The following is a 72,089-nucleotide window of genomic DNA, read 5'->3' on the forward strand; positions in this document are numbered from 1 at the left end:
TAGTATTTCCATGTTTATTTTTACAAGAAACTGTCAAAAGTTTTTCAGAGAAGATACATCATTTTACATTCCAACCACCAATGTAAGAGAGAACCAATTTCTCTACATCCTTCCTAGCATTTACTATGGTCAGTATTTTTAAATTTTCACTATTCCAATGGATGTGTAGTGACTTCTCATTATGGTCATAATTTATATTTCCCTAATGGCTAGTGATTTTTTTGTGTATTTATTCATTCCTATTTGTGAAATATTTGTTCATGTCTTTTACCATTTCCTTTTTAAATGCTGTTTATTTAATTTAATTTAATTTTATTTTTTCCATCACCATTTACCCCCCATACTCTTTTTCACCTCCACCAACCCCGTCCCCTTCACAATCACTACACTGTGTACATGTCCATGAGTTCTTTCTCTTTTTCCCCCTCCGTTCCTCTAGCCAACCCCCACCCATAGCTGTCATCTTGCTCCCTATCTATGAGTCAGTATCTATTTTGCTTCTTAGTTTAGTTGGCTCATTTAGATTTCACAGATGAGTGAAATCATATGGTATTTGACTTTCTTTGACTGGCTCATTTCACTTAACATAATGTTCTCCAGGTCCATCTATGCTGTTGCAAAGGGTAAATTTTTCCTTTTTTATGAGCAAGTAGTATTCCACTGTGTAAATATCCCATAGTTGTTTTATTTTCTTATTGGTTAATATATAACTACATATCAAAATGTTCTTTTTTATTGTTGTTCAAGTACAGTTGTCTACATTTCCACCCTACCACTCCCTGCCACCCCAGCCATCCCTACCTCCCACCCTTGATCCCACCGCCCTTTGGTTTTGTCCATGAGTCCTTTATAGTTGTTTTTGAAAACCCGCCCCCCTTATCTCGCCCCATTATCCCCTCCCACCTTCCCTCTGGTTACTGTCAGATTGTTCTTAATTTCAATGTCTCTGGTTATATTTTGCTTGTTTCTTTGTTTTATTGTTTAGGTTCCAGTTAAAGGTGAGATCATATGGTATTTGTCTTTCACTGCCTGGCTTATTGGACTTAGCATAATGCTCTCCAGTTCCATCCATGCTGTCACAAAGGATAGGAGCTCCTTCTTTCTTTCTGCTGCGTAGTATTCCATTGTGTAAATGTACCTGCCTCACTCTATGTTGCTTACTCTCATTGATGTTGTGTCGATATGGGAAGAGTGGGTGAAAAAAGGCTATAAAATAAAGGTCACTACTACTACCTTATACCTCTAGATGACTGTGGAGGGACAGCTTATGATTCAACTTCATTGAGACTTCTCTGGCAAAGAAATCACAGCACCAGCCTGCTTGCTTCTGCTGAGGGGGGAATGGAAGGTCAGTTCTGTGATCAGCATCACTATACCACTATTCTGACAGGGAAACATTTTCTGCTTAGGGAAGCACCGCCTGCTTCTGCTAGAAAGGACATGGAAGATGAGCTCTGTTTTGGTCCTGACAGCACTACACTGTCAGAGGAACTGGAACATTATCTGCTTCCACGCAGCAGTGGGTATAAGATCAATTTCCTGCATTTGAGGCTGTTGACTAACCTTATTTCCCACCACAAACCACATCCCCTATTCCTTAGCCGGGCAAATGCTGTGCTCCAGCCACAAGTGCCTGACCAGTTTTGCGCATATCCTATGTCTATGCATTCCTCTGTGCCTTCCCTCCAGCTATTTTCTACTTACCCTGAAAAGGCCTCACTATTGTACCACCTTTTGAATGTCTTCCTTTTGTTCTATTATACTTTCAAGTTGTTTTTTCCAACTTCCCCAGCCACACATAACAAATCACTACCTCCTTTGGGTCCCCAATGATTAATACGTATTGGGTTGGCAGAACAGTTTGTTTAGTTTTTTTCCATACAATGGCTCTAGTAGTGTTTAGTTGTCTTTAACTTCATTTGAAACAATTCTGTTAGATTGTATTGCGGCAGCTGTCCTATCAGTGTGCATTTTAAAAAACTTAGCAAAATTGGTGAATTTTTGTGCAACCATTTTAATACTGAAGATGGAAGAAGATATGCAACATTTTCAGCATATTATGCTTTCTCATTACAAGAAAGATAAAAATGCAATGGAAACGCAAAAAAAAAAGATTTGTGCAGTGTATGGAGAAGGTGCTGTGATTGATTGATTGAACATGTCAAAAGTGGTTTGTGACGTTTCTTGCTACTATTTACATTTGGGCCAAATAATTCTTTGCTGTGGGGCTGTCTTATGCATCGGAAGATGTTTAGCAGCACCCCTGGCCTCTACCCACTAGAAGCCAGTAGCAGGAGAGAGACGACATACTCAAAATATCCAAATCAAATCAGTTATTTGTGAAAATGAAAAATGTATCTTTTGTTTTATGGAAAAAAAAAAACAACTAAACGGACTTTATGGCCAACCCAATGCTTCCTGGCATGCATTATAATTTCCCTTGTACGATGGAAGTAATGAAATTGACACCTATTTCTACCACCCCTCCACCTACAAATTAACACTGTATCTCCCAAAATTACTTTAAATACTTTTTCATTTATCCAGATTTTAGGCCTCTGGGAACTCGCAGCATTTGAAAGGTTGCTCTGAAACAGGCTCTATGGGACAAAGTCCTGTCAACAGTACCTCCTTGATTCACCCTCACACCCTGACCCAGAGGGCTTGAGTGTAAAATGGAGTGTAAGTTCAGAGGTGGGGCATGAACTCTGTGGTTTGTAGACAGTCCTGATAAGAGGCAAGGACTGAGTTAGGAGACTTCAAGTACCTAGCATGAATCAGTTCATGTGCTAAGATACTCACTTGTAATTACCTCATTCAATCCTCACAGCTGCCCTTTGAGGTAGATATTATACACATCTATTGCAGGTTGATGGTACTCCCCTAGTCATTTTCAGACTTAACGGACACATATTCACAGGGTCAGTGATGTGGATGTTTTGAAAGAATAAATAAAGCTGCTGTGGGAGAGTTTCAGTCACCAGGGCCCCCGTCTTCAGAGGCTTGTGTAAGACTACTTATTTCATTTGGGAGGATTTCTTTGGGTTGGAACAGAACAGCTGAAACCACTTATTTATTCGTTTAACAAATATTTATTGAGTACCTATTCTGTGTAAGGCACTTGAGTTGTGAGATAAAAGGCCTTTCTCGAATGGGTTTATAGTCTAGTGGGCAGACATACAAAGTAAACATTATATCATAGTGTGGTAAGGCCCACTGAATCCATAATGTTAGAGAATAATCTAAACATCAACATTATAGTTTTAAAGAGGAAAGAATATTAAAAATTCTTTTATCTCCTCAGGCTGCTTTGTGGGGTTGTGAGCAAGAACTTTATTAAAGTATACAACCAAAGAGCCGGGAGTAAATTGTTTTCCCTGCCTTTGTGTGCCCCGTGGGTGGTCTTCTGTCACTTGTCAACTACTCTTCTAAGCAAAAAGAGCTTGGCACATCTTTGTCCTGGGGGATTACCTGGGGGACTTTATTTGTGAAATGTTAATGACAAGACATTTACACATACCTTCTGACTTTCTGTGGGTAGGTCACATATAGGTGTGACTAAGTATACACCACAATGCTACTCTAAAGAGTTTGGAAATACCTTTTAGTGCATGTAGTTTTCTTGTTTCCTTGCAATTAAATTTTGTATCACAGGATTGGATAGTTATCCAACGTCCTTGGCCTTGAAAACATGGGGAGTTGGGGAATCCACACACATTTTGCCCAATCAGCTATCCAATAGTATGAGAACGAGGTTTTTCTGTCCCTGTGTTGAAAGATAGTGAAATGTGGAGTCAGCAAGTATTGGTGCCTTGGAGAGCTCTCCCCTGCTTTCCTACATTTCTGTATGAATTAATAGCTTTTTTGTGTCTTTTTACACGTGATGATATGGTGTCTTCTCACCAGCGAAGGGTGAAGGAATGGGAATGAGGGGCCTACACTTCCCAGGTTTTTATTGCCATCTTATAAAGTAGAATACAGGAATAAAAGTTTTACAGACATTCTCATTTAATCCTTGTAACAGCCCTGTGCCTTGAGGTAGGGAAATTATGGACACTTTGCTATCTTTTGGATTTTCCATATGAGCATGTACTACATGTATAATCAGAAAAACCACAAATGCATATAACAAAAACGTTTCTTTTTTAACTGTTCAAAATTGGGGCCACAATTTTGTTTCAATATCCTGCTTTTTCACAGATCGTTGTTTTCTCATATGTAGATCTTCGGGTTGTTAAATATTCTTTGAAAATATGGTTTATAGTAGCTCAATACATCCATATGTGAATGTAAACTAGTTTAATTATCCATTCCGTGATAGGCCATTTAGGATAAATAATGGACCATCTATCTATACAAAGGAACATTATGAAACCACTAAAAAATCACATTTTCAGAATATTCCATAACCTTGGGAAATGTTTGACATAAATGAAAAAAAAACAAGCTATAAACTTATCAAATCTGCTCACAATTTTGTGAAATATATGCAGAGATTTATTAGTGAAAGAGAAATTGCAACATTATTGTAACATTTTGTGTATGTCGAGATGGTGAGATCAAGGATATTGGGGTTAGTTTCGTGTTTTATTTCACTGAATTGTAGAAAAGCTGCACGATGTCCGAACATTTCTTTCCCATTCCGAAAATAAACAGATCAGTTTTTTTAAAAAAAGAAGCCAAACGGAACGATCAGATACAAAATATAAAGGAGAGTTTGGCTCAAGATGGTGGACTGTACAGAGGCTTTTTTCTTCTCCGGTCTCATATCCCTTTAACTGAAAGAAAATAATTTGTATGTACAAACTCTGCGTGTGTATGTGTGTGTGTTGGATAGGACTCCTTTTTTTTTTTTTTTTTTAAGGCTTTGTGAGGAATTCCTGGAAGATAGAAAGCAGATGGAGCGGCTGTGGAGGAGGCTGGCGGGCGACAGGCGGCCAGAGAAAGGGAGGAGGGGAGCCGGCCAGTCTGGCTCCGGTTGGAGGGAAGCGGTCGGGGGGCGCGTGAGGAAATGAAGGAGTGAGCGCCTGCAACTCTGTGGACGGAACGCGGGTGCGCGCCCCGCCCCGCCCTGCTGCTGCTGCTGCTGCTGCTGCTGCCGCTGCTGGTGCCGCTGCTGCGGGCGGGCGGAGCGGAAGGGGGAATGGCGGGGGGCGGGGCCGAGGCGCGGGCGGGCTCGGGGAGGTCCGCTTCCCGAAGCGGCAAAAGCCCTGGCGCCAGAGCTAGGCCGAGCAGAACGGCGCTGCGAAGCTGAGGCCCCTCGGACCCGCCGGGGACGAGCCGCCCTCCGCCGCCGCCGCCGCCGCCCGCAGCAGCCAGCCCTCTGATCGCCTGCCTGCCTGTGCCGCGGTCTCCTTCTCCAGCGCCGTTTGGCAGCCGCAGCACCGTCCGTAACAGCTAAGTGGTCAATTTGGGACTTCGTTCGGGTTGGGAGTGAGGCGCGGGCAGGACACGCTAGCGCGCCATCTCCTGCGGCAACCGCCACTGCTGCAGACACCCCTCCCGGGCGGGAGAGACTCTCTCGAGAGGCCCACGCCGCCGTCCCAGCACCCGACGCTAAGACTTCCAGCGTTTTCTGCCGAGCCTTGCTGAGATCCTTGGGCTTGGCGGAGGGAGGACTGAGCGGGACTTGAGAGATCGCACGCAAACAGATCTCCGATTGCACGGGGCTGATTTTTTGTCTCGGTTTCCTCGGGCAAGTGGCAGGCTTCGCCAGAGCGTCCTGAAACCCCGAGCCATGTCGCCCCCAACTGTGCCTCCGATGGGTGTAGATGGTGTGTCCGCATACCTGATGAAGAAAAGGCACACCCACAGGAAGCAGCGGCGAAAGCCCACTTTCCTTACCCGCAGGAACATCGTGGGCTGCCGCATTCAGCACGGCTGGAAGGAAGGCAACGAGCCGGTGGAGCAATGGAAGGGCACCGTGCTCGAGCAGGTCTCTGTGAAGCCCACGCTCTACATCATCAAGTACGATGGCAAGGATAGCGTGTACGGGCTGGAACTGCACCGAGATAAGAGAGTTTTAGCGCTCGAGATCCTTCCTGAGAGAGTGCCAACTCCTCGCATCGATTCCCGCCTCGCAGATTCCCTGATTGGCAAGGCGGTGGGGCATGTGTTTGAGGGTGAGCACGGTCGAAAAGATGAATGGAAGGGCATGGTGCTGGCGCGAGCCCCCGTGATGGACACTTGGTTTTACATCACCTACGAGAAAGATCCTGTGCTTTACATGTACACGCTCCTGGATGACTACAAAGATGGTGACCTGCGCATCATTCCAGATTCCAACTACTACTTCCCTACAGCAGAACGGGAGCCCGGAGAAGTGGTCGACAGCCTCGTGGGCAAGCAGGTGGAACACGCCAAAGATGATGGGTCCAAGAGAACCGGCATTTTCATCCATCAAGTGGTGGCCAAGCCGTCCGTCTACTTCATTAAGTTTGATGATGATATTCACATTTATGTGTATGGTTTGGTGAAAACTCCCTAAATTCATGCTGTGTTCTTTGCAAAATTTGTGGAACTATTAAATGTAAAGTATGTCGTGTTTTTGTAATCGTGAACTTTTGAGAACAGTTTTGGTGTCAGAGATTCAGGAATTTAATATCACTCATTACTTATTGTGCCTCCAGATCTTACATTGACTAGTTCCACAGTTTTGCCCAAGTGTACTTTGGTACCTATGATAATTGCCTTGTTATGTAATTGAAAAATATAAATTGGGTACTAGTAGAAAATTGAAAAGTGTTCGATACCTTTGGAACAATGAAAGACTAGATAAACAAGATTTAACGGTATAACCCCACATCATATCCTCCCCCTCCTTTCCCTGACCTTCCCTCTTTCTTCTCCACAAATAACAAGTGTTAAGAACATGGTGTATACCCTACATTTTTCCCAACCTCTTACAAAAAGTTTGTTGCAGTTGTTTCTGTAAAAATGACAAGCCACATCATTTCTCTATAATTGCTTTCCTTACTTTACATATCCATAAAATCCCTTCCGATCTATAGTTCCAGATCTCCTTCTCCCTTTTTCTCACCTTCTTTCCCTCTCCTCCTCTCCCTCTGGAATTTATTTTTATATATAGTATTAAGATACAGGTTCAGTTATACATTTTCTTCACATTACATACCTGATCACGTCATAGCATTTATTTAAATACAGCACCCATTTCCCTCTTGCTCTGGAATTTATTTTTGTATATGGTATAAGACAGATCTAACTATACATTCTGTTCACATTGGATACCTGATTGTGCCATCCATTTATTAAATGAATCACCCATTTTCTCTCCTCCCTCCATCTTTTCCTCCCTCCAACAGCTGCATACACAGTACATATTTATGTACCAAAACGGTATTGAACCAGTCTGTTATCAATGGTCATTTGTTATTTCCTTTCTGTATTTCCCCATAACACTACTCAATCCATACTGGTGCTTTTTATTTCTGTAAGTTAGATTCCTAGAAATGGGATTGTTGTGTAGGCTTATTTTAATTTTGAAAGCTGTTACAAAATTGCCATCCCAAATGAAAGTTCTCATTTTCCAGCATTCTCTCCAGCACTCTGTAATGTTTGCAAATCTGAAAGGCAAAAAAATTTGTTGTATTGTTTCTTTAATTGGCAAACTCAGTGAGGTTTTTTTATTTGTTTGTTTTTAGGGGGGATGTTTGTTTTGCTTTTTGGACTTTTCTCTTTTATGACTTGCCAGTATTTCTTCTCCTATGTTCTATTATCTATTGAATCATTGATTTTTTTCTTTATAAATTTGTAAGAACGCTCACTATATTTGCTATATAATGAATATTAATCATTTGTAACCTATGTATATTATGATTTTTTCCAGCCTATCATTAATCTTGACTTTACTAATGTATCTTTTAATTTTTTTAAATTTTTTAGATAGACTACTTTCTTCATTTTGGGTTTTTGGTTTTCTGTCTTTTTCAGATGAATGCCCCAACCCCAAGTCATTTTTTTTTTCTAAAAAGTCGAGGTTTTGCTGTTTGATCCAACTGGAATTTCTTTTGTATATGGTATTAAATAGATCTCCAATTATACACTTTGTTTATATTGGCTACCTGATGCTATCACATTTATTATATCAACCATCCATTTTAAAGTTTCTGAGCCAGTTCACATTATTTTAACTATAGTGGCTTAACCTTAAATTTTGGACTCTGGTAAAGCAAGTTACCTCTCATTAGATTTTTTTTCCTTCTTCTTTTATACAACTTGTCCTAGATATTCATTCTTTCATATGAAGATTAAAGGCTTTCTTTTCACATTAAAAAATTGAATTACATTTTCATATGTATTTAGAGGATTATGTTAGTAATATTAATAATACTTTCAAGAGTTTGAGTACATCATTAAAATCTTTTGTTTTTGCTTTTAGAATGTTCTTCATCTAGGTACATCATATCAGATTGCATTTATTTCTAAGTAGTTTTATAATTTTTGTCATATTTTGACATTTTGAATGGTATATTTTCTCCTGTTCATTTGTAATTTGTTATTCTGGCCAATAGAGACAGACTATGGAATTAAAAAAAAATTACTTTCATTTAATCAGTTCACTAAATCCTATAAATTACACTGGGTTTTTTAAATAAAATATTTTTTACTTTCTACATATACAATCATTTCACCTGCAATTAGAGATAATTCTGAGATAATTTTATGTTGTTTGTATTGATTATTATTACATTAGCTGGATTCTCCAAAACAATGTTGAATAGTGATTATGGCAGGCATGTCCATCCGGTTCTTAGCATTCCCTATTAATTAGCACAACATTTGCTTTTGGCTGTTGGTAGTCATTAACTACTAACATGTTTAGGGAGTTTCTTTTATTCCTGTTTTATGTAGCATTACTACTAAAAGTGGCTCACGAATTTTATCAAATGACTCTTCAGCATCTATTGATAAAATTACATGGTTTTTCCTCTTAATTTGTTGACATAATGAGTTACAGTGGTAGGAATTTGATAGTGAACCAAACTTGTATTTCTGGAATAAATCCTACTTGGTCATGGTGTCATAATCATATGATATATTGCTGGATTTTATTTGCCATCATTTTATTTAGAATTTTTGCATCTGTATTTCAAAGCAAAATTGTATTTTCTTTCTTGCACTGTCTCTATCAAGATTTTAAATTAAAATTGTGTTAGCTTAGAAGATTAATTGGTGAGTTTTCAATATTTACCTGTAGTCTGGAATATTTTAAATAGCATTAGAATTATTTGTTGTTTAAAAGTTAGCTAGTATTAAGTTGTACAACAGTCTAATCCCAGTGACACTTTTGATGGTAGATCTTTAATCAGCTTTCTTATCTCTTCAATGATAATTGGTTTATTCAAGCTTTTTATTAAAATAGAATATATATTCGCTGTGAAATACAAAGTTTAAAGTTTTATCTATTATCATGCTTCTCAATTGTTTTATTCAGATGCTTTATGTACTTGTGTGTTGCATATGTCCTAGATCTGTTCAATTCTGAAAACATTAATAAAGTCATAAGCTACAATGCTGTTTTCAATTCTCTTTGTATTTTACTTGAAAAATTAAAACATAATATGAAAGTATGAAATATATAACAAAAACTTGTTTACCTTCATCTACAATGAACAGATTTCATCATTTGGGTATATTTGTTTTAGCTATATTTTTATATTTTTTAAAGATAGAGCTGGAAAGCATTATGCTAAGCAAAATAAGCCAGGCAGTGAAAGACAAATACCATATGACCTCACCTTTAACAGAAACCTAAACAACAAAACAAAGAAACAAGCAAAATATAGTCAAAGACACTGAAATAGAGGACAGGCTGACAGTGACCAGAGGGGAGAGGGCAGGGAATTTCAGGGGAGAATGGGAAGGATTTACAGGAACAAATATAAAGGACACATGGACAAAAACTAGGGGGGGTGGAAATGGGAGGGAGGTGGGGAGGGATGGGTGGATGGGCTGGAATGGGAGTAAAGGACAGAAAAATGTACTTAAACAATGATTAAAATAAAACAATAAAATTACATTTCTTTTGACATTAAAATTAATAAAGTCGGTTGGTGTGGCTCAGTGGACTGAGTGCCAGGCCTGCTAACCAAAGGGTCGTGGGTTCAATTCTCAGTCGGCACATGCCTGGGTTGGTGGGCCAGGTTCCCTAGTGGGGGTCCGGTGAAAGGCAACCACACATTGCTCCTTCTCTCCCTCTCTTCCTCCCTTCCTCTCTCTAAAAATAAATAAATAAAACTATTAAGGAATAAAAATAATAAATTCCCAATACCATAATGTTTCCTTTCTCTGCAGAGGCAGACACGATTGTGAATTTGGTGCAAATCTGGCCTCTTTTATATATTTACTGCAAATATAACCATAGTCGATACCAGCATTGATTTTTGAGTTTTAAAAAATTCCAAATGAAGAGGAAACTTTAAACATGTGGAAATTACTTTTATTTTTGTTGTAGGGATCCTTTTTTTTTCTAATTGGGAAACGGATTGCAGCAACAAAAACAATAACACTGACTTTAGAATACTAGTTTCTGTTTCAGGTACCTGTACCACTTCTTGCAACTCCTTGCAGTCAGGGAGACTGGGCCCTTGCCACAACACTGTCAGTTGACTAAAAAAGACAATTTCAGCTCTCATGTAGATTGTATCTTGGCTGTACTAAAGCAATTATCCACCACTCACCCCTAATTGCAAGACCAGAACTAGGTCGTATATTTATTTCCCCATGATAATAATTGAGATTATCCGATATCCTAAAACTCAGGAAGTCTGGCCCTAATCTAGCACTGTTTTGACAGTTTAGGACACGACAGTGGACAGAACAAAAATCTTCCTTTCCTAACATTTGTTTATCCTCCAAGTAGCCTTTAGACCAATAACAAAGACATAAGGTAGGTATAAAAGTTGACAAAACAAGGTAACAAGAATGTGATAAATATCATTAAAGGGTTAGAATAGTGCATATGTATTATGCAACAAACTATGCTAAACAACAAAAAATAGCAATGTGTATCTGTTTCACATACATAATAATGCTTGCTAGTCCCTGCTCTCCCAATAGGCCCCAGGTCCAGATTGTTTTTTGTTGTTTCCTGATGTCATTAGGTTGTTAACAGACAGTAAGAGAGAGGCTCAGCCCTGGCCTAGGATCTGAGGATAGAACAGTGAACAATCTACACAATCCCTGCTCTCTAGGAGCATATTTCTTAACGGGGGGGAGGAAGAGAGCCACCGCTACCTTTACAGCCATGGTCACTCACAGTGATTTGGAAAAATCCCACAATTTGTCAGTGTCAACTGAAAAAATAACATCAACTAGGTGTTTTGTCACCAAAAAGGATTTCTTTGGGAAGAAGAAAGGGTTAGAACCCCGTGCAGGCACACATGGCAGGTAATGTGAACGCTCCGGCCTGTGTGCCGAGATTATTTTTATAAAGGAAAGGAAGTTAAGGAAAGGGGAAATTAGAACCATAGAGCTTTATTATAAACATAGAGTTCTTCCTGTAGGGTCCTCGTGTGTCAAGTTCTTCTGATTAAGTGGAGTGCGAGAACTTCTGGAAGCCCTAGCTCCTCCCATAGGCCCTCTTTAAAAAAAAAATATATATATATATGTATATATATATAATTGATTATGCTATTACAGTTGTTCCATGTCCCCCCTTTATTCCTCTCTGCCCTGCACACCCCTCCCACCCGCATTCCCCCCCTTTAGTTCATGTCCATGGGTCATGTGTATGTTCTTTGGCTTCTACATTTCCCATACTCTTCTTACCCTCCCCCTGTCTATCTTCTACCTAGCATCTATGCTACTTCTCTGTACCTTTCTCCCCCTCTTCCCTCCCACTCCCCTGATGATAACCCTCCATGTGATCTGCATTTCTGTGATTCTATTCCTGTTCTAGTTGTTTGCTTAGTTTCTTTTTGGTTTTGGTTTAGGTTCGGTTGTTAATAACTGTGAGTATGTTGTCATTTTACCGTTCATATTTTTAATCTTCTTTTTCTTAGAGAAGTTCCTTTAACATTTCACATAATGAGGGCTTGGTGATGATGAACTCCTTTAACTTGACCTTACCTGGGAAAAAATTTATCTGCCCTTCCATTCTAAATGATAGCTTTGCTGGATAGGGTCATCTTGACTGATTACGTTTTCTTAAAGTTCCAGTTAGTCTTTGTCATTCTCTCCTTCTTTTTTTCTTTTTTTTTAAATATTTTATTTATTTATTTTTAGAGAAGGAAGGGAAGGAGGGAGGGAGGGAGAGAGAGAGAGAGAGAAACATCAATGTGCAGTTGCTGAGGGTTATGGCCTGCAACCCAGGCATGTACCCTGGCTGGGAATCGAACCTGGGACACTTTGGTTCCCAGCCCGCACTCAATCCACTGAGCTACGCCAGCCAGGGCCCCATTCTCTCCTTCTGATTGAGCCCTTTCTCTGAAAACATCACTGATCAATGGCCAGGTCTTCTAACTTCAGCAGCCCTTTGTCCATGTCAGGAAGGCCCTCTTCTAGGTGTTGTCTCTTATAGCACAGGAAAAGTGCATGATCGAAAATGGCTTGGGTCCATGGTTAACAGGAACTAGGTTCAGAACTTAACAGCAAGAAGAATTCAAAACAGAACAACACAACGGTCTACATGATGAATTTAAACCAGTAGTTCAACTGTGTAGATAATGAAACAAGGACCATTAATATCTTGGATAGACCAAAGTTGTTTTTTAAAATATTTCATTTATTTATTTTTAGAGAGGGGGAAGGGAAGGAGAAAGAGAAGGAGAGCAACATCAATGTGTGGTTGCCTCTCGTGCACCCCCCTACTGGGCACCTAGCCTGCAACCCAGGCATGTGCCCTGACTGGGAATTGAACCAGCAACCTTTTGGTTTACAGGCCAGGACTCAATCCACTGAGCTACACCAGCCAGGGCTAGATCTAAGTTCTCGATAGCAGATTCAATAACCACAAAGTTTCCCCCCTTTCACAATGGCTTAGGAAATGTAAACAAGGGCATGTTCCTTCCAAGGAAAAGAGAAAACTGAAATTGAATTAATAATAAGAAAAGAGTTGTACAGGCCTTATTCAATCTTCTTGGCAATTCATTTCCTTCAGAGGTCACCTGCTTTAACTTTTGACAGCTTTAGTTTGAGGTTATCAGACTGTGTGCAGTTGCAGCCAGGGTTTGGTGCCTTCTTTAGCAGTGGCACATGTATCCAGAGTCTACTCCCTGGAGTTTAGCAATGCAAGGGTTAGTCAGCAGTCCTGATGCCCTTCCAGCAAGGATGGAGGGAATCTTTCATGAGGTGCCTTTTCCAGTAAACAAAATCTCCAGGTTGGAAGCTGTGGATTTTAAGTTTTTTTCATTTCCTTGGAGTGCACTGCACAAAGATTGCTCTCCCAGAGCACGATTATTTTCATTAGAAGCAATTAAAGCTTTACAATATTGAAGTATGTCTCCTTTTCCCAAATGTGGATCCAAAGAAGCAAGAGCCAAATGAGTGGGATATCCTGTAATTATCTCAAAAGGTGAAAGCTTATGAGTGCCAAAAGAGGTAGATCTGAGATTTAAAAGAAATAATGGCAATGCTTTTGGCTGGATATTTGAGGAGCTTCTACAGATTTTGCCCATTGAACCTTAATAATGTCATTAGTACATTCGACTAGGCCTGAAGATTAAGTATTGAAAGCACCGTGAAAATGATGTAGAACTGGCCAAATAGCATAGACTTATTGTAGCACTTGACCAGCAAAATGTGTTCCTGGATCACTGTGGAGTTCAAAAGGAGTTCCCCAAATAGGAATAATCTCCTCCAACAGGGCTTTAGTCTCTGTAGGGGCGTTAGCTTATCTACAAGGGAAAGCTTCAGGCCAGTGAGAAAACATACATATGATGACTAAAACATATATATCTCTCCATGAAACAAGGGAAGCTGTATAAAATCTATTTGCCAAACCTTAAGTGGGGTCCATTAGGTCATTTAAATTGTCCAGAGGCAGTGGGAACAGGCTTTTCTGGGTTGTACTTTTTGCCCAGGTGGGAGACTTAAGATAAGCAGTTTTCTGCGGCCTTGTTAATATCTCTCCACCAATATTGATCCATAAATACTATTATTTTGTCAGTAGCTTATGGTTTCATGTAGGTACAGTAGTCAGGAGTAGACATTGTAGAGTTTCTGGTAGGACTGGGTTATTATTTTTGGTCCAAATCAGACCTTTGTCTTTTTTTTTAAGATTTATTTGTTTATTTATTTATTTATTTTTAGAGAGGGAAGGGAGGGAGGGAGACAGAGAGAGAGAGAGAGAGAAACATCAATGTGCGGTTGCTAGGGGTTATGGCCTGCAACCCAGGCATGTACCCTGGCTGGGAATCGAACCTGTGACACTTTGGTTCGCAGCCCACGCTCAATCCACTGAGCTACGCCAGCCAGGGCCTGTCTTTTTTTTTTTTTTTAATTAAACCAGCAGTTGTTGGATTTCCAATCTCATTTTTATTTTTCAGAAGCTGATTATTGGCCAGTTTTTCTAAGGTATCAACTAGGGAAACACCTCCTTGGACCATGACAGAATTGGACTGTAGCTGATGCCTTTAAGGGCAGCATTCTTAGCAAAAATGTCAGCAAGATGATTTCCCTTAGCTTCTAGGGAGTCAAGTTTACAGTGTCCTAATAATAGCTAAAACATCAGGTAAAAGTATAGCTTACAATAATTCCTGAACATATGAAGCATGATTAATTTTAACTCCATTGAAGTTATGGAAACCACATTGCTTCCATAACATTTCAAAGTCATGAACCACTCCAAAGGCATATACTGCTGTCATTGTAAATGTTGACAGGTTTACTCTTTGCTAAAATGCAAGCTTGAGTGAGGGCAAGCTTGTGCTGAAGTGGCCAAATGCAAACATGCTGCCTTGATAACTTCATATACAGCACAGTACTTACCATTTTAATTTTTATATGAACCATCTGTAAACCATAAGAAAGACACTTTACCTAGAGGAGTCTCCTGTGAATCCTCATGAGGAGTCAGGAGGTGACATAACAGTGGCAAGCAGTTAGGAAGTGCTTCATCAGTTTCAGAAGAGAGAAAACTAGCTGGATTAAGGTTATTATGTGAAAGAGTCATATAGGAATCATTCAACAAAAAGATTTCATAAAGTCCTGGCTGGTGTGGCTCAGTGGATTGAGTGCTGGCTTGCGAACCAAGGGATTGCTGGTTTGATTCCCAGTCAGGACACATGCCTGGGTTGTGGGCCACGCTCCGAGTGGGGGGTGCATGAGAGGCAACCACATGTTGATGTTTCTCTCCCTCTTTTTCCCTTCCTTCCTCTCTCTAAAAATAAATAAATAAAAATTAAAAAATAAGGATTTCATACAAAGTAAGGCAACTAACTGAGAGATGCTGGTTGTGATCAGAATTCAGAAGTGCCTCTACTGCTGAGGTAAAAAAATTGTTAGAGGAGATCTCATGACAATTTTTCTCTGACCTTAATCAAGAAAGCACTAGCAGCAATGTGTCTAAGGCAAAGAGGTATCCACAAGCCACAAGGTCCAGTTGCTGACTACAGTATCCTAGTATCCTACAGGTCTGCAGTGATCCCCATGTGTTTGAGCGAATTCCCCAAGGGCATTTCCTTTCTTTTCATGTACAAAAATACAGGGGGTGGGGATCTGATAGGATGCCCAAGAGCAAGTGGGTTTATTAAACTGTCCTTTAGCCTTGGCTGGTGTGGCTCAGTGGATTGAGTGCAGGCCTGTGAACCAAAGGGTCTCTGGTTCGATTCCCAGTCAGGGCACATGCCTGGGTTGCAGGCCAGATCCCCAGTAGCAGGTGCATGAGAGGCAACCACACATCGATGTTTCTCTCCCACTTCCCCCTCCCTTCCCCTCTCTTTAAAAATAAATAAAATCTTAAAAAAAATTCTCCTTTAAAGTTTTAATGGCTATGGCTATGTCATTCTGTTCTTGCCATCAAATTGGGTCAGCACTGTCATTCTTTAGTGAAACATATAGGGGTTTTGCCATAAGAGAGAGATTTGGGAATAGCCAGTTTCGGCAATAGCGAATTAACCCAAGAAAACCTTGCAATTGATGCTTAGTTTTTGGCCTTGGGGAACGTAGGACACCATGAAACCGATCTGGATCCAGGTGCAGTCCTTGTTCCAATATCAGATATCCCAAAAGTCAAACCTGAGTTTGGACAAATGATAATTTTCCTTTAGAGACCCTTTGTCATTTTAAGTCCAAAAGTTCTAATAAATGGATGTTATCTTCTTGTGAGGAAACCTGAGAAGAAGAGCAAAGAAGTAAATCCTTCACATTCTGCTAAGAGGTGGAATCTTTAGGGAAAATTGTATTATCCAAATCAGTGTTCAGAATTTGTGAGAAATAAAAAGGGCTTTCAGCCCTGGCTGGTGTGGCTCAGTGGATGGAGCGCTAGCCTATGAACCAAAAAAATCAGGGCACAGGCCTCGGCTGAGGGCCAGGCCCCCAGTAGGGGATGTGTGAGAAGCAACCACACATTGAATGCTTCCCTCTCTCTTTCTCCCTCCTGTCCCCTCTGTCTAAAAATACATTTAAAAAAAATTTTTTAAAGGGCTTTCAGCCCTGGCTGGCATAGCTCAGTGGATTGAGCGCGGGCTGCGAACCAAAGTGTCACAAGTTCGATTCCCAGTCAGGCCCCATACCTGGGTTGCAGGCCACGGCCCCCAGCAACCACACATTGATGTTTCTCTCTCTCTCTGTTTCTCCCTCCCTTCCCTCTCTAAAAATAAATAAATAAAATCTTTAAAAATAAATAAATAAATAAAATCTTCCAAAAAAGGGGGGCTTTCAGTAAAACCCTGAGACATTACTGTTCAGGTAAATTGTTTTTCTTCCCAAGTGAAAGCAATAAGGTACTGGTTAACTTCATCAACTGGGATACTAGAGAATGCACTACATAAATCAGTTCCCATGAAGAACTTACTTCCAGTTGGGAGAGATGCTAGCCACATGTGAGGGTTAGGAACAAAAGGGTGTCGAGGGGTAACAATGTGGGTTATTGCTTGAAGGTCCTGGACAATCCTCCACCCCCACCCCTTTGCCTTTCTCACAGGGAAAATATGAAGGTTACAGGGACTAGTGTAAACAATAATAAGGCTTTGAGTTATGTAATCTACAATTCTAGGCTTTATATATTTAAGGGCCTCTCTACCTATAAGATATTCATTAATTTGGGGAAGAGGTTTTGAAATATCAATTTCAAACATAATCGGAGTTGCCCTGCAGATTCTGTTGATGTCAGTTGAAGACTACTCCCATAAAGAAAATGGCAATTGGGCCAATAGGGATAATTGATCAGTTCTCTTGGATTCAGCTACTGTACTTTCAAAAATGGAACAAGTGAAAGGTATTGAAAAGCCATTTCATTCACCTAATTGGCCATTTTGACAGTTAATGCCAAGCTATTACATTGGTTCCCCTCTTGGGGGAAAGGATATTCCAGCATGATAGACAATTCTCTTAGGAAGTCTCTACCTAATGAATGGGTAGAGGCCAAAGAACTAAGGACAAAACAATGTATATCCCTTAATAAGCCCAAACAAAAAGATAGGTTTAGCCCTTGCTGGTGTGGCTCGGTGGATTGAGTGTGGGCCTGTGAACCAAAGGGTCTTGGGTTTGATTCCCAGTCAGGGCACATGCCTGGGTTGTGGGCCAGGTCCCCAGTGGGGTGTGTGTGGGAGGCAGCCACATACTGATATTTCTCTCCCTCTCTTTGTCCCCCCTTCCCTTCCCTCTAAAAATAAATAAATATTAAAAAAGGTAGGTTCAGAGATATGAATCTGTTGAGGTTATTTGAAATCCCCACGACTTGAACTGTTTTATTACTCTGAGGCACGGTCTGTTTTTAATGACCGTGGGGCTGAGCAACGAGAGTGTAGCAACAGTCTCGATAAAAATGGAGATAGTTTCCCTTGCAATTTGAAAACAAGTTCCTCAAAGCCAATTAAGAGACAGGACTGGAAAAAGCACCTACAGCTTCTCAGAACATCATCACCGGGGATCAGGAGACCCTTAAAAAGGCTGGTTAGAAAGCTTAGAGCATCTGCAATGCTGAAACTTATAGCAATCCCTTTTCCAGTGTTCTGGCTCTTTGCCACAATGGCAAAAGTTTGGAGTCTTTCAGTTTTGCATAGGGCCTCTGATTTACCAAGGCTGAAAATAAAAAAAAAAAATCTTGGCAATGTTACTTCTAGATGGTTCGTCCAGGATATAGGCAAGCTGATTGGCCAAATTAACCAAAACTAGGTGTACATGGTTTCCCACTCCATCCTGGTTCTCTTAACTAGGAGGAAAAGATCTCTGTTCAACCCATTCACAAAGAAAGAATTAAAAGTTACATGAGTGGAGTCAACGTCTGAAGGAAGACCAGAATTTTCCTTTAAAAAGCCTTTTATAATACTCAGGAAGAGATGACTGTCTGTCTCTTCCCAATAGGATGTAAGCTCCAAGAAAAGTTTGACAGTTTTGTTTACTGCATGGTCAAAGGTGAGCCTCCCTCTGGCTCAAAGCAAGCAGGAGTGATATCAATATTACCATGGAATGAGCTGAAACGCTTCTAGTCTAGGATACCTGAAAGTTCATGGGTAAAGGCATAGCTGGTGAACACAATAGTTTACATTAAGTTTTGGCCTTTCTCCCATTAAGACATAGTTCCATATTTTGCTCACTGCTGTATACTTAACCTCTAATAGAGCATTAGAACTAGGGTGAAACTTTAGTCTGACTAGTTATAAAACATAACTGAAATTTCAAGGAAAAATAATCACTCGGGAGGGTTGATGGGAGGACCTAGGACTTATGAAAATTCTCACACTCTATGTAATCACAAGAACAGTACATGCAAAAACCCTACGGGAAGAATTCTCCAGGGGTGGGATTTTCCCCTAGCCTTTGTCCTGGATTCCTGTGATGAGACTGTTAGGTTGGCTAGTGTCAGACCTGCAGGTTAAGGGGATGTGGTGGGAATCATTACTCCTAAACCTTTCAAGTCTTTGGTGGTGGCACTAACCGCTGCAATCCTTTCAGGAATGCAGTGTTTTTCTTAATTTACTAGTTTCCTAAGTAAAGGCAGTTCTACTGGCCTCCGCTTACTTTTCTCACTTTTATATTTCTCACCTCCGTCTCTTCCTATTTTTTCCTTTATTTATTTATTTATTTATTTATTAGAGAGGGAAGGGAGGGAGATAGAGAGAGAGAGAGAAACATCAATGTATGTGCGGTTGCTGGGGGTCATGGCCTGCAACCCAGGCATGTACCCTGACTGGGAATCAAACCTGCGACACTTTGGTTCACACTTTGGTTTGCAGCCCGCACTCAATCCACTGAACTACGCCAGCCAGGCGTAGTTCATTCCCATTTTTTTCTTTTTAAAAAATTTTATTTATTTATTTTTACAGAGAGGACAAGGGAGAGAGAGAAATATCAATTGGTTGCCTCTCACGCACTCCCAACCCAGTCATGTGCCCCAACAGGGAATCAAACCAGCAACCCTTTGGTTCGCAGATCGGTACTCAATCCACTGAGCCACACCAGCTGGGGCTGTCTCTTCCTATTTTTGTAAAATGGTTTGTATCTCTGGTGGTGTGCTCTTGCTCAGTTATTTGTCTTTTGTGCATCTAGTCTAAGTTTTCGCTTTATCATTAACTTGTGAATTACATAAAACATTTCATATATTAAATAGCTCATTGTAGGGTGATAGCAACTTATCTTTGAATGCCATCAAAGTTCCATTCTTTGGCTCCTCCCTTATATACTGTTCATATTACAATTTGCCTCTTTTTATGTCATAAATTTATTAACAACGTATGGTATGTAAAGTTATTTTTACTACATTTTTCCTGGACCCACCAGGGTTCTTTGCCCCCTATCCAATCTGATTCTTTCCCTAGGTTTTCCAAGGCTAGAGTCCACCCTTTCATGTCACCATTTTTGCTTCTACTGCACATGCCTGAATGTAGAAGCTCCTCCTCTTGCCCATCTGGACTTCTATTGTACATGTCCAAACTTTCCGTCACGTCATCTGGCTTCTACTGTGCATGTGCTCAGTGGAGGAATTTCTCCTCCTCCTCCCTCCAATAATACAATACCCAGCTGGAAGCACCCCTGGGAGGCTTTCCTGCCTGCTTGTAGGATCAAGACTCTTCAGCTGTGGTCCCCTGGAGCGTGTGAATGAGTCTGTAAATGCTATAGCTTCCTACTAAATCAAGCTTAATGGAACACTGTCCTGACAACTGATGCAGCTTTCCAGGTTATTATATATTCTATTTAGCTCCTTAGTTTAGTAAGCTCAGGGCCTGATTCCCTTTGCGTCCCCTCTTTATTAATGACTAGCTAACTACCTATGCCAGTAACTGGGGAGATGAGGTGGTGTCTGGGTCTCCAGCAGACGCCCTTCTCTCCCAGGTGGACTAAATCCCCACTGATTTTCACCACCAGATGCTATGCCTGCTCCTCTTCCCATCTCTGTTGCTCTGGGCTGGGGATCCCTGTGTGGGATCGAGACCACATGCTCCCGAAGGGAAGAGGTTTGCAGCTGACTATTCTTCACCTTCACAAGTGTGTTGTGTACTTTTACATGTTTTCATGCCACCTTTTGGCTGAAAGAACTCATTTCAGCATTTCTTGCTATGTAGGGCTTGTGGTGTCGAGCCTCCTCATTTATTGTTTTAGAAAGCGTTTATTTCTCCTTCATATCTGAAGGATACATTTGCTGGATAATGTTTTCTTGGCTGGAAATGTATGTCTTTCGACACTTAGAATATGTTTCTGTATGGTTTCTGCCGAGAAATCTGCTGATAGCCTAATGGGGGTTTCTCTGTAGGTTACTTCATTTTTTCCTGGCTGCCTTTAAGATTCATTCTTCATCAGTGATTTTTGACAGTTTCATTACAGCTTGTATTGGAGAACCTCTTCTGGATTGGCAAACTAGGGTGTTCTATGAAATTTGTGAATTTCTATGTCCAAATCTTTCCCTGGACTTTTGGCATTTCCCAGCTATTGTCTTTGAAAAGTAAACTCTCTGCTCTCTCTCCCCTTTCTTCATATGGAACCTTAAATATTCTTTTTTTTTAAGATTTTATTTATTTATTTTTAGGGAGGGGAGAGAGAGAGAGAGAGAGAGAGAGAGAGAGAGAGGGAGAGAGGCATCAATGTGCGGTTGCTGGGGGTTATGGCCTGCAACCCAGGAATGTACCCTGGCTGGGAATCGAACCTGGGACACTTTTGGTTCCCAGCCTGCGCTCAATCCACTGAGCTACGCCAACCAGGGCTGGAACCTTAAATATTCTTATAATTTGCCTTTCTGATGGAATTCAATAGTTCCTATTGGCTTCTACACTCAATTTTTAGTTCCCTCACCTATTCTAACTGTGGTATTTCTATATTTCTATCCTCCAAGTATTTTTTTTTTATTCTTCCACCTGGTCTATTCCACTACAGATAATTTCTATTGTGTTCTTTATATGGTTCATTGAATTCTTTAGCTCCAGAATTTATGTTGGGTTCTTTTTTATAATTTCAATCTCCTTGGTAAAGAACTCTTTCTGTTTATTAATTTAATTGCTTATTTTATTGGATTGTCTCTTTGAGCTTACTTGTAGCTCATTCAATTTATTCATAACAGCTATTTTGAATTATCATTTATGTTGCAATGTTTTGTGCCTTCGAAATCAGTTGTTAAAGAATTGTTATTTGCTTTTTGTGATATATCACTTAATTTTTTATACTGCTTGAACCTATGCACTTTTTTATGTCTTTTACTCCCATCCCAGCCCACCCCCAGTCCTCCCCATCTCCCTCCCATTTCCACCCCCCCCCTAGTTTTTGTCCATGTGTCCTTTACTCTTGTTCCTGTAAACCCTTCCCCTTTTCCCCTGAAATTCCCTTCCCTCTCTCCTCTGGTCACTGGCAGCCTGTTCTCTGTTTCAGTGTCTTTGGTTATATTTTGCTTGTTTGTTTGTTTTGTTGTTTAGGTTCCTGTTAAAGGTAAGATCATATGGTATTTATCTTTCACCTCCTGGCTTATTTTGCTTAGCATAATGCTTTCCAGCTCTATCCATGCTGTTGCAAAGGGTAGGAGCTCCTTCTTTCTTTCTGCTGCATAGAATTCCATTGTGTAAATGCTCCATAGTTTTTTGATCCATTCATTTACTGATGGGACCTTAGTTTGCTTCCAACACTTGGCTATTGTAAATTGTGCTACTATGAACATTGGGGTGCATAGGTTCTTTTGGATTAGTGTTTCAGGGTTCTTAGGATATAATCCTAGCAGTGGGATTGCTGATCCAAAAGGCAGATCCATTTTAAGTTTTCTGAGAAAATTCTATACTGGAATTTTCCATGGTGGCTGTACCAGTCTGCAGTCCCACCAACAGTGCACTAGGGTCCCCTTTTCTCCACAACCTCTCCAACACTTGTTGTTTGTTGCTTTGTTTACAATGGCCATTCTGACTGGTGTGAAGTGGTATCTCATTGTCATTTTAATTTGCATCTCTTTGATAGCTAGCGATACTGAGCATCTTTTTATGTGTCTCTGGATCCTCTGTATGTCCTCCTTAGAGAAGTGTCTGTTCAAGTTCTTTGCCTATTTTTTAATTGGGTTGCTTGTCTTCTTAGAGTGGAGTTGTGTAAGTTCTTTATATATTTTAGAGATTAAACCCTGGTCTGAGGTATCATTCGCAAATATGTTCTCCCATACAGTTGGTTCTTTTTTTATTTTAATACTGTTTACTTTAGCCATGGAGAAGCTTTTTATTTTGATGAGATCCCATTTGTTTATTCTTTCCTTTATGTCCCTTGCTCTAGGGGACATGTCAGTAAAAATGTTGCTGCGTGAAATATCCGAGATTTTCCCAACTATGTTCTCCTCTAGGACTTTAATGTTGTCATGGCTTATATTTTAATCTTTTATCCATCTTGAATTTATTTTTGTATAAGGTGTAAGTTGGTGCTCAAGTTTCATTTTTTTGCACATGGCTGTCCAGTTCTCCCAACACCATTTGTTGAAGAGGCTATTTTTACTCCATTTTTTGTTGCTGCCCCCTTTGTCAAATATTAATTGACCATAGAGTCTTGGGTTTATTTCTGGGCTCTCTGTTCTGTTCCCTTGGTCCATGTGCCTGTTTTTATGCCAGTACCAGGCTGTTTTGATTACAGCGGCCTTGTAATACGTTTGGTATCAGATATTGTGATCCCTCCTACTTTGCTCTTCTTTCTCAAAATTGCTGCAGCTATTCGTGGTCGTTTATGGTTCCATTGAACCTATGCACTTTTGCTTTTGCCTCTGAAGTAACAGTAATCTCCTTAACTAAGCTTTTATTTCTTCTTTGGTTTATATAATTCACCAGGGTGGCTATTAGAAGCCTTTATTTTGTATTCCAGGAGGTGGCTCTATAGCTTGTTTGTGGTTTTTCCCTTGCTTACTTACGGTGACCTATTTTCTGAGCACACTCCCTGAGTACTGGCGCTTGCTCTGTGGATACACTTCAGAGCATGCACAAAGAGCCAGCAGAAGAATGGGAGAGATGTATGGAATTAGCACGTGGGGCTTTGGGGATTCCCACAGGCCTGATGTTGGTTCTTCTAGTAGGGTACTCCTAGAGGTTTGTGGACTAACTCACCACCAAAATCCTGAAGCAGACAGCAAGAACCGTATTCCTTTAATCCTCTTTAATATTATCTGCTTTCTTCTATTTCTCTTCCCTTTCAATTATGGCGGTCCCTCCTCAGAAATGAGGGTGCTGCTGAGGCAAACAGGCTTCTACATCCATTAAATGCAAAACTGTGGTAGCTGGGCAGTCACTGACTGCTTTCTACCATTTATTTACTGTTTATCTATCTATCTATCTATATTGTCATTCAAAAACAGTTGCCTCCATTTCCTCCCCACCAATTCCCCCGCCCCAACCCTCCCCACCTCTCACTCTCAATCCTATCCCCTTGGGCTTTGTCCATGTGTTCTTTATACATGTTCCTTGATGACCCTTCCCCTATTTTCCCCCATTATCCCCTCTCCCCTCCCCTCTGGTTGCTGTCACTTTGTTCTTTACTTCAGTGTCTCTGGTTTTATTTTGCTTGCTTGTTTGTTTTGTTGATTAGGATCCACTTACAGGTGAGATCATATGGTATTTGTCTTTTACTGCCTGGCTTATTTCACTTAGCATAATGTTTTCAAGATCCACCCATGCTGTCACAAAAGGTAGGATCTCCTTCTTTCCTTCTGCTGTGTAGTATTCCATTGTGTAAATGTACCATTTTTTGATCCACTCATTTACTGATGGGACCTTAGGTTGCTTCCAGCACTTGGCTATTACAATTGTGCTGCTATGAATATTGGGGTGCATAGGTTCTTTTGGATTGTTATTTCAGGATTCTTAGGGTATAATCCCAGCAGTGGAATTGCTGGGTCAAAAGGCAATTCCATTTTTAGTTTTCTGAGGAAATTCCATAGTTTTCTATAGTGCTGCACCAGTCTGCATTCCCACTAACAGTGTACTAGGGTGACCTTTTCTCCACAACTTCACCAGTACTTGCTTTTTTGTTGATTTGTTTATTCTGACTGGTGTGAAGTGGTATCTCATTGTGGTTTTAATCTGCATCTCTCTGATGGCTAGTGATGCTGAGCATCCTTTCATATGTCTCTGGGCCCTCTGTATGTCCCCCTTGGGGAAGTGTCTGTTCAGGTCCTTTGCCCATTTTTTTTATAGGATTGTTTGTCTTCCTGGAGTGGAGTCGTGTGAATTCTTTATATATTTTGGTGACCAAAGCCTTGTCTGAGGTATCATTTGCAAATATGTTTCCCCATATGGTTGGTTCCCTTTTCATTTTGCTGACATTTCCTTTAGCTGTGTAGAAGCTTTTTATGTTGATGAAGTCCCATTTGTTTATTCTTTCCTTTATGTCCCCTGCTCTAGGGGTCCACCTTCTTCACAAGAGAAGTAAGTTACTGCTTTCCACGTCCTCTGTTGGAGAGGTTGCTGCTGCCCTTGGCAGACAGCTTATCCCCCTGTAATGTGGCTTTGGCAAAGCAGCAGGTCTAGCTGAGACCCTACCTTTCCTCTGCTTTCAAATTAGTCTCCATTCCACTCTGACAGTGTACTGGAACCTCCCTCAAGTCATGCCAGGCTTCTATAGATGCTCTCTTACCCATGGATGTGTGTCCAGGTCAGCACTCTTCAGTTTTGTTTTTTTTTTCACCAACCATGGTGGCATTGGGGTAGTTTCTCCAACTCCCTTTAAGCTTTAGGTCATAACAAGGTCTTGTTTGTGTATTTTCAGATGCACAGTTGGGCAAGAGTCCTTCCAGGTCCTTTGGCATAGAATGCTGAGGTACATGGGTTCATATATGGAGGTCTAAACAATTATTTAAAAAGGGGGAGACAGAGAGCAAACAACTTATGCCACCATGATACACTGTTTAGCTTATTTAAAAAAAAATAATTGATGTGTAAAATTTGATTTTTGTGCTGTCAGGTTTTTGAACCAATCACTTCCAGGTTGCAGTGAAGAAATAAACAGCCTATAGGTCAGTATGCAGAGGTCATCTTTGGCTAAATTATGTGAAAGTCCATTCTTTGACCTCAGGTTTTTAATTTTTTTTCATCTTTAAAAATTTACTGTTGTTCAGTTACAGTTGTCCCTCAGGTGTCTTATAATCTAAATTATATTTAATTTCATAATGCCTCAGTTTGGAGCCAGTAATAAATTATCTTTAGGACTCTGAATCCTATAAGAGCACAAACTAGGATTTCAAAATCAATTTGAAGCTAGTCTGGCCATTTCTTGAGGAAAAGCTAAGAAAATACATCAACCAAAACCCCACAGATTTTGACTTGTTCTGTGTGTTTAGTCTCTATGGTAAAATTATGCGCCATTTGGTGCATGTTTCTGTCTATCTGTAAAACATGGTGAGTATTGTCTATCCACATGCAGCACGTGTTATTAGTGCACAGAACTCTCCTTTATGAGCCAGGATCTAATCTAAGGCTATGGTGATACACCTGTGGATGTATTAATGCTGGCAATGTGTCAACAATGTCCAAGGTAGGAACTTATCAATTAAGGAAGAGGCATAGAAACAGTATAGAGGTTAATGTAAGTGGATGTCATCTTTTACTAGAAGTAAAGGTCTGGTTGTACTATGGGTATTTAGTTCCATCTCCTGGGTATTAGGAGCAGGTCCAGGTTTGTTCCACAGTATCTGTAGTGGAGCAAAGTACATGGTAATTGGATAAGTATTTCTCCTGTCAATGTGTTACTGAATACAATGTTAGTGAAATCTTTAACTTCAAACAATTTATCTAAGTTATTTTGAGTGTCATCTATTAATGTGATATGGGTGGAGATACTATAATAAATTTACAGGTATTTTTTCTAAAACAGACAATGTTATTCTCTGTTTTTTCTTCAGATCATATAAATCTTTCCCCTTTTAAAATAGTTCATGCTACTTGACTGGGAGTCATAGCAGCTCTACCTAATACACAGAAACAAACACAGGGAGGTTGCCAAATTGAGGAGAAAAAAATATGGCCCAAGTGAAAGAACAGATCAAAACTCCAGAAAAAGAGATAAACAAAGTGAAGATAAGCAATCTATCAGATGCAGAATTCAAAACACTGGTTATAAGGATGCTCAAGAAACTTAGTGAGGAACCTCAGCAGCATAAAAAAGATCCAGTCAGAAACAAAGGATACACTGATTGAAATAAAAAACAATTGACAGGGAAACAACAGTCGAGTGGATGAAGCTGAGAAACAAATCAACGATTTGGAACAAAAGGAAACAAAAAACAACCACTCAGAACAACAAGAAGAAAAGAGAATCCAAAAAAAACAAGGACAGTGTAAGCATCCTGTGGAACAATTTTAAGCAATCCAACATTCGCTTCATAGGGGTGCCAGAAGGAGAAGAGAAAGAACAAGACATTGAAATCTATTTGAAAAAATAATGGAAGAAGACTTCCTTAATTTGGTGAAGGAAATAGACATGCAAGTCATGGAAGTGGAGAGAGTCCCAAACAAGATGGATGCAAAGAAGCCCACACCAAGACACATCATAATTAAAATGCCAAAGGTTAAAGATAAAGAGATGGGAAGTTGGGTGTGGGAGAATTAGAGAGTGGTGAGGGGATTAAAAAGTACAAATAGGTAGTTACAGAATAGGCATGGAAATGTAAAATACAGTATAGGAAATGGAGTAGCCAAAGAACTTATACATATGACCCATGGAAATGAACAAGGGTGGGGGGATTGCCTAAGGGAGTATGGGATGCTAGATGGAAGGGGGAAAAGGGGGAAAAATCAGGACAATTGTAATAGCATAATCAATAAAATAGAATAAAAAAGAACTTACAGGGGCGTTACAGAGACTGTGTTGAGCAGGAGGTGCACACACTGAGTGCTTTACCCACACCTCCTTCCACTCTGCTGCCTGTTCCTTGTGTGCACTCCTAAGTGCATCCAGGAGATCAAGCTCAGAGGGCACAGGGATCATGCTCAGAAAACAGACCATGGGCATTAGGCAAGGGAGAAACCACAAACTTAATCTATAGTGCCACCTTCTGGAAAACAATAGCCATCCTGGTGAATTGTAAGAACCACAGAGACAAAAGGTTTCGAGGTTTGACCATGGGAGAGAAAGAAGAGTAGAACAATTCCACCTCCACAAACACAGAGGAAACATCAGATAATAACAGTGTCATTGAAGGTAACACCACATCTGTTTAAGGCAATGAGCAAGAAGGTGTCTGCTATTTAAAAAGTAAAAGCACTAACACATAACTACAAGGAAAATTTAAAAATCAACAAAATATGGAATCATAAAAAGAAAATAATTCTTCAGCAACTGAGCTTAAAGGCATGGAATATAGCAATATAACTGATAAAGAATTTAAAATAGTAGGTAAAAAACTCAACAAGTTACAAGAAAACTCAGAAATACAATTTAATGCAATTTGGAGTTAAATATATGAACAAAATGAGTTACTTAAGCGATTCAAACTATAAGAAAAATAAAGAAATTGTGGAGCTGAAAATTTCAATAAATTAGATGAAAAATACAATAGAAATCATGTATAGTAAAGCAGAAAAAAACATATGTGACTTGAATGGCAGGGAGTTTGAAATAACACAGAAGAGAAGAAATAACAAAGATTTAAAAGGAGAAAAAAAAGGCTACATGAGCTATGAGAGACCATAGCAAGACAAACATCAGAATAATCAGGGTATCAGAAGGAGAAAAGAGGGAGAAGGGGGAAGAGAGTTTATTTAAAGAAATAATAGCTGGGAACATCCCAAACCTGAGGAAGGACATGGACTTAGAAGTCCACAGAGCTCTATTTTCTCAGTGCTTTCAGATCTTGTCCAATGCACATTATAATTAAACTGTCAAAGATCAATGAAAAAAGAACCTTCAAGGTACCAAGAAAAGAAGAAAGTTACTTACAAAGGAACCCCCATTAAGCTGTCAGTAGATTTCCCACTTGAAACACTACAGGCCATGAGAGAGTGGACTTATATGGGTATATTCAAAGTGTTGAAAGATAAAAATTTCCAGCCAAGAATAGTTTGTCCTGAAAATCTGTCTTACAGATATGAAATGACAAATGATTACTAGAACTACTGGGGTGATCACATTGTAAGGTGTAAAATGTCAAATCAATATATTGTACACCTGAAACTAATATAACTAATATAATATTGTATACATACTATAGTCTATATTAGGAACTCTATATTAGGATTGTAAGTTAACCATTCAAATATGATATAAAATTTAAAGAAAAAACTAGTTAAAATACCAACACCTGCCATAAATTGTTAACTAATAAACAACATAAAAGAGGTTATCAAAAATATAAGAGGGAAGAATAAAAGAGTAAAGCTTTTATAGGTGAAAAAAGATAAGTTGCTATCAGCATAAAATGTACTGTTGTATCTATGAGATGTTATATGTAAACCTCATAGTAACCACAAGCCTAAAATCTAGAGTAGATTTGTAAAACATTTTTAAAAAGTGGAAACAGAGCATACCACCATAAAAACCATTAATTTACAAAGGTAGGAAAAAACATAAAACAACCAGAAAGAAATGAATAAGGTGGCACAAGTAAGACCTTAAATACAAATAATTACTCTAAATGTAAATGGACTGAATTCACCAATCAAAAAACACAGAGTGACTAAATGGATAAAACAAACAAACAAAGTCAAGGGGTGACTATATGCTGAGAAAGACCCACTTCTGTTTCAGACCCACACATTGACTCAGTGAAAGAATAGAAGAAGATATATCATGCAAGTGAAAACCAAAATAAAGTGGAGGGAGTTATACTTATGTCAGAAAAAAAGGTTACTTTAAGCCAAAAATGGTAACCAGGTACAAGGAAGGTCATTACATATCATGAGGGGATTGCTCCATCAAGAAGATATAACAATTATAAACAAAATCACGCCCAACATTGGAGCACCTAAATGCATTAAGCAAATAAAACAGATATGAAGGGAGAAATAGACAACAATAGTAGGGTACTTCAATACCCCACTTTAAACCATGGAATGATCATCCAGACATAAAATAAACAAGGAAATGGTGGACTTGAACCGCACTTTAGACCTAATTGACCTAACAGACATCTATAGAATATTTCATTTGACAAGGACATAATACACATTCTTCTCAAATACACACCGAATATTTTCTAGAATAGAACATACGATAGGACCCATAACAGGCCTTAGAGAATGTTATTTTATTTCTTTTATATTTTATTAAATTTATTGGGGTGACATTGGTTAATAAAATTATATAGGTGTCAGGTGTACAAGTCTATAATACATCACCTATATATTGTATTGTATGTTTACTACCCAAACTCAAGTCTCCTTCCATCTCCATTTATCACCCCATACCTTCTTCCACTTCCCCTCACACCCCTTCCCCTCTGGTAATCACCATGCTAGGGCCCTTTTTAACTTTATTGTTGTTGTTTATACCACTACAGATGTCCCCCTTCCCCACCAACTTTGCCCCCTTCCCCAACTCCACCCACCTCATGTTCTCTATGGTCATCACCTCACTGTTGTCTGTGTCAATGAGTCTTGCATATATGTTCTTTGGCTAATTCCTTCACCTTTTTTCATCTAGCCTCCCTTCTCCTCGATGTCTGTAGTCTGTTCCATGTATCTATGTCTCTGTTTCTATTTTGTTCGTTAATTTATTTTGTTCATTAGATTCCATGTGTAACTGATAGCATGTGGCATTTGCCTTTCACTGACTGGCTTATCTCAGTTATTGAAATCATAACAAGCATCTTTCCACCACAGTGTTAGGAAACTAGATATCAACATGAGGGAAGCTCAAAAACTGTAAATATGTGGAAACAACAACACACACCTAAATAACCACTTTATCAAGGAAGAAATAGAAAGGGAAGTCAAAGATTATCTCAAACAATTTAAAATGGAAACACAATATACTAAAACCTATGGGATGCTGTAAAAGCAGTACTGAGAGGAAAGATTATAGTCATAAATGCATATATGAAGAAATGAGAAAGCTCACAAACAATCAACCTAACTTTACACCTTAAGGAACTAGAAAATGAAGAATGCATTAAAGCTGAAGTTAGCAGAAGAAATCAAATAATAAAGATCAGGGTAGACATAAATGAAATAGAGACCAGAAAAACAATATAAAGTGTCAATGGCACTAAGACCTGGGTTGTCAAAAAGATAAACAAAAGTAACAAACCTTTAATAAGACAAACTAAGAAAAAAGGAACAGACAAATAAAATTAGAAATAAAAAAGGAGAAATTACAACCGACACCACAGAAATGCAACCTGTTAGTGGGAGTGTAAACTGGTTCAGCCATCATAATAAACAACATGGAAATTATTCAAAAACTTAAAAAGACAGCCCTGGCTGGTGTAGCTCAGTGGATTGAGTGTGGGCTGTGAACCAAAGCATCACAAGTTCGATTCCCAGTCAGGGCACCTGCCTGGGTTGCAGGCCAGGCCATGGTCCCCAGCAACCGCACATTGATGTTTCTCTCTCTCTTTCTCCCTCTCTTCTCTCTCTAAAAATAAATAAATAAAATCTTTATAAAAACTGAAAAAGACACTCTTCAGTTGAAGAAAAATCAACAAAAGGAAGATCATCAGTGGTGATGGATGACTTCCCAGAATGAGACCATGGAAAGCAACTACTGCACTCAGTGGCTGGAAACGGGAAGGGGAAGCAATTCAAATGGAGCCAGTGGTGGTGGCGGTCATGAGTGGGGTGGGGCAGGGCAGCTCTACACACACCAAGTCAAAGAGAAGTCAACACATTCCTTTAACATTTATTTAATCAAACTAAAGGCAAAGAGTTAAACTAAGAGTTGTAAAGTAGGTAGGCTCAGAGTTTCTCTGTAAAGTCAATTGGTCTTTTTTTTCTCAGAAATGATGCAGGGTCAGGAAGGGGGGTCGATGTATCTTAAACCAGGAGGAGGAGTTGCCACATGAGCAGCATGAATGAGTTCTGCAGGTACTTGGGGGCTTCAAAATGCATCTTCTTCCTAGGTGCTGGTAAACAGTCTCAAGCGTTACAAACCACAGATCAACAAAGCCTCTGACAGTTGGTCACCAGAGATGGGCAAGGCCAGTTGATCCCAAAGAGGGAACTGGCACATCGAGCAAGCCGGGGCTGCCTTGCCCAGGGTGAGCAGGTCAGCTCTCTGAGCTTTTGCACAGATTCTCACTCTGGGTCGAGCCCCTCTCTGGGGATGTACAGGAAGTTACAGGCCACATATATGGGGAAGACCACATCTTGGTTCTCCAGGTTCACTACCTCCAGCTCTTCATCTCTTCCCGGGGAAAGCACCTGGTATTCTGTGCTCTTCCTGAAGGTGGCTCTTCCAGTGATGTCCAAGGAAACCACACACAGGCGGAAGGCAACCTTTCTCTGCCACAGTAAGCTGATACCGAGGCCATGGGACTTGTTCTTGGCACTGCGCTTGAAGATGATTCGCCGGTTGGTGTAGCACACCACCAGGTCCCAGCCAATGCTAAGGCTGGCCCACTGCCAGCTGCACCGCACTTCCTTAGGGATGTGGTGCCCACACCTCATGCTGTACACAGGGAAGTTGGGCACATGGATGTCGGTTGGCCCAACTCCCATGCTTTGCTCGGCCTGGACCACAGCAAGCCACTGGTCTTTGTATACTGGGGTTAGCCACGCGGCGGGAATCAGTGCATCCTGGTTAATGATACGTGTTGATGGCAGGTCACAGATGAGGTAGGCCAGTCGCAGATTCTGGAACACTGGCACGAATGCTCTGCCCTCCTGGGTTTCCAGGAAAGGGGTGCCTCCTGAATCCCTCTTGGACCTGGCAAGCCACAGGTTGGCGTCAGGCAATAAGGCCCTGCGGGGGCCTCTCCATCCCGGCTGCAGCTGCAAGTACATCCACTTTTTCAGCATGGCGTACACATCCATCTCCACTTCCATCACTAAGAGCTCTGAAGAGGCAATGAGCTCTTTCATGATATCTGGGCTGACTTGTCGTAATAATAGCTCCTCACAGTGGTGAGTCATCAGATTGTCCAGCAGCCACTGGAAGCACAGGGTCCTGATGTTTGGGAGGCCATAGCTCTCAGCAGAGTGGTAGTAGCTGCATACGGTGTAGACAGTGACAGTCTCCTCCATGACTTCCCCACACTGCTGAATCAGCTCATCCAGCTGCAGCATGCAGGCTGTGGCCAGGATGGACACAACGTGCCTGGGTGGAATGAGCACGGAGCTTTGGTACAGGGATCCTAAAACCTCGTGCAGGGCCTCACTGTCAATGTTCTCATCAGGCATCTGCAAGTCTATGGTATTCATGGTTGCTTCCCTCCACGCACCACTGAACATGCTCGCAAAGTATCCAGACTGGCACAAGTAGACCTTGTGCAAGTTCCACACCTCCCCTAGTGCACGGATCTGCACATCGCTGCCTTCCCCCATGAGGAAGAGTTTCTCATAAATGGAAGGTGAAATGCCTCTGGCGCGCTTCCGGAGGCGCCCTTCTGTGTGAGGACTTCCTGAGTCCATCTTTCGTTTGAAGCCGCCCTGACTGGTGGAGGGTCCGGCCTCTTCACTGTCTTCCTCCACCTCGTCACCCGCTGCTGCAGCTGCCCCAGCCACCTCCTCCCCATCGGCCCCTGGCTGCTCTGGGGCACGTCTTCCACCAAGCCACCATGGCATCCGACTGCTTATTCCTCCCATGGCCGGTAGGTACCACCGAAGCACGTACCACAGACAGGACCCCTGTCACTGCAAAGCTTCCCCAGGTACTGGCTCAGCCCAGAGTGCTTCTGCGTACAGCGGACTTCAGTCTGCTGTCCCGCCCCCTAGGAACCCACGCGAGAGCTCACGGGACCAGGAAGACCACGCTGCATGCATGTCCTCCTGGGATTATGACTCTGGCGCCCCCTTCATGTCCTGGTGGTTTTATATTCGCCCTGTGGGTGCATTTCCGTGTCCTTTCAAGAACACCCATCGGCCCACCTAAATATTGCGTGAGCATTGGGGAGGGATTGTATATTTTTCCTTCATGGAAATACATGCTTCATTTATTCAGGGAATACTGATAGAGCATCCAGTGTGAGCCCGGGTTTGTGCCAGGCACTGGGAGTGTGAGGACAAGCACAACTTAGTCGGGTTCACGGTGAACCGAGTTCACGTAACAAATGACTAGAATACCCTCGGAAATTTGGGTAACTCTGGGAGCATGGAGGAAGGATGTCAGGGCCGTGTCCTGGAGAGGCATTGGCACCTGAGGTAGAAGGCTGACCTTCACTCTGTGACTTTAAAAGAGACTTAAAGGTCTTTCAGGCTCAGTTTCCCCAAGGACAAGGAATTAAGACGCTTCAAAGCCAGTCAATCTGCAAAGTTCCTCCCTGGAATGACACCTGGATGCCAGCTTTGTCCTCAGGGCACCAGGCACCGAACTTCCCTCATTAACTTCTAAGGCATTCTCATCCCCCCGAGGCTGTGACCATGGTCTGCCGATAAAGGAGGTAACTTCTGCCCCAGGCTTTGCTTGGCTCTTGCACTTCTCTTTGTAAATAGTGTTTCTGGTTATAAAACCATTTTAAACTCTGTGTGCCGGTGGGGGCGGGGGGGTTGTCTCCAATTCTGCTGCTTTGGGGCTTTGTTTTAAATAGATTCAGTTTAGGGAAGAGCACAAGTTCCCAGAATACCTTTCAACCTCATTTATGTTCCTCCCTCTCCACCTATTTGGACATCTTGAGTCCTCTGCTTCTTGTATTTTTGTTTCTTGCAAACAACTACCCATTTCTCAATGTCTGAGATATGGTTCAAAGACCACTTTTTCTCAGACCTCCAAGGAATGGAGGCATACATCTTTCCTCAATTGTAATCCTGTTATGCCTTGATCAAACATTTATCCCCACATGGCTACAGGATTCAAGATTACCAGCACCAGGTGCCAGGCCAAGCACATAACAAATTCACAAGGAGGGAAAATGAAGAATGAATGAAATGGTTTTTCATTTGTCAAGAATGAGGAATATTAAATACTGCACAGATACTAAATGCTCTGAACAAATTTGTGTTGCTGAGGGAGTCTGACCCTTTTAATGGCAAGGCAAGTGCATTATGAGGGAAAATACAAACATCTTCTGAAGTAGTAGTATGGTTTATTGACCATACTACTCCCCCCACCAAAAAAAGCCAAAACCAAAAACCCCAAAACACCACAGCTGTGACACGGGGGAGCCTTTTAGGTCACTTGACACTGCCTGAATAGAATGTTTCCCACATTTGTACATTGCAGTATAACATTATGTTTCATTTTACATATTCTGCATGGGACTCTACAGAGGGGGTGATTAGGAAGGTCTAAGTAAAGTCTGCTATAGGAAAATATGTTGAGAGTGTACAAAAGAGAGGGATATACATAGCTTAAGGCCTCAAGCCTCCAAAAGTGATCCGCACCTATAAGAGAAAAGGTCATTCCCCAGAGGCTCTGGAATGGAGGCAAGCGGGATTCCTTGACTGTGCTGGGTGTGGGTGAGTGATGAAGGAAGCTCTGCTCTCTCAAAAGCAGATGGCTCTGAGCCACACACCCCGGGAGAACACTGAGATGAAGCATGGGTTGACATGCTTGACAAACAATAACCACATTAATTTAAAAGCAATTGCAGTTGCTATAAAATTAAATATGAAAAATTAGCTTTCCTTTTTGCAAAAGGGAAAGGTGTTTCTAATCAGTCTCAGTTGTCTCACTCAGTTCCTAATGAAACCAGAAGAGACACTGGAGCTTGTGGTGCCTGTCACTTCCCAAACCCAATAAGCATAGACAGAGATTGAATCTTTATGGGCACTTTATTCAGAAGGCTGGTGATCTGAGAAGATGGTGGGTTCACACCATGAAACAAACCGTCTTAGATTTTCTTTCCAGGCGAATGTTTTTATAATGGAATAAACAAGGTGCAGTGAGGGGCTTTGAAATTCAGGGAGAATTAGTTGAAAAAAACGGCAGCGTTCTTGTCCTGGGCAGTTAGCTGCTCCCAGCAGTGGGTGGTCCTCTGTCTCTCCCTGGAACACAATGGCCCGGATGCCTCCACTTGTCCTCAGGCAGTGTCTTTAGCAGTGCTCTGGTAGGACGGCTATTTCTCCCAGGAGCCAGGGTGGGCCTTACCTGTAGTTTCTGAAACAAAAGCTTTAACACATACATTACTTATTAGGCTTATAACTATTACCTTAAACTAAAATTTTCCAACTCTTGAGTCCCCTATCACTAAGAGACATTTTTTCAAGTATGGGAAAGCCAAAGGAATTAAAAAGAGTGATATGTGAGGATTCAGTCAGCGTCAGGTGATTAAAGTCATAAGAAGCTGTTCTAGCATGACTTGCACAGGAATTCAGTAGACATGGGATGTACCAGAATTCCACACTCCTACCATCCAGCCGAGTTGTCACTAAGTTCGCAGAGCCGTGCAGCTACTACTGCTGCTCTGCAGAGACCTATAGCCTCAACAGCATCAGGACCATGTGCCTGCACGTGCTGTTGGACAATGGGATGACCCCGTGTAGTGAGGAGCTGCTGTGAGAAGTGTGCCAGTAGACACAGGAATGAAACAGAGCTTATGGTCTGGGCAACCACTTTTTCAACTGAAACTACTGGGGTCACATGGTTCACAAAGCCATACAAGGTTTCAAGTGTACCACTCAATAAAACGTCATCTGCACACTGCATTGTGTGCACATCTCCACAAAGTCTCTTCCTGTCCCCATTCCCCTGCTTCTTGCCCACCTCCACCCCCTTTTCCTCTGCTTATCACCAGCCTGTTGTCTGTCTTTCTGTTATACATACAGGGTCCGGCACAAATAAGGCCCCTTTTATTACAAAAATCTCTCATTACAAAATCCTAAGCGTGTAATTCTGTAATACAACAATATCACAAGCACGCTATATGACATTTTAGGTGAAATGATCAAACTAAAACTATAAATTATTACACACATATTAGTACCCCACCAACCACACTCAAGCCAGCATTACTTCTGGTGGACTCTGTGTGTACTTGTGTGTGTGTGTGTGTGTGTGTGTGTGTGTGTGTATTTTTGCTTAATCCTTTCACCTTCTTTCATCCAGTTCCCCAGTGCCCCTTCTGTCTGACAGCTGTCAGTCTCTTCCATGTTTCCATACCTGTATTTCTGTTTTGTTTATCATTATTTTGTTCATTAGGTTTCACATATAAGGGAGATCATATGGTATTCATTTTTCTCTGACTGGCTTATTTCACTTAGCATAATAATCTCCAGATCCACCCATGCTGTCGCAAAAGGTAAGATTTCCCTTTTTACGACCAAGTAGTATTCCTCTGTGTAAATATACCATAGACAACCAGGAATATGCTATAAGGCAAGGCTCTTATTTAAAACTGAAGGAGTGTTAAACTTTTCTAAGGAGTGGAAAGAAAAGTAAAAATAGAACATAAGTATGTATAAGAAAATGGCAATAAATATGAACCTACCAATAGTCACTTTAAATGTGAATGGATTAAATATACCCTTAAAGACACAGTGCAGCTGAATGGATAAGAAAACACTACCCATATATGATCTGTCTATAAGAGAACTACTTCAGATTGACAGACACACACGGACTGAAAGGAAAGGGGTGGGAAAAGAATATGGGGGGAAAGCTGGCGTCATAAAACTTATATCTGACAACATAGACTTCAAAGCAAAGGCAGTAATAGTGGACACAGAAGGACATGACATAGCAGTGAAGGGATGAGTGAAACTAGATAATATAACCCTTGTAAACACTAATACACCCAACATAGGAAGCCCAAAATATATAAAGTGAATCTCGATAAACATAAAGGTAGAGATTGACAGTAATACAGTCATAGGAGGGGCCTTTCCCACTCCATTGACATCAATGGATGGATCTTCCAGAGTCAAAATCCACCTCCCCACAAAGAAAAATCTAGGCATCCCTAAATGGTGCACTAGCCTAGATGAATTTAATGTATATTTGAGGAACATTTCACACCAAAGAAGCAGACTATACTTTTTTTTCAGGGAATGGAACAAAGTCCAGGATAGAACATATGTTATACCACACAAAAAAAATGTGTCTGAATACATTTAAGAAAACAGAACTTATATCAAGCACCTTCCCTGACCACAATGGCATGAAACTAGAAATCAATTACAAGAAAAAACAAAAAACACACAAACAGATGGAAATGAAATAGCATGTTACTAAATGTTGAATGGGTTAATGATGAGATAAAAAGGAAAACACCTACATTTTATAGTGTGATAATTTGAAAAACTAAAAAATGTACAATTAGCCCTGGCTGGTGTGGCTTAGTAGATTGAGTGCCAGACTGCAAACTGAAAGGTCACCAGTTAAATTCCTGGTCAGGGCACATGCCTGAGTTGCAGGCCAGGTTTCCAGTGGTGGGCACATGAGAGGCAACCACACATTAATGTGTGCCTCTTACTTCCCTCTTACTCCCTCTTACTCACTTCTTTCTTCTCTCTCTAAAAATAGATAAGTAAATAAAACTTTTAAAGAATTCAGAATTCAAAAACTATGTCATACACCCACAGACACACTATACCCTTATGTGCCTGTCAGAATGGCTAAAGTTAAAATGTCACTTCTAGGAAGTGCTGGCAAGTATGTGGAGGAACTAGAACTTGAATATACTGCAGGGGTGGGGGTTACAGAATGGTACAGCAACATTGGAAAAGTATGTGGTGATTTTTTTAAGACAAATCTAAGGCCATTCAGCTTGCTCTAAAGAAATAGATGTAGAAAAAGCATTTTACAAAATTGTACATCAATTTGTGATAAAATTCTTTTTAAATATATTTTATTGATTGTGCTAATACAGTTGTCCCATTTTCCCCCCTTCACTTCCCTCTGCACTGCAAACCCCCTCCCACCCACATTTTCCCCTTTAGTTCATGTCCATGGGTCATACATATAAGTTCTTTGGCTTCTACATTTCCTATATTATTCTTACCCTCCGCCCTTCTATTTTCTATCTACCATCTATGCTATTTATTCTCTGTACCTTTTCCCCCTCTCTCCTCCTCCCACTCCCCTGTTGATAACCCTCCATGTGATCTCCATTTCTGTGGTTCTGTTCCTGTTCTAGTTGTTTGCTTAGTTTGTTTTTGTTTTAGGCATGGTTGTTAATAACTGTGAGTTTGCTGTCGTTTTACTATACATGTTTTTTTATCTTCTTTTTCTTAGATAAATCCCTTTAACATTTCACATAATAGGGCTGGGTGGTGATGAACTCCCTGAACTTGACCTTATCTGAGAAGCACTTTATCTGCCCTCCCATTCTAAATGAAAGCTTTGATGGTTAGAGCAATCTTGGATGTAAGTCCTTGCCTTTCATGACTTGGAATATTTCTTTCCAGCCCCTTCTTGCCTGCAAGATCTCTTTTGAGAAATCAGCTGAGTCTGATGGGAACTCCTTTGTTGGTTACTGTCTCCTTATCTCTTGCTGCTCCTAGGATTCTCTCCCTCATTTTTACCTTGGCTAATGTAATGATGATGTACCTTGGTGTGTTCCTCCTTGGGTCCAACTTCTTTAGGACTCCCTGAGCTCCTGGACTTCCTGGAAGTCTATTTCCCTTGCCAGATTGGGGAAGTTCTCCTTTATTATCTGTTCAAATAAGTTTTCCACTTGTTGCTCTTCCTCTTTCCCTTCTGGTACCCCTATAATTCAGATGTTGGAACGTTTAAAGATGTCCTGGAGGTTCTTATGCTTCTCCTCATTTTTTTGAATTCTTGTTTCTTCATTCTTTTCTGGTTGGATGTTTCTTTCTTCTTTCTGGTCCACACCATTGATTTGAGTTCTGTTTTCCTTCCTATCACTATTGGTTCCCTGCACATTTTCCATTATTTTACTTAGCATAGCCTTCATCTTTTCATCTAATTTGTGTTCAAATTCAACCAATTCTGTGAGCATCCTGATTACGAATGTTTTGAACTGTGCATCTGATAGGTTGGCTATCTCTTTCTCGCGTGGTTATATTTTTCCTGGAGCTTTGATGTGTTCTTTCATTTGGACCATTTTTTTTTTCTTGACTCACCTGTGACGTATAAGGGGCGGAGCTTTAGGTGTTCACCAGGGTGGGGCAACCCACGTCGTTAGGTTGTGACGCTGTGTGTGGGGCAGGGGTCTGAGAGGGAACAATGGCGCTTGGTCAGCTCTCTGCCAGATTTCAGTCCCTTCTGCTGCTTCCCACAAGCAAATTGGACCCGTCTGGTGCTGATTTCTGGGTAGGTGGGTTTGTGTACATTTTAGGACCCTGCGAGTCTCTCTAATGAACTCTCCTGTGAGGCTGGGAGTTTCTCCCACTGCCGCCTCAACCCCCACAGGTGTTTTCAATTGGTGGTTTGAGGCTTTATTGCCCCGAGCTGGGGCCCTGGGTTGTGCAGTTCGACCGGCTCCCGAGTTGTTTCTCCCTGTTTATCTGCGCGTGAATGTGGGACTGCCCAGTCCGCCAGCTGCTGCCTCGCCAGGTCCACCCACTGCGGCCTTGCTAGCTGGCTCCACGATCTGCAGTCTCACTGGGTCCACCAGCCACTGCCTTGCCACGAGTCCTCTCTGCTGGACTGCCAGTCTCCGCCCCTCCTACCGGTCTGGGTGAATGTTCCTTCTTTATCTCCTTGGTTGTTAGACTTTTTTAAAAGATTTTATTCATTTATTTTTAGAGAGGGAAGGGAGGGAGAGAGAGAGAGAGAGAGAGAAACATCAATGTGTGGTTGCTGGGGGCCATAGCCTGCAACCCAGGCATGTGCCCTGGCTGGGAATCGAACCTGTGACACTTTGGTTCGCAGCCCACGCTCAATCCACTGAGCTATGCCAGCCAGGGCTTGGTTGTCAGACTTTCATACAGTTCGATTTTCTGTCAGTTCTGGTTGTTTTTTGTTTTTAAATTGTTGTCCTTCTTTTGGTTGTGAGAGGAGGCACAGTGTGTCTACCTACGCCTCCATATTGGTTGGAAGTCCATTTACGATAAAATTCTTAACAAAGTGCATTTACAGGGTGCATAACTCAACATAAAGACTATATATGACAAACTCATAGCTAACATCACACTCAATGGTGAAAAGCTGCAATCCTTTTCACTAAGATCAGGAACTTGACAGAAATACCCATTGTCACCAGCTTTTTCAACATACTACTTGAAGTCCTAGCTAAAGATATCAAACAAGAAAAAGAAAGAAAAGGCATTCAAATAGAAAAGGGAGCACTAAAACTGTCACTTTTTCAGATGGCATAATAGTATATATAGAAAAGCTATATATTAGACTCATTAACAAACCTCTTTTTTAACGATTTTATTTATTTTTTTCAGACAGAAGGGAAGGGAGGGAAAAAGAGAGGGAGAGAAACATCAATATGTGGTTGCCTCTCAAGAGTCCCTTACTGGGGACCTGGCCCACCACCTAGGCACATGCCCTGACTGGGAATTGAACTGGTGACACTTTGGTTTGCAGGCCAGCACTCAGTCCACTGACCCACACCAGCCAGGGCTAAAAAAACCTCTTGTATCTATTAAATACATTCAGTCAAGTTGTACGATACATAGTGTTCAGAAATTTGTTGTGTATCTATACGCCAACAATGAACTATCAGAAAAAATATTAAGAAAACAATCTCACTTATAATTGTATGAGTAAGTATAATATACCTTGGAATATGTTTAACCAAGGAGGTAGAAAACTTTTATCCTGAAAACTATGAGGCATTGATTAAAGAAATCGAAGATAACAGAAATAAATGAAAAAATATACTGAAATCAGGCCATAACACTGAAACCAAACCCTAATCCTTTTTTTTTTCCCTCTGGTTTTAAGTGTCCTTCAGGAGATAACAATAGGCCTTCTCACAGCACTCTGGAGACCAGCAGACCAAACCAGATCAGGCTGGTTCCAGAGGATCGAGCAGCTGCAGTTGGCATCTAAATAACATTAAGGTGATTTTAATAGCACAGCATAACCAAAATTCTTGGAACTCAAGTAGCAGACATGCTACTTTTACCACCCAGAGCCCATTAAGATGCAAGGGGTCAGTCATAAGGGAGATCTGGTTCAGGGACCAAATTTGGACACACATAGGACTAATAAATCAAACTCCACCAGATTGGAATTCCTTTGTTCTCTGTAGCTCTTTCCACATCCCTAATCTTAGATGACTTAGTTTCAAGACCACCCAATCAAACCTCCTGAATTATACTTAATAAATATCTATAACCTGTCCTTACACTCGCCTCTTAAAATTGACCCCAAGCTTTTGTTCAGGGAGACTAATTTGAGTTTCATCTCTGGTCTCCTTCTTCAGCTGGCCTGATGAATAAATCTCTTTTTCTCTGCAAAAATCTGCTGCTTTCGACTTTTTGCTTCTCTATAAGCACTGAGCATCAAATTCACTGTCTTTGTTCAGTATCAATACTGTGCTCATGGACTGAAAGGAGTAATGTTGTTAAAATGTCCATATTACCCAGGGCAATCTACAGATTTAATGTAATCCCTATCAAAATACCAATGGCATTTCTCACAGAACTAGAAGAAACAATCCAGCTTTGCACAGTGGCAGTATCGTAGCCAATGAGGTTTATCCGGGGCGCGATTATTGCTAATTGAAACAACCCTGAAATTTACTTGGAACTACAAAAGTCTCCAAAATGACAAAATGATCTTGCAAAAACAAAAACAAAGTTGGAGGTATTATGCTCCCTGGTATTAAAGTATACTACAAAGCTATGGTAACCAAAACATCATAATAGTGGCACAAAAAAACAGACGTAGATCAATGGAACAGAACAGAGGGCACAGAAATAAACTAACACATTGTCAATCAATTTATGACAAGGGAGGTAAGAATATACAATGCAAACATAGCCTCTTCAAAAGTGGTTTTGGAAAAACTGGATAGATATATGCAAAAAAAGTTTCTGGACCACTTTCTTATACCATATACAAGATAAACACAAATTGCATTAAAGATTACAATGTAAGACCTAAAACCATAAAACTTCTAGAAGAAAACACAAGTGATAAACTGTTTGACATTGATTTTTGCATTATTTTTTTTTAATATGGCTCCTGGAGAAATGACAACAAAAGCAAAACCAAACAGGACTATGTGAAATTAAATAATCTTTTACACAGAAAAGGAACCAATCAACAAAAGAAAAAGACAAATTTCTAAATGGGAGAAGATATTTAAAATGACATATCTGATAAGAGGTTATTATCCAAAATGAGGTCTGTCCAGAAGTACCCAGCCAGCCACGCACTATGAAAGGCAGAGACATTGCCCTAGCTGGTGTGGTTCAGTGGATTGAGCACCAGCCCATGGACCAAAAGGTCACCGGTTCAATTCCCAGTCAGGACAGATACCTGGGTTGCTTATGGGTCAGGTCCCCAGTTGGGGGTGTGCAAGAGGCAACTGATCAATGCATCTCTTGCACATTGATGCTTCTCTCCCTCTCTTACTCCCTCTCTAAAAATAAATATAATATTAAAAAAGAAAAGCACTTATCAATGAAAAACTGCTGAACTCTGGGTAAGAAGTGTAAGTCTGTGGCATTAAAAAAAAAGAAAGGTAGAGAGATTTATTGAAGATAATACAAGGTACAAGAAACATTGTACATAGGACAATGACGCCTCAGTCCCCTTCAAAATAGGCATTTTGGGACCTCACACAGTTCTCTCAATTGCCATCAGCTGCCCCATCGCATTTTCCTGAATCACATTGGTAGTCTGAAATTTCTTCCTTTTCAAAGGTGATATTAGTTTTGGGAAAAGCCAGAAGCCACAGGGTGCCAAATATTGGCTCTAGGGTGGCTCAGTCACCTGGGTGTTTTGATGTTTCACCAAAAATCTCTGCATGAGATGTGATACACGAGTGGGTTCCTTGTCGTGATAAAGCTGCTGATGACCAGTTGCCCATAGCTGAGGCCTTTTGAATCATCTGAATAGTTTCCATGGGAGGAATGTTCAAGCTTAACACAAAATTGGATGTAGATTCATTGCTGTACTTGCTCAGTCATTTTGAATGCCATGGCCACACAGTGCACATGCTCACTCAATGGCATCTACTGCCCCCACTGACCAGTACAGTGAAGTCATCATAGTTTGTGCATACACATTCCAGTTCACCCTCCTTGGCTTTCAGGTTGTCTTGATGTCACAAAAACCATTCCCGTTATAATAACAATAGTTGGAGTTTTTCCAGACAGACCTCATATATAAAGAACTCATTCAACTCAACATCACATAAACAATCTGATTAAAAAATGGGCGGAGGACCTGAATAGACATTTCTCCAAAGAAGGCATATAGATGGCCAACAGTCATCTAGAGAGATGCTCAACATCACTAATTATCAGGAAAATGAAAATCAAAACTAAATGTTATGTCACCCCAAACCCATCAAAATGAGTATTCTCGAAAAAAAAAGTCAATAAATAAAAAGTGTTGGCAAGGAAGTGATAAAATAGGAATACTGTACACTGTTGGAGGGAATGTTAATTTGTGCAGACACTATAAAAAAAGTATGTAGGTTTCTCAAAAAATTAAAAATAGAGCTATTGTATTACTCAGCAATTCTAATTCTGAGTATTTATGTGAAGAAAATGACAACACAAATTCTAGAACATATCTCTCACCTCCCTGATCATTGTAACATTATTGACAATAGCCTAGATATAGAAGCAACCTAGGTATTCATCTATGGAGGAATGCGTGTGTGTGTGTGTGTATATATATATATATATATATATATATATATATATATATGGATGGCATCTTGCAATTTATAAAAACATGAATGACATAGAAGGTATTAAGTTAAATAAGTCAGACAGAGAAAAGCAAATACCACGTGAGTTCACTTTACATGTGGTATCTAAAAGAACAAAAGAAAACAAAGGACCAGAAAATAACATGGTCATAGATATCATAGATACGGAGGACAAATGGAGGGTTGCCAAAAGGGAGCAGGCCAAAAGACTGGTGAAAATGGAAAAGGGGAATAAGAGGTACAAACTTCCAGTTACAAAATAAACAAGTCACGGGGATATAATGTATAGCACAAGGGAACAAGCCATTAATGTGATAACTTTGTATGGTGACAGAGGGTTAATGTGTGGTCACATCCTAAGGTATATTAATGTACAATTACTATGTTGTATACACCTGAAACTAATGTATTATCATAGGTTCCGCTATAGTTTAATGCAAAATAAATTAAAAAATGAAATTATGTCTAGCAATCACCACAAACAGAACTCAGATATGAAAAATTCTTTTTAATATACAGCCGATGCACTGGCCACTATATCTGCTGACTTCTTCATAGACTGGCAGAGTGCGCCACGAATCACTCAGCATAAGGATTTGTACTGAAACACAGTCCCAAGAGGAAGTGGGGGAAGAACTGAAGTCAAACTAAAGTTGCCATGATTAGCAAATAACTCAGATCCCTCCCAGATGTCTTTTCATGCCAAACAACGGGCGTAGATATGTTGAGGGGAAATGGTTTCTGTGATACATGTTGGTTGAACATTTTGTCTCTGCCGTGTGACTCGTAAGTATCAGGAGATAGTAGTAGACTGGTCAGCTGGGCCGTGGAGGCTTCACTTTGGGGGAATGGAGGCCGAGAAAGGCCAGACTGAGGGATCTGGAATGTTCCCTGCTCACACAGTTGCCTGACAGGACGCATGAGGTAGAGGTGACCTGGTAATTGCTGGCTGGGGGAGGGGGGGTTGAAGGTTACAGAGGCTGGCCACAGAGGCACAGAATTGAGCGTGACTATATGTAACTGAAAGCAGAAGCATTGTGCTGTTTCTCAGCTACTCTGGGATTTAGATGAGCTTAATGAAGTGCAACTGCAACAGTCCAACACGAACCAAAGGGTATCACCTAAGGCAGAACAGACAGATGCTCGAGCTGTCTCTTATATCCTCTGTACTAATTCTCTTCCCTCTCCTTCCCACCCACTGCACGTACCAGACATAACTCTGTTTTCTTGGCTGAAAAAACAAAAAGGGAGATTTGGCAATTGTCTGTGTTTGGGTCATTGAAAGCTGAGATGCCCCATGCCCAAGTGTTTAAAAAGACCAAGTTCCCTTGGATACCCTGGATTGTCCCAGAGAGTATGGGTCTGAATGCTGTTTGCACACTAAAAGCATCAACCCAGAACCCCCAGTGCCCTATGATAATTGAGCATGAAGGCAAGGGATGAGAATCATCACCTTCCTAAGTGAAAGGTGGGCCATGAATCTGAGGAAGAAAACCCAGCAACAACCCATTGCCTTCCTGTGACACTTCAAGGGAACAGCACGTGGTAGCCGATCAGCATCCCTTCATGGATCTGGCTTCTGTAGGAGGGCACACAACCACAGGTGCCAATTTGGATGTCCCTTCCCTCTTCTGTGTGTGGGGCCACCAACTCCGACACTATTATTGAGCGGTTTGAAAAGTTCTGCTATTTGGGGGTTTGTTTGTTTGTGGGGAGGTGGCCAAGGGCGTTTTCAATTCTATGTCATATTGAATGAGAACTTTATTTCCCCCAATTTTGCAAACACATTCTCCTCTGTCATAATGTTTGGGATTACTTTTGTTTGTTTTAGATCCAGGTAACTACTGATGAGAAAAAACATAAAATACAATAAAAGGTCCTTCATAGTGAAATGCAACAAGCATTTATTTGAGATTTAAAAAAAAAAGAATAGTGATTCAGGCAGCAGTGATTCAGGCTGCAATCCAAACAGTGTTCTGATTGAGAGGCGAAGGCAATGGGTATCTATGAGAAAGGAGAGTAACAATCACATCAGTGGAAGGAAGGCACTACTGTTGTTGCAGACAAGCGAGTGTAACTGATGCTAATTATAGGATGTAGGGGCGATCTGGTTGTGACATCTGTCACCCCATTGATAGCCAGGCTTGATTCAGCTGATCTGGCTGGCTAGGTGGTTGTCCCCTTCCTCCTTCACCAATCCATGTGCGTCCCTTCAGAAGCTGTGCGCTCAGTCCAAGAGGAAGACCTTCCCAACTAGAGGAGAGGACTGGTCTTTGGTCCAGGGTATACGAGTAGCTGCGCTCCCCTGCTAGAACCTCAAAACAAGCTCCCACAAACCTTCTGCAACTTTTATGTACCTTTCAGGTTTTTTCCTCTCCTTTCATCTCTTATTTTTCTTAAAGATTTAATTTATTTATTTTAGAGAGATGGGAAGGGAGGGAGAAAGAGAGGGAGAGAAACATCAATGTGTGACAGATACATCTACTGGTTTCCTGTCTCATGGCCCCTACTGGGGACCTGGCTCGCAACCCAGGCACATGCCCTGACCAGGAATTGAACCAGTGACACTTGGTCCACAGGCCAGTGCTCAATCCACTGAACCACACCAGCCAGGGTTCCTCTCTTATTTTAAAAGAGTCATTTTATTTTAGGACAAAATTATGATTTTTTCTTCCTTATCCCCCTAAAACTCATGTTTTTTAATGTGCTTTCTTATTCAAAAATCACATTTTATTTTCCTTTCAACAAAAGTGCATCTCCATGCTTCATACCATCTTCTGTTGAAAACAAAACATCCAATTTTTTTCATATAAAGTCATTTTGTTTCATCCTAACTATTGTCTATTAGTTTTGTAAAAAACATTACTTCTTTTGTAAGTCAATTTTGGCAAGGTATGGGTTCCTCGCCAAAGAAACAGCCCGCCTTTGAAAAAGTCTTCCTTTTTCCCCTCCAGTCTCTGTGGGCATTGTCTTGGTTAGCTCCTGGGTGTTTACGTTTCCAAGACATGATAAGATTTACAACTTTAAGAAACAGAAATATTGCAAGTTTTTTAGCATTATACTGGGGTATGTCAGAATTTTAGGAATTTTATGTAATAAAAGTTTTAGTGTCATTTATTTGGCAATGGCTCCCATGTAATCTAACATACCACTAAGTCTAATTATGTTAACATTTGGTCAAATAGAATCATAAGTCGTTGTGGAACAATATTTACGTTATTCACTTAATCGTGGTGAGGACTAAAGACTTTTCAGGAAAACACAGAAAGTTAAATGGTTGTGAGTAAAATTTAGCTTTTTTAACAATGAGAAGACTCAGTTACCTGAAGCATTATAGACCGAGGAGAAAGGACACGAGGAATTTTCTTAAGAATGCATAAAATTCGTGCTTTCCCTTTATCCTTTTTTATTAAGAGGACCTGGTTCCCATACCCGGTTCCAGGGAACTCCAGTCCATGGAAATGAGGCCACTTTAGATCCTGCTGGAGATGCCAGATAAGTTAACCTAAAAATAAAAGGCCTTCAAAGTCAGAGGCAACAACCATTTACATGAGATTTTTTAAAAATACAGAAGAAAAAAATAGTTCTTCAGGAAGCAGTGATTCAGGCAGAAGCCCAAATAGTGTTCCAATTAGGACACAAAGGCAATGGGTAATTATGAGAAATCGAAGGGGAACAATTGCATCAATACAAGAAAAGCATTTTTTTTTTTCTATTGGTGCAGGTAAGCTAACATGAGTGGTGCTGGTTCTCAACAATTTTTAAAAAAATTTCAGCCCAGCAGCCATCAGTCCAGTAGTCCCTATCAGCCTTCTTGTTATCACTGCAAACAGCTCTTTGGGGCATACTGTTGCTTTAGGCCCAGTCCAATGGTTATTTGACCCTGTCTTAACATTTCAGAGGTTTGTGGCATAAGACATGTAAGGCAATTCCTCTGGGAGGGCGGCTCCAGCTCCTCTTTAAAGTGTCTCTGTTTGTATTACTTTTTACACTAGGAAGCTCATGTGAGGCCCATATACATTAAGCTTAAATCTAAATTCATGGAGCGGGTGAGAAGTTGCAGATATGCTCCCCATAGCTTACCTGAATTCCCCTCTTCACAATGCATATGCTCTCTGCCCTGGTGATCGGGAGGCAGGGCTGCAGCGGTCTCCCCCTGAGATAGCCCTGGGCATGTAGCTGGGGGGCGCCTTCTATAAGACCTGGTCAAGGTTGCCAGGGACATGGGGTACCTGGGGTCTTGCTGGTGGGCAGCTTTTCTGGGGCTGCAGGGAACATGGGGCGTTGTGTCGCAGAGGTACTGGAGTCTGCTTAGGGGCCCGGCTGCTGGGGTCGCAGGGGTCACAAGGGTCACAAGGGTCACAGGACGAGGTGGTCGGCTATGCGGCTCCATGGTGCTTACTGGGGGCCAGGTGAGAGGGGCTGCTGCAGATTCTCCCTGAGTTCGCCTGGGGTGCGAGGCTCTGGGGGCCCATGGGGGCCTGGCAGGCTGGGGCCATGGCTAATGCTGACTGTAGCTGCAGTGGTGCTGGCTGAGTTGGCTGGATTGCAGGGAGCGTGGGGTGCCCTGGCGGACCAGCGGGCCTAGGCTGTAGCAGTCGCAGGGTGAGGTGGCCTAGGATGAGGGTCTCTGGGGGCGCCAAGAGAGGCAGTCTCCCTGAGGCTGCCGCTAATGCAGGGAAACGTGGTCAGGGTGCAGTGCGGAGGCCTTGCAGGGTGGCTGGAGCGCCATCTAGCGGGAGGAGGAATGTCAACAACGGTGTGCCAGCTCCTCAGATCCAAGGGAGTTCTGGCAAGTTCCCCACACATTTCTTTGACAGGCAGGTGCCTTGGGGTTAGTAAATGGATTTCCTTCGTGTATAGCAGGGGTGTGAAACTCTTTCACCGAGGGCCACATCAGCCTCGCAGCTGCCTTCAAAGGGCTGAATGTAATTTTAGGACTGTATACATGTAACTGCTCCTAAACAGTTAAGTGAGAGCTCAGCGCTGCTGCCGGGTAGAAAAAAGGTGCTGGGCAGATAAAACCAGGTGAAGGGCCGGATTGACCCACAGGCCTTGTGTTTGCCACCTGTGGTGTATAGTCTAGTTGCCCTTCAAATCTCTATATTATCACTGTGCCTTATAGCAGGCTCCTCTGCTCTCGCCAGCCACTCAAGTGATATCTCTCTCCACCCCAAGTCTCCCCTTTGGGGTGAGGTTCCCGTGGTCACCCCACGTCAGTTTCTCCTGCAACAACTCTGTGTGGTCCCTTTCTCATTTGCTGTTTAGAAGGAATTGCTCTACAAGTAGGTGTATAGTCCCTGCGTCCTACTCTGCCATCTAGGAGCCACGATATAATTTTTAATTCAAGTATCAAGCAATGACTCCTTTAACCTGGAACCAAGCCCGCCATCACCTGGGTCACCTGTTTTTCCTCTCTCAGCAGAGCACTCCCTCCAGCATGTAGTCATTGTCAGTTTTGTGTCACTCTCCACCAGACGTTGGGCTCCTTGAGAGCAGGGACCATCTTCTTCACCATGATGCAACTCCTATGCCTGGCAGACTGTCTGGCACAAGTCAGCACTCAAATATGTGCTGAATGAGTAATTTTACTGCTTCTACTCAGACTGATTGAAGATATTTGGCCATATCAAATGACAGAATATGCACTCTCCTAATCTCTTATGCTAGTCTATAATGAGCTGTACAATGCATCAACTTTAACACAAGAAAAGTACTTTGATTTTGCTATTAATAGTCCAATTTTTTAATTTGTAAAATGAGGTTTTAAAGACTCCTGTTGGCTTCAAATTTATTAACCACTCACTCCCCCCAAACCCAGCCCCTGCCTCCCTCCCACCAACCCCACCATATGTTCAAAGGAAAACCAGGATAGGGAAGTTGGAGCCTCTCTGTCTGACCAGAAAGGGCCAGAGCTGGGCTAAACCTCGCTTGTGCAGCCTTCTGGGAATCCTCCACAGGCCCCCCTGAATGGACTCAACCAGGAAGCCCAGATGGAAACTATGGACTAGATGTTTCTCTGCAGCTCCAGAGGCACGCCCAACAATAATTGTACCTGCTTCCATGCCCATTTTTTTTCTTCAGCTTTTTCCCTAGCTTTATTGAGATATAATTGACGTACAACATTTTGTAAATTTAAGATGCATGATATGGTGATTTGATATATGCATTTATCATGTCATGTTTACTAAGATAATTAACACATCCTACCCTTGACATAATTACCATTTTGGTGCTGTTGTCGTGTTGAGAGCACTGAAGCTGTACTCTTTTTTTCTTGCTCTTCAAATCTTCATTTATTTTTTTATTGGTGTTCAGTTATAGTTGTCCCACTTTTTTCCCCATTGCTTTCCTCTGCCCCGTCCCCCCCACTCCCACTGTCAATCCCCCCAGTGTCTGTGCCCATGAGTCCTCTATTTGTGCTCTTATAGTAACTTTCAAGTATACCAAAGAGGATCTTTACCTAAGTCAGCATGCTGTAGATTAGGTCCCCAGAACTTATTCATCTCCTAACTGAAAGTGTGTACCTTTGGACCAAGATCTACCCATTTCCCCCACCCTCTACCCCTCATGTCCACTTTCTTATAGATACCTAAGAGGTATTAGATCAAATCCACTGAAAGAAACTATTTCCAGAGGAGGCCAATTCTATGGGGGTGGGGGGAGGGGGGAGGATGAAAAAGGAAGTGATGGGGACACTTCTTCCCTCTCCGTGTATTCTCATCCTTTACAATATCTGGAGAAGTTCAATCCCTAAGCCCAGGTTTAGTCTTCAGTATGATGTTTGCTGGAACTGGTTCTGATAAAAGGACTCAGCACCATTTTGTACTGGCAGGCTTTAAAAAAATCAGACAACAGTGATAACAGATAACAGCAAGGTGAAATGATTTATTGAGAAAATGACCACTCAGGTGAGAAATACCACACAATATGAGATGATTTTCAAAATCAGATCATCTTTGTTTCTACATTACACACAAATCTTTAAAATGCTGCATCTCATTCATCTGGGGATGTAGAATCATAGCTGTGATCCTGGTCAGATAATTTAAAAGAATGGAATCAGAGGCGTGTGTGCCTGTGTGTGTGTGGACACCACTAAGGCAGATGGTAAGAAAGAGGAGTTTAGAAATATACAGATCTTGTCATTTACCCTCAACCCTTGAGAAAGGAGCATGTATTTTTCTCAGGGCACAAACCTACCAGACAATATGCATGTTTGGGCAGTATGACGCCGAAGAGCACCATCTCCTGGAGGGGACATCACCGGCTGTCCAGACCTGGGAGTCCCTGGGAGGCAGCCAAGCCGATAATGGGCCTGAGCAGCAGAGGAGGCTCTTGCAACTGCGGCTTTCCCCTTGGAGGCGCTGGTCTTCTGGGCGACACAAGCAGGTTTCCCAGCAGGGCCCTTCCGGATCTCACCCTCTCCTCCTTTGGGTGTCTGGCCTTGTTCGTCAGGCGGCTGCTGCAGGCGATAGCAACCCCAGGGGTAGTTGGGGCAGTGGCATCCATAGCGTGGTAGGGACCCCTGCTGCAGGCGGTGGGCAGCGCTCCTGCTGCTGATCTTTACTGCTTCCAGCTCCTGGGCGACGTCGGGTGAGGGCTTCGGATCAGGGGCAGTGCCTCGGCCCCTTGGGCGGCTCAGACGGTAGCTGAACCCACGCCCCCGGCGCGGTGGTGCGCCCTCGAGCCCTGCGGATGGCGCTGACGCTGGCACTGGCACTGGCGTAGGCGCAGGCGCAGGCGAAGGCGCAGGCAGGTGCACGGCCCGCGGGCCATTGGCGGGAGCGAAGGTGGCAGGGCTGCAGGTGGCGCCCGGGGCCTTGCGGAAGGGCGGGAAGCGCCGCTGTCGCTGGGTGTGGGGGTTGCTGGTCAGGCAGTACCTCTGGCCCTTGGCTGCGGCGAAGTCTCCTCTGCCGGCCTTGCCATCCACGACGTCCTCTTTGGCGCCCCTGGTACCACAGAGAGGTTGTGGCGCTCCAAGGTACATGTTGAAGAAGCAGCAGCCCTTCGCAGGGGCAACAGCTAGCCGGGTCACGTTGGCAGCATGGGTGCCCCGCTCACCCTGCAGCACGTCGAACTCCACAGCCTCCCTGGTGCTCAAGCCACGGCGGCTCTTGCGAGGACCGCTCCGGACGATGGCTGAGTAGTGAACGAACACTTCTTCCTGCGTGTCGTGCCTTCTGATGAAACCATACCCGCACTTCACGTTGTACCACTTGACGGATCCGCTCACCCTCTGGGCGATGACTTTCTTGGGCGCCTTTCCCTGGGTTCCTGCTCCTGCCGTGGCTTCCAGGGTCCGGTGTCCACCTGCGTCGCTGGTGACTCGGGCCCGGGGACAGCCTCCACCTTCCAGGTACAGCAGGTCTTCCAGCCAGGCTTGGCGGGAGACTGAGACGGCCACCCCCCGGCGTCTGGCCCCTGCAGCCTCACTCAGGAGGCCATGCTTTCTCTCCATTCTCAGGAGTGAGGGCAATCTGCCTGCAGGGCTGGGGGCACTGCTAGAGGCAGAGGACTCACTCTAGGACAGTCTCCGGGCAGAGGGACCGAGGACTCTGGCGCTGTGCTCTGAGACTCTTGCGAGTGGCCTGGGCGTGTCCTGGAAAACAGGGCGTGGCTTCAGGGTGACCTCACAGCGGGGCGTCCGAGAGGCGGCTCCAGCGAGGGGGCGGGGCCTAAGAGCTGTGCGCCTCATGAGCGTGTGGCCACCTCCCTGAGCTTCTGGGTCGTGTGGCCACCTCCCGAGCCTCTGGGTCCCTCTTGGCCAAGGGGCATGCAGGAAGCTCTAGGAACGGTCTTCCTGAAGACGTGCCTGCTTGTTTGAGTGCGTGCGAAGAGGGGACACATTTTCCGTCCCCTTCTGTTGCTTGGGGAGATCCACAGCCTTCTAAGGACACCCTCTCATTGCTCTCTGGGGAAACCATGGTCCTCCTCCAATGCCTTGCAGGCCCTCTGGGGGGGGGGGGAGGCATTTTGTGTGATTCGGGCAACATGGCAACCATATGAAATGAAGACCCAATCAAAGGAGCCTGCTGCCTTTGGGGTCTTCAGTTTTTCTTGTGTGTTTTGTCTTCCTGCACAGGGACACAGGAAGCCCGCCAGGGCTAGAAGGTTAGTAGTGAGAGGACGTTACACTGGTACAGGTTCATCTAGACTAGTGTGAGGTTTGTAAACCAGAGAGCCTGAGTGGGAACCCTTTTGTGGCTCCAGTATTGTGGAAACCCTGTGGAAGTAACTGTGTTCTAGTCACCTACCTAAAGCAAGTAGAGCTCGGCCAGAGCTCGGGCAATTCTTCCTTGTGTTTCACTGTAGATGCAAACCTTTTTTATTTTCCAAATAGCTCTTTGATCTTCACCCTAAATGGAGCTTCAGATTTAATTATATAGACACGTGAAGAATTCGGCTTCACTTCAGTGTGTTCTATATGGGAACTTGGTGATGCTGTGACGGAGCCCTGACCCTGCCAGAGTTCTTGTCTACGTGTCATCTCATTGCAGCAAGCAGGCTTCCCTAAGCCCGGGTGGGAGTGTGCTACCTTTGATTCTTACTCTGACTCAGTGCCAGCACAGCATACCTGCTAAGGTGCAGCTAGCTTTCTGAAATCAGCCTTTCCGCAGGGATGGCAGAGCACGCTCAAAGAGTACAATATAAGTCATCAGAAAACTCAGTTTCCACTTATTAATGAGAAAAATGAGCCACGTTGTCCTGGCAGTTTTGAGTTTACAGAAACCCCTCACATCTGGTGCATTTGATCCCTGCAACAACCCACTTTATAAGGAAGTGGGACAGCTACTGTTTTTACTTCACTTTGACAGATGAGGAAACCAGGGCCCAGAGAAAGGAGGTTGCTTGCTTATGTTCAAATATTTAGTGTGAGGTGAACCCTTAAACTTACCTCAGATAAAGTTCACTCCCGCTCCAGGTTTCTTGCCACCATGCTTCACTGGTCTGCACATACAGTTCCGTAACCTGTGTCATCTGCCGTCAGAGACTAGCAACCACCTTCAGAGAGGTCATGGTCTCATACAACCCAGCAGAGAACCCAAGAAACACCGTTCGTGTGGCTCATCTCTCTCCCCTGTGTCCTGACTCCCAGGCATGGCACTCTCCAGGGGCAAAAATTGCCTTCCTATCAATTAATGAGCACCCCCTGTTTCCCCCCAGCCCTTCGCCACACACAATAACCTTTTGCCTGAAGGCCAAAAGAAAGCAAACCCTTCTTACTGTACACTCAGGAACCATTTCTTCACCATGCTGGTATAATACAAAGTGGGAAAAAGGTTCTTGGTTTTTATTTTACTCTTTAAAAAAAACACTTCTGTAGGCATCATTTCTCACTGTTTTTCCAACAAGCGTGAGAGTGTGGCACACTACTGTCCATATCCTCACATCACAGAGAGTAAGGCAGGGGAGCTGGGCAGGGAGCAGCCAACTGACCTACCCGAGGCCACCCATGAACTGAGTGCAGAGCCGAGATAATACCGCTGGACCTTCCAGCCAGCCCTCTGATCCCTAGTCCACCGTGCTCTCCGTGGCCCCATGAGGCCACTTCCTGATGCAGTCAACAGATCTTTCTTTCATATCCTGACAGCTCTCCTTGCTGCTTCCCACATTTACCATGCCCATTCCCATCTCTGTGTCTGTGTTCACTTTTCCCTCATTCTCCTAGGAACAATTTCTCCTCTCTCCTGGCTATGTAAATTTTACCTTTCTAGTCCCAGTTTGGCAATTCCCTCCCACCCCCCATTCCAAATGCACAAGTCCACCTCGATGTCTTCCTTCTCAGAAACTTAGTTACACTTACAGCCTGATGATCAATGACGACCCTACTTCTTCCCTATGTGTAAGGTTTTCTGTCTCACGATTATTCCCAGCTGGATTCTAAGGCCACTGACGAGTGAATGGTTATTCCTTCTCTCAGTTTCCTCTCTGAGTATCATTCTGCCTGGGACAGTGCTGGCTGTATGAAGGGCCACCACACATGCACACTTGTGGGTTAAATCTGTGTCTCCTTTTCCCCCTCAAAGTGGCCGCATCCTTGAATTCCATACAGTTGCAGGCACTGTGCCAGGCGTGAAGGAGATGCTAAGGAGATTCACTGAGCTGGACTGCACATGTCCTTTTGAGTTGCCTGTTGTTGTTTTCATGATGCACAGGAAAGTGCTTTGGAGCCATCATGGAGATCCATGAAACTTTCCTGGTTTGGGTGCATTTTATGCAAGAAGAAAGGCTTTGTGGAAAAAAATATGATATGAATTACTAGTTCAAGTTTAAGGTTTAATTTGCTGAGCCTTTCGTATTATTTTTATTGAAACCATCAGGTTCTGCTTATCTCTTTTTCTCTATTTTGCACTTCATACATCCTGTGAAGCACAGTATTTTATTCCTATTATTCAAGAGTTGGAGGTTAATTCAGGTTTAAAGTATACTGTCTGATCCATGGGCTTATTGCTTAAAAATAAAATCTCGGCTGCCGCAGCCACAAAATAGAACTGAACGCCAGACAGCAGAGTCCATCCAGGCCCACGACAAAAGGTAATAACATTAAGCTGAGGAGTAAAGAAGTTGGCAGTCTCACGAGAGGACAAAAATGCTTCAGGGCCTCTTTTCTTACCAGTTCACTGGCGGTTCCTGTTTGAAAGGTCAGTGGACTAAACACAAAGCAGAACCTCATCCATCTTGTTCCTTCTACAACCACCCCATTAACGCCAGCCTCTCTTGACTGCTGCTTACTGTCCAATGCAACAGAAAGCTAACAATACAGACAAAAAAATAGAAGGACATCTAGAAAATGGAACCGAGCATGCCTACCCTTGCAATGCCCCACATCATGCAAATGACACACAGTAAAAGTCAGGGTAGCTCGTTAATAAGTGATTTAAAATATGGGCAGTGTTGCTATCGTCAGTGCACCCTCTGCTAAGGTTTTCAGAGCTAAAAATCATTTGGAAGAGCTAAGAATCTTAAGTTAGAAGGTCTGGGTTTGACTCCTGGAATGGCCTAATGTTGTCTGTTTAGCCTTGAGCAAATCACATTGCCTTTCTGAGATGTAGACTTGTCACATGTAAAAAGAAAATATAGATGCTTTACCTATCTAGTTCACAAAGGTGTGGTGGCAATTATGTAGAATACTCCATGTGAACAAAGTAAGTTATGTAAACCATAGGCCATGAACATCTTGCCATACAACACTATCTGTGTTAAAAAGAAACAGATGAAGAGGGAATAAAAAAGAAAAGACTGAAAGAGAAATAGTGATGGTTAATTTTATGTGTCAATTTGGCTGGGCCATGGTGCCCAGGTATGTAGTCAAACATTATTATGGACGATTCTGTGTGGGTGCTTTTGGATGAGAATAAATTTTCAATCCATAGACTTTACATGAATTGCCATCTAGAATGAGGGTGGGCCTTATCCAATCAGGTGAAGGTGAGAACAAAACCAAAAACTGACCTCCTCTGAGCACAAGGGAATTCTGCAGCAGATGGCCCTTGGACTTGATCTGCAATGTGGGCTCCTCTCTCTGTCTCCAGCTTGACAGCCTCTGGATATAAATTGCAGTCTCGGCTCTCCCTTCAGTAGCTAGTCTGTGAGCGTATCCTATAGATTTTGGACTTGCCAGTCTCCATAATTGTACAAGCCTATTCCTTGAAATCAATCTGCCCCTCCAGGCCAAACAATTAATAAGGGGTACTACTCCAGTGTTCTTCGTTGGTTGAGACACACAACATGACAAAAATGACCACAGCTATTGGCAACTGGTGATTGGCAGCTTCATCAGGACAATGCACCCACTCAGGGATCACATCTCATGCAGAGTTTTTTGGTGAAACATCAAATCATCCAGGTGACTCATCCCCCTCCAGTGAAAACTTCTGGCTTTTCCCAAAACTAATATCACTTTTGTGAGGGAAGATATTTCAAATAATTGATGAGAATCAGGAAAATATGATGGGGCAGCTGATGATGACTGGGAGAACTGTGTGAGGTCCCAAGGTGCCTACTTTGAAGGGGACAGAGGCATCATTGTCCTTTGTATAGTGTTTCTTGTATCTTGAATCTTCTTCAGTAAATGTGTCTATTTGTCATATTACATGGCTGGCTGCATACTTTCTTGACAGAACTGCATGGTGCTGTTTCTGCCATTGCTTAGGTTCATGGGCCCAGGATTCAAGGTGTGGAAATGGGTGTGGGACCACTCACTGTCACAACCCAGTAACACAGTAGCACAAAGTTGGCTTCCTATCCACATTACCTGATGGTCTGCTGGGCTAGAAGAGGTCTCAGTTCCAAAGGGAGGGATGCTTGCACCCAGATGCACAACAACGATTCCATGGAATTGAAAGTGCAGACTGCCACCCGGCCACTTCGGATTTCTGATGTCCCTGAATCGACAGGCGAAGAAAGAAGTTATTGGGCTGCCTGAGGTTATTGATACTGACTGTCAAGGGCAAGTGAGACGGCCTGTCCACAAGAGAGGTATGGTAGAATATGCCCGGAATGCAGGAGATCCCTGAAGGCATCCCTCCGTAATAACGTGCCCTGAGACTAAACTCAATGGAAACTCTAACAATCAGATTAGGCAGGGTTACTAATGGCCCAGGCCCTCCCTTCAGGAATGAGGACTGGGCACCAGGCCACATAAAGAACCATGACTAGCTGGGGTGGTTGCTGAGGGCAAAGGGAATATGGAATGGGCAGTAGATGAAGGTAGTTATAAATACCTGCCATGGACATGTGACCAGCTTCAAAAAGGGAGACTAATTGTTATGAGTATTTCTTGTTTTGTTATGAATATGTTCCTAAGTAAGCTCCTGTCTGTCTACCCAATAAAGTTTTCCTCCTTTGCTATCCCCCTATTTTGTAACATAAGATATATTGACCTGGTATCATATTATTTAAGCAGTGTCAAATTTTCACCACAGTAAGTTAGGGCAGCAATTTTCAACCCTTTTCATCTCATGGCACACATAAACTCATTACTAAAATTCTGTGGCACACCAAAAAACATTTTTTGCTGATCTGACAAAAAAATACATAATTTTGATTCCTTCACACTGGACAGCTATTGTTCTTTAGCTGTTGTCAATTTTTGATTTATCAGTTTACAGGAAAAGAGTTCAGTGCCCTTGACTAAGTAACCAGGTATTGCGTGTCTTAAAAATTCTGGTGGCACACCGGTTGAAAAAATCTGAGTTAGAAGATATCAAGAAGAGAGTAAACATCACCCAAGGACTTTGCCTCCTCTCGTTGTGAAAAGGGTAGGGTGTGTTCATTTGTGCACAGGATAGTTGTAGCCTCATAGGTGGAAGTATGACTTTGTCATTGTCTTTATTTGGGGATTCAGTACAGTGTAAGGAGATGCACGTGGGTACCAAAGTGATAAGGGGTGAACTTCTGATGGTTAATCCTATGTGTCAACCTGGCTGGGTCACTGTTCCCACCTGTGTGATCAAAGTTTATCCTGGATGTTTTCTGTGAGAGTATTTTGGGTGAGTTTTTACATTTAAATTGGTGGACTTTGAGTGAAGCAGGTTGCATCCCCTTAATGCATGATTAACTTAAAGGCTTCTTGAAGAAGCCTTCCCCTGATCAAGAAGGATTCTGTATGTCAGCTCTTTTCTGGTGTCCAGCTTGCCAGTGTAGCCTACAGGGTTTGAACTTGCTGGTCTCCTGTTTTAAAATGTACCAGGATTTGTTTCACTCGCGTGTGGTAAGATGATGGAAAGGAAGCCACTGCCTTTGAACGAAGAGTGCGTCACTCACAGTTACTCAGAGAATGAAAAGCATGGCACAACACCCACTGCTGTAAGAGATCACTTGCAGAGAAAAGCAAAGAGTGAGGAGTTCGGACCAGGCCTTTATTACTATGGTGGCAGGACTTAGCTAGGTGGAGATGTCTCCTGTTGGGCTCGAAGCAAACACAAATATTGAGGCTTGTGGATGGAGGGTTTCTATGAAGATCCAAGGGATAACTGGTACGTGATGTTTGATGTGATCAGTTGCCTGCTCCTACTCTTTTCAGTCTCTGTGTCCTGCTGCTCCCTCCAGTCCCCAGGCAACCACTGATCTGCTTTCTGTCCATCTATATTAGCTAACATTTTCTGGAATTTCACATAAATTTAATCAAAGAGCATATACCCATTTTTCTGACTTCTTACCCTCAGCATATTGAGATCTGTTAATGCTACAGCATGCATCAGTAGTTCACTCCTTTTATTGCTACAAGCATTCCCTTATGTGGAAATGCCACAGTCTGCTTATCCATTTGAGTGTTGGACATGAGGGATGTTTCCATTATTTGGTGATTATAAACAAATCTTCTCTGAACATTCATATGCAAGTCTCTGATTGTACATATAGGTGTGCCTTTGTCTTGGGTAAATTCCTAGCACTAGTATGTTTGAACCGTGTAATAGCTGTGTGTGTGGTAGTTTAAGAAACTGCCTGCTATGATCCAAATGCTTGTCTCCCCCATGAATCCATATGTTAAAATCCTAATGCCCAATGTGATGGCATTGGGAGGTGGGGCCTTTGGGAGGTAACTAGGTCATGATAGGGAAGGCTTCGTGAATGGCATTAATGCCCTTGTAAAAGAGGCTCCAGAGCGCTTGCTCTCCCCTCTACCACCTGAGAACACAGTGAGGAGATGCCTGGGACCAACCAAGAAGAGCCCTGTCCCCCAACCAGGACTATGCTGGCTCCTTTATAGTGGACCTTCCAGCCTTCAGAGCTGGAAGAAACACATTTCCGTTGTCAGCCATCCAGCCTGCATTATTTTCTTTAGAGCAGCCTGCATGGACTAAGACAGATCAGCCCACACTTTTCCAAAGTAGCTGTACCATTCTGCATCCCCCTGCTCCTGCAGTATATTCAAGTTCTAGTTCCTCCGCATCTTTGCCAGCACTTCCTAAAAGTGACATTTTAACTTTAGCCATTCTGACAGGCACATAAGGGTATAGTGTGTCTGTGGGTGTGTGGTACAGATTTTTCATTCTAATTTTTAAAGGTTTTATTTACTTATATATTTTTAGAGAGGAAGGAGGGAGCAAGAGGGAGAGAAACATCAATGTGTGGTTGCCTCTCACATGCCCCCCACTAGAAACCTGGCCTGCAACCCAGGCTTGTGCCCTGACCAGGAATCAAACTGGAAACCCTTTGGTTTGCCGGCCAGAGCTCAATCCACTGAGCCACACCAGCTAGGGCTAATTGTACATTTTTAGTTTTTCAAATTATCACACTATAAAATGTAGGTGTTTTCCTTTTTATCTCATCATTAATCCATTCAACATTTAGTAACATGCTATTTCATTTCCATCTGTTTGTGTGTTTTTTGTTTTTTCTTGTAATTGATTTCTAGTTTCATGCCATTGTGGTCAGGGAAGGTGCTTGATATAAGTTCTGTTTTCTTAAATGTATTCAGACACATTTTTTTTGTGTGGTATAACATATGTTCTATCCTGGACTTTGTTCCATTCCCTGAAAGAAAAGTATAGTCTGCTTCTTTGGTGTGAAATGTTCCTCAAATATCCATTAAATTCATCTAGGCTAGTGCATCATTTAGGGATGCCTAGATTTTTCTTTGTGGGGAGGTGGATTTTGACTCTGGAAGATCCATCCATTGATGTCAATGGAGTGGGAAAGGCCCCTCCTATGACTGTATTACTGTCAATCTCTACCTTTATGTTTATCGAGATTCACTTTATATATTTTGGGCTTCCTATGTTGGGTGTGTTGGTGTTTACAAGGGTTATATTACCTAGTTTCATTCATCCCTTCACTGCTATGTCATGTCCTTCTGTGTCCACTATTACTGCCTTTGCTTTGAAGTCTATGTTGTCAGATATAAGTTTTATGACGCCAGCTTTCCCCCCATATTCTTTTCCCACCCCTTTCCTTTCAGTCCGTGTGTGTCTGTCAATCTGAAGTAGTTCTCTTATAGACAGATTATATATGGGTAGTGTTTTCTTATCCATTCAGCTGCACTGTGTTTTTAAGGGTATATTTAATCCATTCACATTTAAAGTGACTATTGGTAGGTACATATTTATTGCCATTTTCTTATACATACTTATGTTCTATTTTTACTTTTCTTTCCACTCCTTAGAAAAGTTTCTTTAACATTCCTTCAGTTTTAAATAAGAGCCTTGCCTTATAGCATATTCCTGGTTGTCTATGGTATATTTACACAGAGGAATACTACTTGGTCGTAAAAAAGGAAATCTTACCTTTTGCAACAGCATAGATGGACCTGGAGATTATTATGCTAAGTGAAATAAGCCAGTCAGAGAAAAACGAATACCATATGATCTCCCTTATATGTGAAACCTAATGAACAAAATAATGATAAACAAAACAGAAATACAGGTATGGAAACATGGAAGAGACTGACAGCTGTCAGACAGAAGGGGCACTGGGGAACTGGATGAAAGAAGGTGAAAGGATTAAGCAAAAATATACACACACACACACACACACACACACACACAAGTACACACAGAGTCCACCAGAAGTAATGCTGGCTTGAGTGTGGTTGGTGGGGTACTAATATGTGTGTAATAATTTATAGTTTTAGTTTGATCATTTCACCTAAAATGTCATATAGCGTGCTTGTGATATTGTTGTATTACAGAATTACACGCTTAGGATTTTGTAATGAGAGATTTTTGTAATAAAAGGGGCCTTATTTGTGCTGGACCCTGTATGTATAACAGAAAGACAGACAACAGGCTGGTGATAAGCAGAGGAAAAGGGGGTGGAGGTGGGCAAGAAACGGGAATGGGGACAGGAAGAGACTTTGTGGAGATGTGCACACAATGCAGTGTGCAGATGACGTTTTATTGAGTGGTACACTTAAAACCTTGTATGGCTTTGTGAACCATGTGACCCCAGTAGTTTCAGTTGAAAAAGTGGTTGCCCAGACCATAAGCTCTATTTCATTCCTGTGTCTACTGGCACACTTCTCGCAGCAGCTCCTCACTACACGGGGTCATCCCATTGTCCAGCAGCTCGTGCAGGCACATGGTCCTGATGCTGTTGAAGCTATAGGTCTCTGCAGAGCAGCAGTAGTAGCTGCACGGCTCTGCGAACTTAGTGACAACTCGGCTGGATGGTAGGAGTGTGGAATTCTGGTACATCACATGTCTACTGAATTCCTGTGCAAGTCATGCTAGAACAGCTTCTTATAACTTTAATCACATGTCTCTGACTGAATCCTCACATATCACTCTTTTTAATTCCTTTGGCTTTCCCATACTTGAAAAAATGTCTCTTAGTGATAGGGGACTCAAGAGTTGGAAAATTTTAGTTTAAAGTAATAGTTATAAGCCTAAAAAGTAATGTATGTGTTAAAGCTTTTGTTTCAGAAACTACGGGTAAGGCCCATCCTGGCTCCTGGGAGAAATAGCCGTCCTACCAGAGCACTGCTAAAGACACTGCCTGAGGACAAGTGGAGGCATCCGGGCCATTGTGTTCCAGGGAGAGACAGAGGACCACCCACTGCTGGGAGCAGCTAACTGCCCAGGACAAGAACGCTGCCGTTTTTTTCAACTAATTCTCCCTGAATTTCAAAGCCCCTCACTGCACCTTGTTTATTCCATTATAAAAACATTCACCTGGAAAGAAAATCTAAGACGGTTTGTTTCATGGTGTGAACCCACCATCTTCTCAGATCACCAGCCTTCTGAATAAAGTGCCCATAAAGATTCAATCTCTGTCTATGCTTATTGGGTTTGGGAAGTGACAGGCACCACAAGCTCCAGTGTCTCTTCTGGTTTCATTAGGAACTGAGTGAGACAACTGAGACTGATTAGAAACACCTTTCCCTTTTGCAAAAAGGAAAGCTAATTTTTCATATTTAATTTTATAGCAACTGCAATTGCTTTTAAATTAATGTGGTTATTGTTTGTCAAGCATGTCAACCCATGCTTCATCTCAGTGTTCTCCCGGGGTGTGTGGCTCAGAGCCATCTGCTTTTGAGAGAGCAGAGCTTCCTTCATCACTCACCCACACCCAGCACAGTCAAGGAATCCCGCTTGCCTCCATTCCAGAGCCTCTGGGGAATGACCTTTTCTCTTATAGGTGCGGATCACTTTTGGAGGCTTGAGGCCTTAAGCTGTGTATATCCCTCTCTTTTGTACACTCTCAACATATTTTCCTATAGCAGACTTTACTTAGACCTTCCTAATCACCCCCTCTGTAGAGTCCCATGCAGAATATGTAGAATGAAACATAATGTTATACTGCAATGTACAAATGTGGGAAACATTCTATTCAGGCAGTGTCAAGTGACCTAAAAGGCTCCCCCGTGTCACAGCTGTCGTGTTTTTGGGTTTTTGGTTTTGGCTTTTTTTGGTGGGGGGAGTAGTATGGTCAATAAACCATACTACTACTTCAGAAGATGTTTGTATTTTCCTTCACAATGCACTTGCCTTGCCATTAAAATGGTCAGACTCCCTCAGCAACACAAATTTGTTCAGAGCATTTAGTATCCGTGCAGTATTTAATATTCCTCATTCTTGACAAATGAAAAACCATTTCATTCATTCTTCATTTTCCCTCCTTGTGAATTTGTTATGTGCTTGGCCTGGCACCTGGTGCTGGTAATCTTGAATCCTGTAGCCATGTGGGGATAAATGTTTGATCAAGGCATAACAGGATTACAATTGAGGAAAGATGTATGCCTCCATTCCTTGGAGGTCTGAGAAAAAGTGGTCTTTGAACCATATCTCAGACATTGAGAAATGGGTAGTTGTTTGTAAGAAACAAAAATACAAGAAGCAGAGGACTCAAGATGTCCAAATAGGTGGAGAGGGAGGAACATAAATGAGGTTGAAAGGTATTCTGGGAACTTGTGCTCTTCCCTAAACGGAATCTATTTAAAGCAAAGCCCCAAAGCAGCAGAATTGGAGACAACCCCCCCGCCCCCACCGGCACACAGAGTTTAAAATGGTTTTATAACCAGAAACACTATTTACAAAGAGAAGTGCAAGAGCCGAGCAAAGCCTGGGGCAGATGTTACCTCCTTTATCGCAGACCACGGTCACAGCCTCGGGGGGATGTGAATGCCTTAGAAGTTAATGAGGGAAGTTCGGTGCCTGGTGCCCCGAGGACAAAGCTGGCATCCAGGTGTCATTCCGGGGAGGAACTTTGTATATCGACTGGCTTTGAAGCATCTTAATTCCTTGTCCTTGGGGAAACTGAGCCTGAAAGAGGTTTAAGTCTCTTTTAAAGTCACAGAGTGAAGGTCAGCCTTCTACCTCAGGTGCCAGTGCCTCTCCAGGACACGGCCCTGACATCCTTCCTCCATGCTCCCAGAGTTACCAAATTTCCGAGGGTATTCTAGTCATTTGTTACGTGAACTCGGTTCACCGTGAACCCGACTAAGTTGTGCTTGTCCTCACACTCCCAGTGCCTGGCACAAACCCGGGCTCACACTGGATGCTCTATCAGTATTCCCTGAATAAATGAAGCATGTATTTCCATGAAGGAAAAATATACAATCCCTCCCCAATGCTCACGCAATATTTAGGTGAGCCGATGGGAGCTGTGTTCTTGAAAGGACATGGAAATGCACCCACAAGGCAAATATAAAACCGCCAGGACATGAAGGGGGCGCCAGAGTCATAACCCCAGGAGGACATGCATGCAGCGTGGTCTTCCTGGGCAGATATAAAACCTCCAGGACATGAAGGGGGCGCCAGAGTCATAACCCCAGGAGGACATGCACACAGCGTGGTCTTCCTGGTCCCGTGAGCTCTCGCGTGGGTTCCTGGGAGGCGGGATAGTTGAGTAACGTCCGCTGTACCCACAAGCACTCTGGGCTGAGCCTGTGCCCGGGGGAGCTTCGCAGTGACAGGGGGTCTGTCTGTGGCGCGTGTTTTGGTGGTACATATAGGCCATGGGAGGAATAAGCAGTCCGATGCCGTGACGGCGCCGGGGAAGACATGCCCCAGACCAGCTAGGAGCCGGTGGGGAGAAGGAGTAGGTGACTGGGGCAGCCATGGCAACAATTGACCAGGTAGAGGAAGAGAATGAAGAGGCCGGACCCTCCACCAGTCAGGGCGGCTTCAAACGAAAGATGGACTCAGGAAGTCCTCACACAGAAGGGCGCCTCCGGAAGCATGCCAGAGGCACTTCATCTTCCATTTATGAGAAACTCTTTCTAACAGGGGAAGGCAGTGATGTGCAGATCCGTGCACTAGGGGAGGTGTGGAACTTGCACAAGGCCTACTTGTGCCAGTCTGGATACTTTGCGAGCATGTTCAGTGGTGCGTGGAGGGAAGCAACCATGAATACCATAGACTTGCAGATGCCTGACGAGAACATTGACAGTGAGGCCCTGCACGAGGTTTTAGGCTCCCTGTACCAAAGCCCCGTGTACATTCCACCCAGGCACGTTGTGTCCATCCTGGCCACGGCCAGCATGCTGCAGCTGGATGAGCTGATTCGGCAGTGTGGGGAGGTCATGAAGGAGACTGCCACTGTCTACACCGTATGCAGCTACTACCACTCTGCTGAGAGCTACGGCCTCCCAAACATCAGGACCCTGTGCTTCCAGTGGCTGCTGGACAATCTGATGACTCACCGCAGTGATGAGGTATTACTGCGACAACTTAGCCCGGATGTCATGAAAGAGCTCATTGCCTCTTCAGAGCTCTTAGTGATGGAAGTGGAGATGGATGTGTACGCCATGCTGAAAAAGTGGATGTACTTGCAGCTGCAGCCGGGATGGAGAGGCCCCCGCAGGGCCTTATTGCCTGACGCCAACCTGTGGCTTGCCAGGTCCAAGAGGGAGTCGGGAGGCACCCCTTTCCTGGAAACCCAGGAGGGCAGAGCATTTGTGCCAGTGTTCCAGAATCTGCGACTGGCCTACATCATCTGTGACCTGCAGTCAGCACGCATCATTGAGCAGGATGCGCTGATTCCGGCCGCATGGCTGACCCCAGTATACGAAGACCAGCAGCTAGCCCTGGTCCAGGCCAAGCAAAGCAAGGGGGTTGGGCCCATCGACATCCATGTGCCCAACTTCCCTGTGTACAGCATGAGGTGTGGGTACCACCTTCTGAAAGAAGGGCGGTGCCGGTGGCTGTGGGCCATCCTCAACTTTGACTGGGACCTCGTGGTGTGCTACGCCAATCGGCGCATCATCTTCAAGCGCAGCACCAGGAACAAGTCCCATGGCCTCGGGATCAGCTTACTGTGGCAGAGAAAGGTCGCCTTCCGCCTGTGTGTGGTTTCCTTGGACATCACTGGAAGAGCCACCTTCAGGAAGAGCACAGAATACCAGGTGCTTTCCCTGGGAAGAGATGAAGACCTGGAGGTAGTGAACCTGGAGGACCAAGATGTGGTCTTCCCCATATATGTGGCCTGTAACTTCCTGTACATCCCCAGAGAGGGGCGCAGCTCAGAGTGAGAATCTGTGCAAAAGCTCAGAGAGCTGAGCTGCTCACCCTGGGCAAGGCAGCCCCAGCTTGCTCGACGTGGCAGTTCCCTCTTTGGGATCAACTGGCCTTGCCCATCTCTGGTGACCAACTGTCAGAGACTTTGTTGACCTGTGGCTTGTAACACTTGAGACTGTTTACCTGCACCTGGGAAGAAGATGCATTTTGAAGCCCCCAAGTACCTGCAGAACTCATTCATGCTGCTCATGTGGCAACTCCTCCTCCTGGTTTAAGATACATCGACCCCCCTTCCTGACCCTGCATCATTTCTGAGAAAAAAAGACCAATTGACTTTACAGAGAACCTCTGAGCCTACCTACTTTACAACTCTTAGTTTAACTCTTTGCCTTTAGTTTGATTAAATAAATGTTAAAGGAATGTGTTGACTTCTCTTTGACTTGGTGTGTGTAGAGCTGCCCTGCCCCACCCCACTCATGACCGCCACCACCACTGGCTCCATTTGAATTGCTCCCCCTTCCCGTTTCCAGCCACTGAGTGTGGTAGTTGCTTTCCATGGCCTCTCATTCTGCGAACTCCTCCAGCCTCCACTTATGATCTTCCTTTTGTTGATTGTTCTTCAACCAAAGTGTATCTTTTTAAGTTTTTTTTTAACGAACTTCCACACTGTTTACCATGATGGCTGAAGCTGTTTACACTCTCACCAACAGGGCACAAGGGTTTGCTTTGCTCCACATCCTCACCCACACTTGTTATCACTAATCTTGTTGATAATAACTACTCTTACAAGTGTTAGGTGATCGCTCATTGTGAGTTTTGATTTGCATTTCCCTGATGGTTAGTCATGTTGGGCACCTTTTCATGTGCCTGTTAACCATTTGCATATTTTTTGGGAAATGTGTCCATTTAGTTCCTCTGCCCATTTTTAAACCTGACCACTTCTTTTCATTGTTGTTATTATTGGGTTGTATGTGTTCTTTTTTTTAAAAGATTTTATTTATTTATTTATTTATTTTTAGAGAGGGAAGGGAGGGAGAAAGAGAGAGAGAGAGAGAAACATCAATGTGCGGTTGCTGGGGGCCGTGGCCTGCAACCCAGGCATGTGCCCTGACTGGGAATCGAACCTGCGACACTTTGGTTCGCAGCCCGCGCTCAATCCACTGAGCTACACCAGCCAGGGCTGGGTTGTATGAGTTCTTTATAAATTTTTTATGTTAATCTATTTTTCATACATGGTTTGCAAATACCTCATTTTGTAGGTTAATTGTTTTATTTTCAGTGCAGAAGCTTTCAAGGCTGATGTAGTCCTACTGGTTGATTGTTTTCTTTGGTTGTCTATGCTTTTGTTGTTGTACTGAAAAATCATCACCAGAACCAATGCTGAGGAGTTTCTGCCATATGTTTTCTTCTAGGAGTTTTACAATATCAGGTCTTACATTTAAGACTTTGATCCATTTCAAGCTAATTTTTGTGACTGGTGTTAAGACTGGGGTCTGGTTTCCCTTTTCCCATGTGGTAATGGCACTTTCCTAACACCATTTGTTGAAGAGACTATCCTTTCCCCATCATGATGTCCTTGGCTGCCTTATCAAATAGTTGACTACATATGTGAGGGTTTCATTCTGGGTTCTCTCTTCTGTTCTGTTGGTCTACATGCCCATTTTTTATGCCAATATCATACTCTTTTCATCACTATTGCTTTCGTAGTATAGCTTGCAATCAGGCAGTGTGAAGCTTCTGGTTTTGTTTTTCTTTCTGATGATTGACTATTCAGGGATTTTGTGGTTTTATATAAATTTTAGGATTCTTTTTGTTTCTGTGAAAAATTCCATTGGAATTTTCATAGGTACTTTATTCAGTCTATAGGTGGCTTTGGGTACCATGAGCATTTTCATGATACTATGTCTGTCAATGCATGAAAATAGAATGCCCTTTTATTTGTTGGTGCCCTATTAGATTTTTTTCATCAAAGAATTTTAGGTTTCATTGTACAGATCATCCACTGCCTTGGTTCAGTTATTCCTAGATAGTTCATTGTTTTTTATTCTGATAGGGTTTTTTTAAAAAAAGATATTATTTATTTTTAGAGGGGAAGAGAGGGTCAAACAGAGGGAGAGAAACATCAATGTGTAGTTGCCTCTCACATGCCCCACCACTGGGGTCCTGGCCCACAGCCCAGGCATGTACCCTGACTGAGAATCAAACTAGTGACTCTTTGGTTCACAGCCCAGCGCTCAGTCCACTGAGCCACACCAGCCAGGGTGGGTTTATTTTTTATTTATTTCTCAGCTGTTTCACATTTAAAGTATAAGAAAGCAATTGTTTTCAGCATGTTGATTTTACATCCTGAAAATTTACCGAATTCATTGATTAAATCCAAGAGATTTTTAGGTGAGTCTTTGGGTCTTTTCTTTATATGAGAGCCCATCACTTGAAGATAATGACAGATTTACTTTTACTTTCTGATTTGGATGCCTTTTATTTCTTTTTCTTGCCTGGTTTCTCTATACAGAATGTGAAATACTATATTGAATAAGAGTGGCATGAGTGGGTACTCTAATCTTCTTCCTGATCTTAGAGAAAAAGCTTTCTATTTTTTGCCATTGAGTGTAATATTAGCTGTGGGTTTGTTATATATGGCCTTTATTATCAATGTATACTCTTTCTATACCCAATCTGGTGAAGATTTTTTTTTTAATCAATAAGATGCTTTATATTTTTTCAAAACCTTTTCCTGTGTCTATTGAGGTGATTACATGCTTTTTATAATTCTTATATTAATGTGATACATATTTATTGATAATGTGGTATATATTTATTGATATTCATCAGTTGAACCATTCTTACATCCCAGGGATAAATTTCACTTACCATATTTTTCAGGCCATAAGATGCACCTAGGTTTTAGAGGAAGAAAATAGGAAAAAAAATTTTGAAGCAAAAAATGTGGTAAAATATTTAATAACACAAATAACATTTTGCCAATATAAATGTAAAGCTACATTTGGACTATAAGACGCCCCCCCCCCCCCATTTCCTCCCAAATTTTCAGGGAAAGTGCATCTTATAGTCCAAAAATATGGTAGTCATGGTATAAATGTTTTAATGAGTCCAACAATTTGGTTTTCTAATATTTTGTTGAGAATCTTTGCATCTACATTTATTAGGAATATTAGTCTATAGTTTTCTTTGCTTGTAGTGTCCTTATCTGGTTTTGGTATCAGGGTAATGCTCCCTTGTAAAGAGACTTTGAAGGTGTTTCCTGCTCTTCAAGCTTTTGGAAGAATTGAGGAAAAGTGGCATTAATTTTTCTTTAAATGTTTGTTAAAATTCACCAGTGAAGCCATCTATTCCTGGAGGTTTCTCTTTCGGGTGGTTTTGATTAGTGATTTGATCGCCATATTTGTTATTGGTCTGGGTGGACTTTCTATTTCTTCATGGGTCAGTGCCAGTAGGGTGGATGACTCTAGGAACTCATCTATTTCTTCCACCTAATCTAATTTGTTGGTGTATAAATGTTCATAGTAGTCTCTTATGATACCATGCATTTCTGTAGTGTCAGTTGTAATTTCTGCTCTTTCATTTCTGATTTTTTTTGTCTTTCCCTTTTTTCTTAGTTTGTCTTGCTAAAGGCCTGTTACTTCTGTTTATCTTTTTGACAACCCAGCTCTTAGTTTCATTGACCCTTTCTAGTGTTTTTCTGGTCTCTATTTCATTTACAACCACCTTGATCTTTATTATTTGATTTCTTCTGCTACCTTTGGCTTTAATGCATTCTTGGTTTTCTAGTTCCTTAAGATGTAAAAGTTAGGTTGATTGCTTGTGAGCTTTCTCATATATGCATTTATGACTATAAACTTTCCTCTCAGTACTGCTTTTACAGCATCCCGTAAGTTTTAGTATATTGTGTTTCCATTTTAAATTGTTTGAGATAATCTGTGATTTCCCTTTCTGGTCTTCTTTGACAAAGTGGTTGTTTAGGTGTGTGTTGTTGTTTCCACATATTTACAGTTTTTCAGCTTTCCTCATGTTGATATCTAGTTTCCTAACACTGTGGTGGAAAGATACTTGTTATTATTTCAATTAGTGAGATAAACCAGTCAGAGAAAGCCAAGTACTACATGACCTTACTTACATATGGAATCTAGTGAACAAAATAAACTGACGAACAAAACAGAAACAGAGGCGTGGGTATGTGGAACAGACTACAGATCTCACAGGGGAGTTTGGGAGGGGGGCTGGATAAAAGAAGGTGAAAAGATTAGCCAAAGAACATATATGCATTACCCATAGACACAGACAACAGTGTGGTGATGGCCAGAGGGGAGGAGGGAGGGGTGTGGGGGAATTGGGCAATGCTGGTTGGGAATGGGGACATCTGTAATAGTGTAAACAATAACAATAGAGTAAAAAACAACCTCAGCATGTCGATTACCTGAGGGAAAGGGCTTTGGGGGAAGATAGAAGAGTGTATGGGGGGATAAATAGTGATGGAAAGAGATGAGTTGGGGTGGTGAACACACCATACAATATACAGATGATGTATTACAGACTTGTACACCTGAAACCTATACAGTTTTATTAACCAATGTCACCACAATAAATTCCATTAGGAATCTAATGAATAAACTGAACTAACAAGGGAAATAGACAGACTCATAGATAGAGAGCAGGATGACAGCTGTTGGTAGGGGGGTAGGCAGTGGAGAGGTCAAACAAAAAGGAAAATAGACTCATGGACATAGTCAACAGTGTAGTGATTGTGGGGGGAGGAAGTATAAGGGGGATAAGAGGTAATGGAAAATACAATAAAAATAAAAGTAAAAAAGATAAAATAAATAATGAAAATAAAAACAAAATTCTCTAAGACCTGTTATGGGTCCTATCATATGTTCTATTCTGGATAATGTTCCATGTGCACTTGAGTAGAATGTGTATTCTGCTCTTGTCAGATGGAATGTCCCATGGATGTGTGTTAGGTCTGTTCTGCCTACACGGCTGAACTCAGCAGGCCTGCACTGGCCAAGTGATTCAACTGGATGGCAGGGGAGGGCACTGGCTCTGCACTCAAGGTGAGGAAGGCCGGTCCCCTTTCCAACACCACACAGTTTAGTCACTGTCTGAGTCTCTGCCAAGAGCCTCCAAAGAAAAAGAGCACTCTAAACGTCACTACAGGGTGCAGCCAGCAGACCCCTCTGCAGCACCCGAGCACAGCAGAGTGGCCTTGCCAGCAGTCAGTGGACTGAGCAGTGCACTCCCAGGCTGGTACTGTAACAATAGCGGTGCTTGTC

General features: G+C 42.4%; 3 protein-coding genes and 1 pseudogene across 3 annotated transcripts; 3 read left to right on the forward strand and 1 right to left on the reverse strand.

The window, feature by feature from the left end:
• Window positions 1–5,182: 5,182 nt before the first annotated feature.
• SPIN4 (spindlin family member 4) lies at window positions 5,183–9,529 on the forward strand. Its single transcript, XM_028522822.2, has one exon. The coding sequence runs from the start codon at window positions 5,738–5,740 to the stop codon at window positions 6,485–6,487; it is 750 nt and encodes a 249-aa protein (XP_028378623.1). The 5' UTR covers window positions 5,183–5,737; the 3' UTR covers window positions 6,488–9,529.
• Window positions 9,530–31,787: 22,258 nt separating this feature from the next.
• Window positions 31,788–33,296, reverse strand: LOC114504917 (germ cell-less protein-like 1). The gene has a single exon (XM_036016373.1). It carries the CDS (start codon window positions 33,294–33,296, stop codon window positions 31,788–31,790), a length of 1,509 nt encoding a protein of 502 aa, XP_035872266.1.
• Window positions 33,297–42,166: 8,870 nt separating this feature from the next.
• On the forward strand, window positions 42,167–42,298 carry LOC114505772 (annotated as a pseudogene).
• Window positions 42,299–65,399: 23,101 nt separating this feature from the next.
• Window positions 65,400–66,812, forward strand: LOC114504916 (germ cell-less protein-like 1). The gene has a single exon (XM_036016377.1). The coding sequence runs from the start codon at window positions 65,400–65,402 to the stop codon at window positions 66,810–66,812; it is 1,413 nt and encodes a 470-aa protein (XP_035872270.1).
• The last annotated feature ends 5,277 nt before the right edge of the window (window positions 66,813–72,089 follow it).

Source organism: Phyllostomus discolor, chromosome X (assembly GCF_004126475.2).
Source record: "Phyllostomus discolor isolate MPI-MPIP mPhyDis1 chromosome X, mPhyDis1.pri.v3, whole genome shotgun sequence".
NCBI lineage: Eukaryota > Metazoa > Chordata > Mammalia > Chiroptera > Phyllostomidae > Phyllostomus > Phyllostomus discolor.

Bases quoted from the DNA above. Each gene is read 5' to 3' on its own strand.
- LOC114504917 (XM_036016373.1), bottom strand. From the start codon at position 33,296: ATGGGAGGAATAAGCAGTCGGATGCCATGGTGGCTTGGTGGAAGACGT.
- SPIN4 (XM_028522822.2), top strand. From the start codon at position 5,738: ATGTCGCCCCCAACTGTGCCTCCGATGGGTGTAGATGGTGTGTCCGCA.
- LOC114504916 (XM_036016377.1), top strand. From the start codon at position 65,400: ATGGCAACAATTGACCAGGTAGAGGAAGAGAATGAAGAGGCCGGACCC.